Below are 72,089 nucleotides of genomic sequence, written 5' to 3'. Positions count from 1 at the left end.
CAAGAACTTCAATTGGTTTAATTGCTTCTTCTGGAAATCAAAATTTTCATAGAATCAAATATTTATTATCTAACGTTCTGGACTAAAGTAAAACTACACTTGCTCTGAGACATCAGACTCCGATTAAAGTGAATTCAGTTGACATCTTGGAATTCATGACCATACGTAACCTTTTATATCTTTCGTGGAGTATGTCAAGAAAACATAGTGTGTCCGCCTTATTTTCAGATAGGAAAGCTATATCGATCGCGCACAGTAGCATATATATTTTGTTCTATCAACATCAACGCCTTCGTGAGGATCATTCACATCTGAAACCAAGATATTGTCAAGAATTTAAAAAGAGGTTAGCGGTTAGCTGTCTCCTTGTATAATGCCTATTTGAACTCAAGAGAGTTCGCTAACTACCGCTCCGGTGACCTAGTTGTTAGAGCGTCCGCCTTGGATGTGGGAGGTCGCGGGTTCGAACCCCAGCCGAGTTATACCAACTACCATACTAACAGCTACATCACAAGGCGCTCATCATTAAGAGGTCAGAGTAAGGTCCGGTCGGCCTGGTGTCAGGATAATGTGACTGAGTGGGGCATGATTCTGCATGCCCCAGTTCTAGATATCACTATAAACTGTCACACTGCGTACATCGTACCAATATGACTGAAAAATTGCTAAATCTACATTAAAGTCCAAATATCACACACACACACACACACACACACACACACACACACACACAGTCCATTAACTAACTTTTAAAGATATATATGCTGGTATTGTTATGTACCTCGATATTATTAAGCACACAATTTATTCCTCACAATGAAACATTGAAAAGTGTCATGTCCCTGTCGATGCATATAAAAACTTTTTGTAAACCAATGAAGGTTGCAAAAATGTTTTTCTTGTTTAGTATACTAAGTCGAACGCAATGCAAACGTTGTGATCTTTACAGGATCTATCCAGTCTAAGAACATGCTGTCCATCTCCTAGAATCTGTCACAAATATTGAACACTATTGTTCGAAGATCCCTTAACGTTTTGTAGATGTAGTACATTAAAGTCACGTCTCTGTAATATAAAAGTATTCACTATCTGCAGATATACTCATCAGTCTAGGGAGTATAATGACGCTTTTCTACATTGATGGACTGCTTCCTGCATCGAGCATAGTTAAAAATCGGCAACGCTTTAATTACTTTATGCGTTTTAGTTTTTAAGTGGGAATTGTGTTTAGTCCATGCAGTTTTCTATATTATTGATTGTTCGACAATGTTCGGAACCAGTGGTTTATATATATATATATATATATATATATATATATATATATATATATATATATATATATATATATATATATTGATTCAGGTTGGTATATTCATCATACCATGTATGTAGAAGTCTATCTTTACGACCCTGTGTCCTTGACCTTATACCAGTTGGCATTGAATAAACTACTGTCAGTTAAGTTATAAAGTCTCTCAAAATCATATATCCATACCTTAATCGTTGAATGAGCCAAATTGTAATAAATCTCCGTTTAAATTCTAGAATTTGTTTTTGGTCCAAATTCCAGAAATGTTTCCACAACTTTGAGAGTTATCTATAGATATTGATTCAGTATCACCTGATATCAGTCGGTTAAATATTTAAACTTCCATAGCAACGAATATATTTATCAAATAATCTTGCACTAATTTAAAACAATGTCATACGATGAGATGTAGAATTTAAGGTCGTCATTTTAATGAGGATTTTAGCTCTTAAAACGTTTACGCGAAGGTGTTGATACATTCGCAAGAAGTTAATTCTTCCGTAATTGACACTACAAACATTGCGTTTATCTCATTATTTCAGCGATTTGTACCAGGTTTTTAAGGTCGTGTCTTGACCTTTCCGAGATTATGAAGATATTGAGAATAGGTCTATGTCTATTTCGACAGGTAGTACTCATACAGAGAGATAGTCATCGGTTTAGTAACTTTATATAGGGTGTCGCAAGTATTTAATTCACACAGGAGAAAGGCAATGTGTGTGAGTTTGCATCGGTCGCCAGGAAATATAACATGTTTGGTTTGTAGACGACGAGATAACCTATACCTTGATATATTAATCAAGCTTATGATGAGCTATAGGTTCAACTTGAGACATAGAAATTCGCGGAATAACAGCAGTATACCTTAATGTTAGTGGTTGGAGATTGTCAAAAGCCGTTGAACTTTCAGATAAGCTTCCTATGCGTAAATTCAAGCCACTACATGTGAAGATATGCATTTGTATCAAGGTATTTGACCTAACGGTAAAATGTCTTGTCCCTACAAAGATTCCTTTGGTTGTAGAGAGTAAGAGAACACAATAAAGCTGAACTCGGTGGATTTGTTTCTTAAACGTACTCTAGGAGTTCCTTACCACGAGGTGTAAAATATCACAAGATCCCCAAATTGTGATAATTCATACTTTAAAGAGATTTCCGGTGCCACTCGTAAATTTCTGAGTTTCAAGATGTATTTGTTTTCTATCGAATCCGAAATATTTGTATATTGCTATTTTCATTTCTTTGTTATCTTTGACTGAACTTACGCATTCACAATCACCGTCAACACATTTTATGAAAGAAACAAGCCAAAATGATGAAAGTCTGTCCATCTACAAATATTTCATTGAGTATTTTTTATATTCTAAGACCTGAGGTGTTACTAGTTATATTCGGTTTAGTCGATTAGTTTCTGTATGATAGGTAAATTTCTTTGCAATACGAACACGTCCAGAAATCTCGATGTACTATCTTGCGGGAGCTGATTTAATCATGAGCATGCATCCAGCCCAATCATTCTCCATTTGAAATCTGCCGCTGGGTGGGAATACGTTTTTTAACTGATATTTGTCACTTCAGAGTTTTAATATCCTATGATCTTTTTCATTTGTCGTGTTGAAACTTATTTTGTCCAATTCACGCTAAGTATGGTAGGGCAGCAATTGTTTTGTTGCTTTCTCCCTTTGAAATCAGTACCTAATTAGCGTGGACGATTTCCTTCGCTTTTCTGTAGCACACCCAAATCACTTTTAAACGTGGGCATATGTGGAATTTGTATTAACCCTTACCCAATTCCAATCATAAAAGCCGGCAACAAATCGTTCTACATTGATCATTCTAGCTGACAAGTGCTCATTACCTTTTGACATTTAAATCACGATGGCTAATTTAGGGACCTGTTGATGAATAAATTGGGAAGTTTGTATAGCTGCCCTCATACATTCTCTTTCAAGTCTCTTGCCTCAATTGGGTGTTGTTTAATTATCCAAATATCTTCGACGAAGGCCAGATAAATATTAGTAGTACAGGATATCAAATCTGTTTTTAAGTTGCAACGAAAATGTTCGTACTTTAGCTGTGAAGATGCCTTTAAAATATATCTTGCGCAGGTAAACATATACTGTACCATGGTTCAGATATTTGGGACCACGCGTATTCATAACGTATTGAAAGTGTTTAAAAATCGCTTCTGTAAACATTATGTGTATATCTTGCGTAATATGAATAATTATATTTTCCTTAGAGAATTCAGAAGACATTATATTTCAAGTATATTTAATATCGTCAGAATATGTTAAAAATTAATAGGAGTGGATAGCATTCAAAATGTCAAAATTTCGCTTAAATCATAAGATGGATACGTACGAATTACATGGAATCACACGGGTGAAATTTTATTATTTAGCTATGGATTGAGCTTTGAATGGATGACACAAGATACTAGAATGTTGTAAGTTATTTGTAATAAAAACGATTTCTTAAGGAAGATTGCATAAATCAAAAATGGCATGACAATATCACACAATTTAAAATAATGTACGTTTTATCAATATGTAGCATGAAAGAGGAAAAATAATTTAAGATGAATCAAAACCTCGAACTGGAACTTAGACCATGTAACCTAGATGAAGCCGAGTCTTTATCATGGTATGTGCACACAATCCATCGACATTTTTTAAAACGATACCAATGCACTCTGCGCCAGAGCCGCTTAAAAAGCGACTCTGCTATCTGGCAATTTACTGTCCAAAACTTTGGATATTATCCCTACTCCATCCAACTCCGAGGTCATAATGTGTGTTAAGAGCAACAAATTAGTTCCAAATACGCGGCACCTTTATTGTGTTTATTTTTATCACTTACTGAAGTCAGTCTGATATATCTCTTAGAAGTAATTTTAGACTAAGCAAAATTCTTTCAATAAAGTGCCATAATATGTGTTGTTGCTAAGCGTAAAATTGCCGATGCTTAATGGAGACTTCCGTTGTCAAAGCTTCATTTTCGGAGGTGCGTAACTTAACACATTGTAAAGCTCTTAAATTTCGGAGGTAAGTAAACCTTGCTCTTAGTCCGTAACAATTCCATAATGCTTAAATAGAAGTGATCGGTTGAAGAAAACAAAATAACGTCGGAACGTGTGAAGTTTGGAAATCAATGATACCAATTTGCTATAGCCTGCCTAAACGCGAAGATCTTCCTGTATATTTCTGTCCTAGATATCACACACATACGGTATATTTCTTTCCTAGATTGCATATACATACTGTAATCTATTTTGATACTTCTATGTTGGTTTTGATTTTTTAAACCTATAATTAGGTTCTAAAACAGATTATTTGTAAATATTAAAACCTTTCTCTTTTTGGTTTGCAGGTAGCATGAGAGAGAGAGAGAGAGAGAGAGAGAGAGAGAGAGAGAGAGAGAGAGAGAGAGAATAATATACTACTACTGTAATAAACAATGGTAAGTGAACAATGACAATAACTTAGACCAACTGTAATATATTTAAATTTCTGATATACCTTTAGGCTTTTGTTTATTCTCCTTTCCATTAGCTTTTCCCTACTTTGTTCGATATATTCAATGGTGATTGAACCAGACTCACATGCACATAGGTCTTAAAATCCAAAATATGGAGCTGACAAGATTCAAGATATTGTACAAAAATATGAGCAAAAAACTGGATTGGTTAAAATATTTAATATATGTATTTGCTTTATCATATATAAAATAAATTACAAATTAAATCTGAGACAAACTTATTGATTTTGAAACTAGTATTAAGGAGTTACTGTGAGCATGTTTATTGAAATGCAACTAAATACAAATTATGGTGAAAATTAATGTGCATATGTATAAAACATTGTGTTCATAAGTTCCATGAAGTGACAAAATGTCAAACAATTACCGTTGATCTCACCCCCAGGGTAAATACTAGAATTTAAATTAATTCAAAATAACACAAAACTATACGTGGTTTACTTGATTTAAGACCGTTTTTCAAATGTTAACTCTTTTTATTTTTTTAAATACCATTTTCTTAAACTTTTTTGATCGACTATCAGTCTCTTTAAAACATGCAGCCTTTTCTGTTTGCATCGTAGGCCAAGTGGGATTTTGGTAAATACAGTATTCATTATAGTTTTACGATAATTCTGTGTGTAACAAGATAACCGTGTGGGATTTAGAACTTACAGCGGAACACTTTTGAAAAATTGCAATATTTAATGATAAATGACTTGAATGAGAAATTAAGTATGATCAATATGTACGTGTATATGATCCAAGTATTGGATCAATTAACTTAAAACGCATGGACCTAATAATGCAAATACAAATAAATGACCTTACACGGTACAAGGACAAGGGGTGAATGATTCACAATGATTTCACAACGAAAAGATTGATTTTGTTTTACTCAGTAAACAAATGTAGTATGCTACTCATACAGTAAAATATATTCACTCAAATAGTGAAATTATGTAAACAAAAGGGACATACATACACATTATCTTTACAGTCCCCAAAACACACTGGGTTTTACAAACCTGAAAAATTAGACCACGGCTAAAAGACTACATGTAAGGAGTTACACACTCTGTCGCCAGCACACTCGGCTACCAGTCATACTGGCCAATCAAGCCGTCAGTGTTCCTGGTTGGTCAATCAAACAATCAGCGCCCACCAATCTCAGTCAGCAACGCCCGATCACCTGCTACTCGACTTGCAACACTGTTTATTCAGCTCTACGGTTGCTATGGTTCAGCATCACAGCTGCTATGTTCGACTTCTATGGTTAGCTCTTCAGCTGGTACCACGTTGACTCCGATCACTCCGATAACTCGGCTCACTCCGGTCACTCGGGTGAGTCTGACCACTCCGATCACTCTGGTCACTCGGGTCAGCTGATGATACATCTAATACGGTGCACTATGCATGACACGGGCATATACGATAAAACGTAATGCCGTTATATACGGTAAGTTATACAGTTTACGTTATTGGCACAATAATTAAAAAAAAACAACAAACAGGTTCAGAAGTAAACCTAACCGTGCCCGACAAGAATCCTGCGGTACTAAACGTTTCTTAAAAATGCAGCTTTATATTGTTAATATAAATCCCTTGCTAAGTCACAAAAAAGAATAGAAAATATTTGCCTTTTACTACGTAAACCAAGCTACACAGCAAACATACAAAACTAAACGTGGTTGTTGTTGTTGTTGTTAAAAGGACGAGTGTTCTGTCTACCAATTGTAATTCTTTAAATCTATGTAGCATAACCCTTTGTTATTCTATTTACATCTTCATTTGCATTTATTGCATTTTTTGCATTTAAACTTGTTGTTGTTGTAGAATTTAACGCCATTTTTCGGCACAAAATAGGCTATGCATGGCGGCCAGTATTAATGGTGGAGGAAGAACCCAGGAAAACCCCAGAAAGAACCACCGACCCACGTGAAGCTACCGGCAAGCTTTCTCATATATCCACATTGGCCGAGCCCGAGACTCGAACCTACGCAGACAGAGAGGTGAGATGGCAGTGATCCGTGACGATATATATAGACAATAAATTAGCAAAATGTCATACAATTACCTGTAAGCAATAAGGATTCGGGCACAATATGCGCGCGCGAGAGAGAGATAGATATATATGAAATATAATGATCATAGCTGAAGTTTGACAAGAGTACTTCAATCAAAATGAATCCAGAGGCTAAAAATTAAGAACATTAGAAACATCATGTACTTGTTTATCAGAGGAGTATATAAATCCCACGTTGAATACCCCTTAAATATACAAAGCTTTTCATATCTTTTATACAATGTTTGGAAGAAGACAAATAAAAAATTATTAAAATTTGCTTTAAAATCGGATGACTCGTATAACAAATTATTTGTAGCCGCTGGGGAAAAGGGATTTTGAACCAATTTCCTACGATACAGTATTTGCAGGTAAATACTTAACGGGATGTATTGTTTATATATCATTTCCACATGTACACAATTGATTATCTCCCAAACTATTAGAATATATGTCATTATGTAAAATTCTACAGTTGTTCCTATTTATAGAATAGATTTATTATTGTTACTTGTTATATTATGCATGCACTTGTATTGTCTTAGCCTCTAATTTTCGTCTGAAGACAGAATAGTTACTTTCACCTTGCAATGATCATTTCAGGGAATTCAAACATTAAGAGTGTGAGAACACGTTTCAGCTTATTTCAAGTCTGGCATTAATTTCAATAAGATTATTCCTGCTTCTAAGATTGTACCTGTTTGTCTCATCAATCAGCTGGGGTAGAAGGTCAGCAATATATGGATAGAGACCGTATACAATTTTATGAAAGTAATATAGTTTATGAAACTTTCGTCTATATGTCAAAGTAGGAAAACCAGTTTCTCTAGAAATCTTATTGCAGGAAACGCATCAACTAATACTAATCACAATTATGCCTGCTTCTTATCGTAGTATTCATAATATAAAGGTGTTTCCCGCCAAACAGCTATCAAAATCAACAACAGGATATGTAAGTGGCGGATGAATGTGAAATATATTCTTCCTAACCCTTTTCTGCTGAATTCATATTTAAGCATTTTCAGTGGAGTTATTGGTTTTTAAATCGACAGAAATATGTTCTAAACACGTTTGTCCAGTAACCTATACAAATGAAAGTTAAGCTAAGATATTTATGGAACTCAACAAAAGATAATTTTGTTTTGAATTCTAGTTAAGAAAAAACGGGCGCTAGCTTATGCAAGAATAACATTTGCCTCAGTTTTACTTGGATTGAAGTCAACCAACCCTGGCATTGACCAATGGTCAATCGTGTGTGCATCTGTATCCAGTACGTTTTCAACCAAGTATCAACCAAGTATCATATGACATATACTTGTAGAATTGCTGGAAACAAAACCAGACTGATATCTGAATACAAGATCATTTGAGTGTAGGTTGTTGTACATATGTTTTTAATTTTTTTTCTTCTCCATAACTATTTGAATGCAAGCAAAGAGTGAAACATGTATGGACCCATAGAACATCCTTTTTAAACACTGGATTTACTTTCGTGGTTTACATAATGATTAAAATACATTTTCTAGCAAGCGAATATAATACAGAGTGTTTTAGTTATGAATGCGACGGTTCCTTTGGCGACTTATTATTCATGACGCATGACTTGTGGTTGGGTAAGATGTTGATTATATCACGACACGTGATTTTTGGGTAGGTAAGGTGTTGATTGTAATACGACACATAATTTGTGGGTAGGTAAGGTGTCGCTTACAACACAACTCATGATTTGTGGGTGGGTAAGATGTTGATTATATCACGACTCATGATTTGTGGGTGAGTAAGGCGTTGATTATATCGCGCTACATGATTTGTGGTGGGTATGGTGTTGGTTGTATCACGACTCATGATGTCTGGGGGATAAGGTGTTTATTATATCACAATACATGATTTGTGGTGGGTAAGGTGCTGATTATATCACAAATCATGATGTTTGGGTGGGAAAGGGTTGATTATATAATGACTCATGATTTATGAATGGGTCAGTTGTTGATTATATCACGACACATACCTTCTGGGTTGGTAAGGCTTTGATTATATCACGACACATGATTTGTGGATGGATAAGGTGTTGATTATATCACGGCTCATGATGTTTCGGTGGGTAAGGTGTTGATTATATCATGACTCATGATTTGTGGGTGGATAAGGTGTTGATTATATCATGACTCATGATGTTTCGGTGGGTAAGGTGTTGATTATATCATGACTAATGATGTTTCGGTGGGTAAGGTGTTGATTATATCATGACTCATGATTTGTGGGTGGATAAGGTGTTGATTATATCACGACGCATGATTTGTGGGTGGATAAGGTGTTGATTATATCATGACTCATGATTTGTGGGTGGACAAGGTGTTGATTATATCATGACTCATGATTTGTGGGTGGATAAGGTGTTGATTATATCATGACTCATGATTTGTGGGTTGATAAGGTGTTGATTATATCATGACTCATGATTTGTGGGTGGATAAGGTGTTGATTATATCATCACTCATGATGTTTCGGTGGGTAAGGTGTTGAATATAGCTACGACAAAACAAAAGTAAACAAGATCAACCTTGTTTATGTATTATAAGTTTGTATATTGAAAGTAAAACCATACATGCACGTGTTAGAGCTACTTTTATACATTATGTTTAATGACCAAGTACGACACATTTGGACAACTGCCATGATTATTGAAACTGCTTGCAAGTTCTTGATTGTTGGAACTGTTCGCAAGTGTTATGATGTCTTTTTAGAAACCGTATAGGACGATATTGCACTTTTCTTTTATACTAGCGCCAGTGATTTTCAAATTCAATACAAGCTAAAATAGTAGGCTTAATATACAATTAAATGTTAAAAAATCCAGACTCTATGATGTTTAAACTATAACAATAAATATAAATAAAATTTTAAATATAATCGGTTCATTTCCGGTCTGGTTCTGTAAACGTCACTTTCACTCTAACTTCCAGTAATTACCATTTTAAGTCAAATGATTCCGGTAAATGCATCGAAAACATGCTGAATATTTAAAACACGTACGGTAAAAAAATCAGTCAAATATGCATTATCTTATCACTGCAACAATTATCTAAAGGGGTCAAATATTATAATGGATACTACCCATCGCATAATGCAAACATTCCTTACACCATCGATCACATTTAGTAACGGCAGACTTGCTGCAAACGCAGTACAGGAAAAGGTGAGAGCAATTTATGTAATCAGTTATGCATTCGATTCTACTTTCTTTTATCTACCTGTCCATGTCTAGTTTTGATGATTCTTTCATTGATTGCAAGTACTTGTATGTGTAACATAAATCTGTATATATGTATGCAGGTATATAACGTTATCAGGCACAATTCTTTAATAAAATCTTTAAAGATCTAAGTTGTGAAAATATATACTTTGATGAAGAAAATAGTTCCAAAAACGCTATAGATATGCAGGACAATGAAAACACAATATAAATGTCTTTGTTGTATTTATTTTGCACAATAATCTTAGATAAAAGTTATTCCTTTGTCAATGATGTTGATATCAAATTTACAGACCACTTAAGTTAATGATCTATGTACACGCGATACCGTTAATATTATGTCATTGTAGTTTACACATTGAGTTATGTATCGATCATGTAAAAATATTCTATGCACATCGCCATACATGCTATACTTTAATGCAAATTAAATTTCATACTCATATTGCCCTTTCATCACAAATCTGTCGGTTGCCATTAGCAAGCGTAAAATACCACCCATTAATAGTGACATGATTGATTTTTCCTGTCATGGTAAATTAAATAAAATATAATTTCGGGTAATTTTTACAAAAAACTTTGCTTTACTATATTTGGAAACATTATCTTTCCTATTTATATTTATCATTCGTAACATCTGCAATATTGTCGATGTGTTTTTTCTGTCTGTCTTCTTGAGTATGTCTCTAATCTTGAGGACCAATTATTGCACCAATTAACATAGTCTGACATGTGTATGTCTCTAATCCTGTGGATCCGTTTGCATAGTCCACATCAGGAATCGCTTAGAAAGCTTACTCTTGTCTATGCATACCAGTCTCTTCCACTGGCGAATAACTGAGTTCCACCTTTGCTGCATGCTAGATAACTAGCCAGTTTCTCCGTTATTAGTCGGAGTTGGGGTACATCTGTGCACACCAAGTTAGTACGGTTTGACTTTAGTTTGCATTGCATACATATCGTGGTAGGGTTATATCATCAAATTGTCGAACCATATCTATACTTGGAAGAATGCAGAAGTGAAAGAGGGTATGAAATGTTTTAAATCCATCATGTCTAAGACTGTATTATTTTGAAGCAAAGTATTATAGAGGATCTTGCAAGAACTTCAGTTGGTTTAATTGCTTCTTCTGGAAATCAAAATTTTCATAGAATCAAATATTTATTATCTAACGTTCTGGACTAAAGTAAAACTACACTTGCTCTGAGACATCAGACTCCGATTAAAGTGAATTCAGTTGACATCTTGGAATTCATGACCATACGTTACCTTTTATATCTTTCGTGGAGTATGTCAAGAAAACATAGTGTGTCCGCCTTATTTTCAGATAGGAAAGCTATATCGATCGCGTACAGTAGCATATATATTTTGTTCTGTCAACATCAACGCCTTCGTGAGGATCATTCACATCTGAAACCAAGATATTGCCAAGAATTTAAAAAGAGGTTAGCTATCTCCTTGTATAATGCCTATTTGAGCTCAAGAGAGTTCGCTAACTACCGCTCCGGTGACCTAGTTGTTAGAGCGTCCGCCTTGGATGTGGGAGGTCGCGGGTTCGAACCCCAGCCGAGTTATACCAACTATCATACTAACAGCTACATCACAAGGCGCTCATCATTAAGAGGTCAGAGTAAGGTCCGGTCGGCCTGGTGTCAGGATAATGTGACTGAGTGGGGCATGATTCTGCATGCCCCAGTTCTAGATATCACTATAAACTGTCACACTGCGTACATCGTACCAATATGACTGAAAAATTGCTAAATCTACATTAAAGTCCAAATATCACACACACACACACACACACACACACACACACACACACACACAGTCCATTAACTAACTTTTAAAGATATATATGCTGGTATTGTTATGTACCTCGATATTATTAAGCACACAATTTATTCCTCACAATGAAACATTGAAAAGTGTCATGTCCCTGTTGATGCATATAAAAACTTTTTGTAAACCAATGAAGGTTGCAAAAATGTTTTTCTTGTTTAGTATACTAAGTCGAACGCAATGCAAACGTTGTGATCTTTACAGGATATATCCAGTCTAAGAACATGCTGTCCATTTACTAGAATCTGTCACAAATATTGAACACTCTATTGTTCGAAGATCCCTTAACGTTTTGTAGATGTAGTACATTAAAGTCACGTCTCTGTAATATAACAGTATTCACTATCTGCAGATATACTCATCAGTCTAGGGAGTATAATGACGCTTTTCTACATTGATGGACTGCTTCCTGCATCGAGTATAGTTAAAAATCGGCAACGCTTTAATTACTTTATGCGTTTTAGTTCTTAAGTGGGAACTGTGTTTAGTCCATGCAGTTTTCTATATTATTGATTGTTCGACAACGTTCGGAACCAGTGGTTTATATATATATATATATATATATATATATATATATATATATATATATATATATATATATATATATATATATAGATTCAGGTTGGTATATTCATCATACCATGTATGTAGAAGTCTATCTTTACGACCCTGTGTCCTTGACCTTATACAGTTGGCATCGAATAAACTACTGTCAGTTAAGTTATAAAGTCTCTCAAAATCATATATCCATACCTTAATCGTTGAATGAGCCAAACTGTAATAAATCTCCGTTTAAATTCTAGAATTTGTTTTTGGTCCAAATTCCAGAAATGTTTCCACAACTTTGAGAGTTATCTATACATATTGATTCAGTATCACCTGATATCAGTCGGTTAAATATTTAAACTTCCATAGCAACGAATATATTTATCAAATAATCTTGCACTAATTTAAAACAATGTCATACTATAAGATGTAGAATTTAAGGTCGTCATTTTAATGAGGATTTTAGCTCTTAAAACGTTTACGCGAAGGTGTTGATACATTCGCAAGAAGTTAATTCTTCCGTAATTGACACTACAAACATTGCGTTTATCTCGTTATTTCAGCGATTTGTGCCAGGTTTTTAAGGTCGTGTCTTGACCTTTCCGAGATTATGAAGATATTGAGAATAGGTCTATGTCTATTTCGACAGGTAGTACTCATACAGAGAGATAGTCACCGGTTTAGTAACTTTATATAGGGTGTCGCAAGTATTTAATTCACACAGGAGAAAGGCAATGTGTGTGAGTTTGCATCGGTCGCCAGGAAATATAACATGTTTGGTTTGTAGACGACGAGATAACCTATACCTTGAACTTGAGACATAGAAATTCGCGGAATAACAGCAATATACCTTAATGTTAGTGGTTGGAGATTGTCAAAAGCCGTTGAACTTTCAGATAAGCTTCCTATGCGTAAATTCAAGCCACTACATGTGAAGATATGCATTTGTATCAAGGTATTTGACCTAAAAGATAAAATGTCTTGTCCCTACGAATATTGCTTTGGTTGTAGAGAGTAAGAGAACACAATAAAGCTGAACTCGGTGGATTTGTTTCTTAAACGTACTCTAGGAGTTCCTTACCACGAGGTGTAAAATATCACAAGATCCCCAAATTGTGATAATTCATACTTTAAAGAGATTTCCGGTGCCACTCGTAAATTTCTGAGTTTCAAGATGTATTTGTTTTCTATCGAATCCGAAATATTTGTATATTGCTATTTTCATTTCTTTGTTATCTTTGACTGAACTTTACGCATTCACAATCTCCGTCAACACATTTTATGAAAGAAACAAGCCAAAATGATGAAAGTCTGTCCATCTACAAATATTTCATTGAGTACTTTTTATATTCTAAGACCTGAGGTGTTACTAGTTATATTCGGTTTAGTCGATTAGTTTCTGTATGATAGGTAAATTTCTTTGCAATACGAACACGTCCAGAAATCTCGATGTACTATCTTGCGGGAGCTGATTTAATCATGAGCATGCATCCAACCCAATCATTCTCCATTTGAAATCTGCCGCTGGGTGGGAATACGTTTTTTAACTGATATTTGTCACTTCAGAGTTTAAATATCCTATGATCTTTTTCATTTGTCGTGTTGAAACTTATTTTGTCCAATTCATGCTGAGTATGGTAGGGCAGCAATTGTTTTGTTGCTTTCTCCCTTTGAAATCAGTACCTAATTAGCGTGGACGATTTCCTTCGCTTTTCTTAGAGAAAACTATTTAAACTAAATTTGGTATCTTGATCCGTCTCAAGAAAAACAATTCAAAGCTTTATGTCAACACGTTGTTTACATATAAAAGGAATCTTTGGTAGAAAGGTTAATGGAAGAGAATATGAATATATTTCATTCAAATTGCCACCAAGCCATATGATGACTTTGTTCCAAAACGTATTGAGAAATAAAATAAACCTTATCACAGATAAATATTCGTTACGCTTGGTCGGGCAAGGAATGAAGAATCAAATCAAATGTGATTAATCTATTCAGGAACCTAACATTTGGTATATTGGGAACGCCTAAACTTGAAATAAGTAAAACAGAATTTCAAATTACAAAACAAATTTGTTGGAAGTGTTGTATTGCTAGCTTAAATGAGAAAATATTGATAACGAGGCAAATAGGTTTAGGCGATCCACTAATTACAAACTCGGATACTTAAAGGATGAGGTAATAGAGGACATTCACCAAGTAAAATGATCTTGAAGACCAATACTGTGAATGATCAAATGAATGCCGCAAATATCATTGGAAATGGCATTATGCCTTAATAAACGGTTTGGAACCAGCTGAACATATTGTGCCGCTAAATAAACGATGTAGGAAATATCAGTGTCATAAAGTATTAAAAACACGGATCGCTTGGAAGTTATATTTCAGAATGTGTTATGTATTTTTAAATTTCATATGTTATTGTAACGTAACAGTGTATGCTATACAAAACCTTGTCCAACATCAAGTTTATTTTCTACCTGACCTGAATTATTGATTTGGTGCATATTCTGGAAACAACTAATACATAGCTAAAATATTCTCTGTGTATTTGGGTTTAAAATTAGGATCATTATTAATATAAGTAAACGTGTATATTTGGGTCTTGGTCTAGGTTATTGGTCTTCTACAATTTACCTGGCGTACCTGACATGGTCCAAGTTATATAATTTAATAACGTATGAAAATACTTTCTTATTATGGGTAACATTTTAGTTTGTAAACATTAAGAACTTTCTAGACGGTTATTTTGCATTAGGGAATGGCTTTTTAAACAATGTGACTTGTGACCTGAGGTCGAGTGGACGACTATATAATGTTATTCCTGGAAAGACTATTCGCTCGTGATTTATGATCTAGCAGAATACACTTTGTATAACTGCTGTGTCCGGAAGTTCATTTTGCTGGAATTTCTTCAAATTATTTATCTGTGTGAGTATTTTCTCTTGGATACAGATGCTAAAAATAATTTTATTGGCAGATACATTCACTGGGATTTATAATTAATTCTAACCTGAAGGATGTAGAGCGGATGGATGAACTCAAACAACAAAGTGTAGGCTTCGAGTTTTACCTTTTTATAATTAGTTTTCAACCTAAAGAATACACATTGAAGGTATATGACTTCTTACTATTCAAAAATCTGTCATCTGTATTGTATTGTATGCTTGTTACAATCGAAGACAAACGGTACACATTTTCAAGAACTATTCTTGATTAAATTTAGTTGTCAGAATGTTTAGACAATAATTTGAACTCTCACCACAGTCATAAACATTTCTGGGAATTGATAAGTGTTGATTGCAACCAAAATTTGGGTACAGTATCTGCTAATGAATTAGACTACAAGCCGAACCAGATACAAGAGTTTACTCAATAACACATAAACGAAAATAAATAGAAACAATAATCCTTACATGTTAATACACATCCATTAAAATATGTTGCTTAACGATGTGTCAAATTCGCGCAAGACCCGAGTTATCGAAAAAAGCCTCTTCATTTTCGTACGACGAAAGTCACCCATTTGACGAAATTCACAATTTGAAGCAATACGTATAGAATCTCAATTTATAAAAGGTTTTGGAACACTACTAGAATTCATTTTCGAATACCGTTTACCTTTGAACTTGTGATAAACATTTAGGAGTATCTAAGATTTAATTCACGATACCATATTTCTGGGTAAATTTTCACTTTTCATGTTATGAAAATACATTATTTCTTTAACGTCTGCTAATGAAATATCACTTGGTGGTTTTCGCTCTTTTCTATTTCTTAGTTTATGACCATAGAATTGTAACAATAACTAAAAGAAAATCTCCATTGTTTGAGTAGCAATACAGAAATACGTTATAAGTGAAGTAGACACATATTTAACGACAATGCAAAGTTTCACCTTTGTATTTTTCAATATGCATGTATTATTCCTACCGGCAAGCTTAAAATATTAATGGCTGTAATATGTGTATTGTCGTTCCCAAAGATACAAAGAAGTGCCGACCATCGGTCGCTTGGGATAGTATCAATCCCGAGGATGAAGCTCAACTAACAATGCTACCATGTAAAACTGTAAGTGAAAGAGTAGATGTACAAGGAACAGTACATAATCCTACCTAAAAACCAATGCCAGTGTCTAAGAAGCTTTGGAGAGTGACTTGGAGGAAATAAATATGAACTGCAACAGAATATGATTCTTATGTTACATGTTTAGGCTCCAATAAACAGTAACACAAGAAAGAGTGAAAACAACAAGCTTTGAAAAAATATAATAATTTATTTTCCTGAAAAAATTATGTAAAAATGAAAACAATTATGAACTTACTTTTTAAGATTCAAATCCATAAATAATTCAGGAATAATCCACAAATAATTGTTTTTAGAAATCATAATAACAGAAAGGTTCTAATGGTTTCAAATTCTAGTCCCGACGAAGAATCCAAGATGGAAGACGATGATGTATGCTGTAGTGTTGACGTCTACAGTTCCTTGTAGAAACAAGAAATATCACTCTGGTTTTCGAAATCTGAATACATGTTTTATAAAAGCTGTCATTGTGCAACAATTTCATATAAGCACACGTATTTTCCAGGAATTAAAAATTTATCTTTTTGAATCCAAGTAATTTGAAATAACTCCAAACAGCACAACAATACACCAACCAGTGTAAAGAAAAAGCCCAACTACTTAGAATATATATCCAAAACACAGGTAATATATTCTAAAACGCAAAAAGGGTGTCACGTGATCATGTTCCAGAACATCGTTGAAATTATTTGTTAAAGATCACGTACACCCAGTGTGGCTCTGAATAAATATTTATTAAAGCTGTCCTTGTTCAACAATTTCATATGAGCACACGTATTTTCCAGGAAATAAAAAAGAATTAATCCTTTTGAATCCAAGTAATATGAAATAACTTCAAACAGCACAACATACAACTTCCATTGTAAGAGCCCAACTAATGAGAATATCTCTCCAAAACAAAGGTTGTATCGTATTCTAAAACGCAAAAGGGGTCACGTGATCATGTACCAGAATCTCATCTAAAGTATTTACTTGTCAAAGATCACGTACACCCAGTGTGGCCGTAACGAAAACCAAACATTTTACTATAAGAAATAAAATTTAAAAAAAATTGTTTAATCTTAAATCAGTAGTCCCATTATGACCTCGACAACAGCCAATGGTAAGAACTTATGTACGTTGTTGTTAGTAATTTGATTTAAGGTCAGGATTAAGGTCAACACCTGGTGTTTACTAAAACGAACAGCCAAAGTCTAACAATTTTCTGGAAAAGGTATCATCTCTAGTGAATAAACTTACATTGAAATAGCATGTAATGAAAAATATTTTTTTTTATATTTTAAAAACTGACAAATAAACAATTAAAATGAAATAAATAAATATTAAATTAGTTATAATAAAATCAATTATACTTAACAAGACTACTCTATTATCGCGATATAATACATACAGGGGAAAATAATAAAATGGAGCATCAAGGCAAACAATCTAAAATTGATAGAAATGTCTTGAACAATATGATCATTGCTGAGACTAATTATCTGTTATGGTTGCGGAAGGATAACAATTTACGATTGACTATTTTTCGGGAAGAAAATGTTTCAAAAATTGGATGCAAGAGTAAAACTGGATGCTGCATTTTTGTTACTCCAAATAACGTATCTTTTACCTATGAATAAATGGATGCAACATATGTAATTATTAGACGACCAATTGGTCACGATCTAGTATTTCGATCATGCAAATATCCGTTCAAGTTGATCAAAAAAGATTAGATGAAGAGAGAATGAAACAATATAAACATAAAAGCATTACAAAATCAGACTCACTTCTCGCCATGTGTTTGATAATATTTTCACTTTTTCATCTGGATCATTTGATTATCATAAGCTGGACAGAATTAAATATTTTGGCTATTGAATTGCCATCGTTACGTGCAAATAGTATATGCTAAATTATCTGAATAATATTGACTCTTGAGAAATATTGTTGGGTTTTATTGAAACCAGATAATATCGACGTTTAGTCACGTTATGATCCATGCATTTCACCGTCGAACTGAAGAACCCGTTCATTCTTTATATGTGTACCAATTAATCCGATGTTGATCGGCGACACCCTTGAATGAATTGATTTCAGTCGCAAGTTGGAATATAAGATTTGATGACGTTATCGTTGTAAAAAAATATAATGCACACTTTTTCTTCTTGGATCCGCTTAAAAGGTAGGCCTGACTCACTTCATGCCCTCTATAGCCAGTCTGTGGCTTACGTGCGAAAATTATTGTTTTTAGTCATTAATGGAATTTGTCCAATGTATCACATCACTACCTTTGGAGCACTCTCAAAAAAGAACAAAATATACACAAATCTTGATTGGTGGGACATATAAATTATATTCGTTTAATTTTCTCCAATGAATCATTTTTGTGATAATTCTGTAGGAAGTTTGCTTATTTACCGCCTCAGTTCTTCTGAAGGTTGAGGACATAACAAAGAAATATTCAATTATGCACAACTTTATTTGCTGGTTCATCAACTATGAAAGCATCGTGGAGTTTATTTAAGCAGTAACAAATTTATTAGATACTTAACTATTTTGATTTCTTGAATCAACATTTTTTTAGGGCATATTTCATACTTGGTCTATAGCTTGCTTCTTCTGTGCCGGTTATGTAGGAATTGTACGACTTTCCCACCTCTATAGTTAGATGGGGCTCATCTTTGTTGTAGCAGATAGTTATCTACTCTTCGTTCGTGTCGATCATTGTTCTCTGCGTATCATAAACCGTTTTAAATACTTTCTATCTGTCGATACATTAAAATCGTATACAAATTGACCTTGTTGTTAATTTTTATTTCGAGGGCGTGTTGTCAATTTTTCCCCTGTGAGCAAATTCCTAGCTAGTTTGCAACGTCACATTTACAATTATTAGAGAGTGTAACATAACAGGAATGTTATGCCAAATTGTTATTTTGACGTGACGGTCTGTCAAAGGAAATACATTGCAGTACTACTAACATTTATCCGAAACTTGGTCAGCCGAGGTTATCTTATCACACGGATATCGCCCCAGGGAAAAACATGTATAGACGTAGTTTAATGCAAGCTAATTTACCCAAACATTGCTTGAATCCCCAGCTGGACATAAATAAAGGATGTTTCAGCTTGTGTTTTGTCATTATCGCACTGTAGATACCAGAAAATACTAGGGATTGTTTTAATTATTTGTCTTTTCATTTTTATAATTGTATCAGTTACATGTGACTATATAAATTATATATATATATATATATATATATATATATATATATATATATATATATATATATATATATATATATATAAAATTAACCTTGGTGTTAAATAAATTGATTTTATTATATTAAAACCGTGCTTAATTAAACGAACAAATACTTTGGAATACCAATCTTAATCAACAGAGTACCATGGTGAAAAACTATTACCTCTGTCCATTTATCAGCTGAGATTTGTATACTCATGAAGAGGTGTTTATGCATTTCAAAAATATTTTTTGCCTTCTTTTTATCCATTTATTGATGATGTTACAGTGTATATGCACTTCCATAACTTAGAGAAAACACATCCCTGATTATTGAGAATATATTCCCGGTGGATTCATCAGGGAAATATACACTGGTAACTGATCTTTTCTATCATGCAGAAGATTATTGAACGTTATCGAATATATCTCAGCGTTTAAAATATCATGTTTGCACACAATAGTCACGATAAAAAACTCGGTAGCAACTAGATTTGTTTGCACTGCTCACCCTAACTTTAAGTATGTTGTAACATAAAGTATTGTTTCTTTTCGTTTAAGATTTTCAAGTCAAAGCTAAGGACTTTATTGTACATTAAGATATAAAAACAGAAGTAACTGTCAAGAAAATGGAGGTCGAAGAGGTAAGATTATGTTTAATATTAAATTTTAAATTGACAACAAATCTTTTCATCAGGTGTTATAATTAGAACCTTTTATATCCTTCCTTTGGAAAACATTCATACAAAATGTGGAGACTAAAACAAACATTGAAAGTAAAATCAACAAACAATTAAGTGTTTTATTTGACCTTAGCAATTTTATGTAAGATGTTTGCTTCCTGATTGCAAACGATTTGTACAAGGAAAATCTGTAATTCTGGATGATAAATATTTTAGAAACTACTTCTTAATATTTTAGGGCAGTTCAAAAGAAAACGGAAGTAACAATGAAAAAGTAACAAGAAGAACACGAGCCAGGCATGCAAAGAGAGTCGTGGTGGCTGCTCAAAGGTTTACCAGTTTTATACTTGCATATATCTACTTTTTCCTATGAGGAAACTACACATAATTTCACTATTCTTTTTATTATTGTTTTTAAAACTTTGCTCATTTGAAGGATGATTTCTATCTAGCTTGAAAAAACAATTTGTTATTATAAATGCTCAAACGAAACTGCTTAGCAGAACCATGTATTAATTTTTTTATGAACGTGCCTGCTAGAATTGTGTTATAATATATGCATAAAAAAATGTTTACCAAAGCAGAAAATGGTTACCAAAACAGAAAATGGATATCAAAACAGAAAATGGTTACCAAAAAAGAAAATGTTTACCAAAACAGAAAAAGGTTACGGGTAGTATTATGAAAATGTTTTGTATTTGCTAACAGAAAAAAACAGTCTTTGATACCAAAACCGCTATAACATCTGCTTCTTACTTTCTCGCACCACACCACTCCACTCCTCGCTCCCTATCTCTTAGCTTTCATTTTATTTCGCTCTCTCTCTTTATATATATACATGGCTGTTCCAGTGATGAAGAAAGCAGCGATGAGCAGCATGGATCCAAACAGACACCGGAACCACCCAATCAAAGACGAGCGAACATAAAGGTGGAAGAAGCTGATGATGAGTAAGCGATTCTTTCTGTTTATTTTCCATCAGTTTATAATACTAAGGTTGGTTTTAAGGTGTCGTACGACAACGTTACATTGTAAAAATACTATCGTGCCAAGGAAGTTGAGTACACAGTCTTATACAACCCAATCTATGCTGATCGGATTAAGGCAACTGAAACTTATATATTATAGTCACGAGTCTAACGACTTATCTACTGTGACTTCGTTTCTGATTGACGCTCGTACAGACACCTTACATAATAAATATCTGTCTGAGAGTATTTCCTTGGGATTATCTATCCCTTGTTTCAGCCAGTCTGACTGTCCACCTAGCCAAATTCTCAGGGATTAGGAACTGATTGACCATCTCACTATAACCGTCGCATTATCAGTGCATTAGCATTATTTGGAGGTGAAACAAGCCATCGGGCCAGAAATGGCTAGTTACTACACAACGTAACATGAAAATATCTGCTACATGGCATTCTGGTAAAATAATACATTATTATAAATAGTATTACCATCTGTGAAAAAATAGCATACAAACATTGCTTGTTGATGATATATTAGATGTCATAGTTGTCTTGGTAGCTTATGTATAATTCAAAACCATGTTAAAATACTATCATAGCTTTTATGGCATGGCTTAGAATTCATGATGCTATATGTACAGGGATGTGAATAGTGGCATAAGAAATAAGGAAACAAAAATAAAATACAATAAACAAATATTAAAAACTGTTAGGAAAACACCGAAAGCATAAAAAAGCAGTTTTATAAGTAATTATTAGAAAATATACAGAAATACCTTTCAAGTACAAAACTAAGTAACGCTGGACTAAATCGAAATTACCAATAGTATGATTGGAAATTAAGAAAGATACTACCATTCCGAGTAAAGATGACAAAGAGTATTAAATTCAAAATCCTCCATCACATAGTCTCCATCACAAAGTCTATATAAACAACAAATTGTTTGAAATAAAGATGTCGGCAGGACATCTTTGCACCTGTATTAATGTGACGTTAGAAATATTTATATTTATATTTATATTTTGTTTGTCATACATTGAGAGCACTTGCAGTTCATTATAGAGATATGTAATTGTTATGCAATTATCATTAACTAATAATACGATACTATTGGTTAGTGAATACCTACACAATAAAATAATATATATTAGTGTTGATGTTTAGTTATTAACTATTAAGATCGAATTTCTTGCTGATTAAGAAATTGTACACGTACCTGTCGTCCTTGCATAAAAGATGTATGTAAATATCATGAACATTATTCTTCGGGTCTTTATTCTTCACGAAGAGCAAATGCAGTTTGAAGCCTCAGTGAAGGAAAGCACGGGCACGTTGATTTAAAATCACACATACAAAATCAAGTCGATCATGCCACCAAATCAAACCACGGGATATAGCTAACAAGCATGCAGATCATATCACACTGTATTTATAATTCACCCCGAGTGGCCGAGTGGTCTAAAGCGCTCTCCGTTAAGGATCACTGCCATATCACCTCTGTCTGCGTGGGTTCGAGTCTCGGATTCGGCTAATGTGGGTATGTGAGAAAGCTTGCCAGTAGCTTCTCGTAGGTCGGTGGTTCTTTCCGGCGTTTTGCTGCCATGTATAGCCGATCTTGTGCTGAAAAATGGCGCTAAACCCTACAACAACAACAACAATTTATAATTCATAATACCACCTACCAAATCACACAATCATAAGATTCTCGTACAAGAATGTACAAGAAATGATGTTGTCCTTTGTCTTTTCCACTGACTCTAGTGCCTCGGGAAAAGAATAGTGGGTCAAACTTTGCTATAATCTTAATACACGGGCACCAATTTCACACCGTTACTGTATCTTTTGTTTCTTTGTTATACATTGCCATTTAGAAATCGCGAGTAAATAGGCAAGGCTTTTGCACGTTTTAGCAGCAATTTTGTTCTCCTTAAATTGTCACTTAGCCTAAAATCTACACGTGAACAATGTATGGTGAATTCGTACTCATCACATACTTGTTTGTTTAAAACATCCAACCTGTGATTACGTTCCTCAGTACGGTTTTGCTTTTCATCTTGTTTAAACCAACCTCTTCTTATAGAATGTGAGTGGTAGGTGTAAAGACTATTGTTTGCATTTTCTTTGTAGACATACGTCGATAAACCATCATTTATAGTACATACAGGTGTCCGAGTAGTAATACAGACAATTTAAGACGCTATCCAACTCCCAGCATGTTCTTAACTAATGGGTTTTCTTCTTAAGACATGATATAGGGTCCATAGTTTTGCCCCAAGTGCAGTGAAAACGGGGCGAATGCAGAAGGACTGTTAAAATCCTGTATATAAATCTAGTGAAGAGACTATACAATCCACAAAGACATCCAGTGAGCCATAAATACAAGAGATTACGCAGGATGCCTCAATTGAAATGATGCATGAACATAAAAATGACCAAACCAATCCTCTCACAATACGTTACCCAGGAATAGTCAGCCACATAGGAACAGGTTGTTAATGTAATGATGGGAGGAGAGGAAACCGCTCCAATAGTAGAAGGGCTTTACCACGATAAACCTAGCTCCTAAACCAGAATAAAATAGAAAGATGACGAATAATGCGCTCACAGAATGGCCGTGAAAAAAGGAAATAGACCACATGAGAGGCCAGAAAGAACCCCTTCTAGCGCGAGGTACTTCACTACCCAGAGCGCTGTTCCTGGTAAGACGAAATTGAAAACTTTTCAGCTATATAAATTGTAAAAACTAAGACAACTGAAGAATGAACCAATGGATAAAACCTGTATCAACTTTAAAGAAACAAAACCAAAACTAATATGTAAAATGGAAAGAAAACTACAACATCATAGTATGTAAATTACTCGTTCAGAGATACAATGAGGGTAAAACATGTGTCATATTGAGTATAAAACCTATTGAAAATAGGTTAACAAAACGACATAAAGCTAGGACAAAAGTCATCTGCATAAAATTCATTTTTACATATCAACATTAAATAAAGAGAAAGGAGAATCGATGGTTACTGTAAACAGTGATATTAAATAAGCAGAATCGGGAACTGCCAAAATTTTAAGGAACACATCCTTACAATCACAAAGGAAAATTTAGAAAATATTTCAATTCGTTTTGAAATTAATGAATGTCATATTATAAATGTATATGCGCCATACAAGAGGAGTTCATAACACAATTCTAACGAAACATGTGCACCATTTTTCATTTGAGAAAGTTATTATACGATGGATTTTAATTGGGTGGATGAAATACTAGATAGTGGAACGGATTGTAATGCGGAAGATAAACTACTTAAAACTTCGAATAGATAATTTGTTTAATACAATTTGTTTTTACAGACGTACATAAATAATTCTATCCAAATAGGGAAGAATATGCTTTCAGATATGTTAAGAACCAAGGTAGCTGACTTGACAAATCATATATAACAATAGAAGGAAATAAATAGATAACAAAATGCGATGTTGAAACAATGGATGTCTCTGTTACTGCTAGTAAAATCTTTAAAAATGGAGAACAGTGGCTAAGAATATCTGGAAATGAAATAATTCAATATTACAGGAAAGCTAAGAATATATTAATGATAACTAAAAATTTAGGCACTTTTATAAAACAAGGAAATTCCTAATATATTAGATGAATGAAAAGGAATTAAAGGGAAAATTTAAACAAATAACAAAGGATAGTATATAATCAAAAAGTGTCAAAGAAGGGGATGGGAAAATGATGTAACAGTATAATGAATAGTGCAGAATATGCCGAAAAAGAAAAAAAGAGTCCTGAACTGAAAATCAAATCATACAAGAATATAAACTAAAGGTAACACACATAAGGGAGGGGAAATTTACCACTTTATATACAAACACAAGGGGATGTACATACATAGGAAATAAGAAGGAACACTAAATATATGGAATCCTTGGAAACCGATTGTGTCTTTATAACGTACATATATAATGAGAGAAATATATAAATATTACGAAGAATTATATACTATACAACATATACTGCAATAGGAAATAGAAGAAGCAAATCCCACATGGCTCCATTGATTGTGAAAAGTTAATATTATCGCAGGAAATTAGAACAGCAATTAACAAAACTCCATAAATAATGTTTAAGAATGATTTTGCTTTTAAAGTACACGCATAAGAAATATAGAAAGCTAACCAGAAGTTTTTGTTCTCGTACTAAGGGCTTCATCAGTAGAATGGTATATTCTCTACTGGCTGTTAACATCTCTCGAGGGAATAGTGAGAGATGTTAACAGATTGTCCGAGTTATGCGACAGGTTGTAACGGTTCCCGTCCCTACGGATCTAGGATCTAGGTAGATTATATAATCCCCTACTCAAACCAGGCTGTTTCACGATCTAAGATTCCCAAAATACAGACTGGCCAGGGAAAACGTTTTGGATGTGCCGAGATATTTCAGACGTGATTGAACGTGGTCTTCTATGTTCATTAAATCTCGCTTTCATTGTCATTTCCGTTACACTAATATGTTCCTGATGGCACTGACTCTCACCCTATCCTTCACACTTATTACAATAGATAGGTCCACAAATAATTTTCATATCAGACTTATCCTTTGTGCGCTTCAAGCATTTGGAAGTCCTTTTCACATATAGTAGGATAATGCTACCTTTCGAGTCTATTATTACACTTATTGGTTGACCCTTCATGGTAATGTCATTGTGACTAGCGTACAGCCAGTCGGAAACCTTATCGCCCTTTCCGGATATTGACACATCTTGAGGGCAGTCTTGACGTGATCGAGTTCATATTTTAAATCTGTGAGGTCAGATGTAACAACTTTGTATCAGTGATGTATAATAGTTACTAGACCACAAATTTCTGAGGTACTGGATGATGCGAATTAAATTCAAGGTTCTGGTTCGTATGCGTAGGTTTACGATGAACAATAATGTGTAGCGTGCCGTCTATGTTTCTAAAGATGTTTGTGTCCAAAAATGCTAATTGTTTTCCCTCTATGTTACAAATGATATTTGGATCAATGTTATTAATGTAATTTGTAGATTCTAGTATTTGACTAGTATGTGCTTCAAGGTTAGATTTCTATATTTATGGTGTATGTGATCTGAAAGTTCAAACATGATCAAATATGAATACTACTACACAATAAAGTTTTCATTATAAAAGACAAAAATAAATAGAAAACCAACAAAAATCCTAAAATTCTTTAATGGGAAATTACCAGGCTCTTATTATCATCAACTGCCTTTTACATTATCTTTCAAAACCTTTTCATTCCGGTATGATAATTTGTCTTTTAAAAAACATCCTTCTTCGTAAAGAAATGGTTGAAGAAAGAAAGAAATAATAATTAATTTGATATATAAAGGGAAATGAAATGAAAGTAATATTAGGAGCTGAGGACAGTCTCCCTCCTCAATACTAAATCATAGACTTCTTAGTAAGATTTAGTAAAATAAGATAAAACATAAATTGGTAATAAAAATAACATAATCAAAGCTCCTAGGATGGGGATACGTATAGATCATACGTTAACATTAACAACTACAGTTTAGTACATGTAAACTAGAAGAGAAAAAATAACTCTATGATCAGGAAACGGCCTTCAACCACATCAAGTACAGCTATATTAGTAAAATGTTAAAACCATATTGATTATGAATACAATCTTTGCGATTGGGACAAGATACTAAATAAATATTAATTTTGTTTGGTGCACTTAAATGGGGAAAGGACAAAGAAATTTCATATTTAACGCTCAATGATGCAGGGTTGTTCCCTTGTCAACACCATTGCATATAATATCAATCGAGGTTCTAAGTACAAACATACAGAACAACAAAAATATTAAGAGAATTAAACTCAGCAATTTAACAAAGGAACTAAAGATGGTACAGCATGCCGATGATTGTACCAATTTGATTTCCGATGACATAAGCTTCAAACATTTATGAAAAGATCTGTTAGGCTTTGGAAACGCGTCAGTTTTGAGAAACAATCAATACATTAATTGGAAACTGGAGAGGGAATCACCCTGGGAAAAGATACTAACGACAGCATATACCAAGATCCACACGCAAACTCAAATGGAGAAAACGGATCCATGGCAAGAATCACTGAATTTTTCATAGCTAGGAAATCAACTGAATAGCAGAGTACGAAACTTGTATAAAAATACATCATAAGCCTGGAGACGGAACGGAAGGAAAGCTGAAAAAAAAGAATTGAATCATGTATGTATCTTTTCACATAGAACGATGAACCTGACGATGCAACTAGAAAATATCTGTCTTTGCAAAATTCTTTTTATTTTATTTAACAATTAATCCGGAAAGGCGTATAGTCTAATTTTAAGCCCATGCCCGTTTCTTGCAAGCAATTGCTAAACTATTTTGTGGTCAGCATTGAAAGCTTTAGCAGATTGTACCAGATGAGACTCTATATTGCATATGCACTGCGTGGGCAAAGCTTGAAAGTTTCCAGTTTTCCGCGACAACCTGCGTCTATACAGAGCATGCACGCTTTCTGAGATAACCTCAGTTTTGCACACATGAACAAAATGTCATGTCAGCCACTTTAAAATACGTATACTAATGTGCACATTTATTCTTTGTGAGTGTCCTTCTCAGAAAAGGGAGGTTGTGGGTTCGATCCCCGGCCGAGTCATATCAAGGACTTACAAAAATGGTACTAACAGCTGCCTCGCTTAGCGCTAAGCATTAAGTGGTTAGTGTTAGGACTGGTCGGCCTGCTCTCAGGATAATGTGACTGGGTGGGACATCATGCTATATGACTGAGCCATGATGTCCCAGTGCTGGACATCACTATAAACTGCCACACTGTCGTTGCGATATGACTGAAAAATTGTTAAAGCTATGTTAACAATTCTAATCACACACGCACACACACTCTTTGTATATTGTATATTCCTTGCATTATAATGATCATCGAAATTAAATGAACAGAACATCCCATTAATGAACTTGCGCTTCAACACTTTGAACGTTTAATTTACACATAAACACTGCTGACTGAATAATATTCACTAGCAAGATCGCGCTCTATCAGTCCTAACTGCGCCGATTAGAGCTCTGAAACCTTGTTGACACGAAACATACATCTGGTAGGCTTTTCCTTAGCACCAGCTTATAAAAGACACCATACAATATTGCAAATGAAGTTTTCAGATGACACCGATCTTGCATCAGCTATAACGGTAGGGTATGTATGTGTAAGAAGATTATAAATAATTTCTATTTATTCTAAATTTTGAATATAACAGCGGCCTTTGCAATGACTTGGAAAGTATGAAATACATCGCACATTTAACAATTAACTGTAACACACATGTCAGGCGAATGACATTGCTTCGAGGACTGATACAATGAGAAGAAATAACTTTGTTTATATGCTGATTCAACATTCTAAATTTGATTGCAATTAGTCCAAAGGTGTCAGACGTATGACGATTAGGCAAGAATATTTACTAAAGCCATGCGCAAGATTTAAAATTACCATTACCTTTACTCATGGATTTCAATTAGGTGACACTAACTCTACCGGGTAAGTATAACGACCATCAACCTGAAGACTTTGGAAATATGATTGTTGGCATGTTTGTCTATTTTTTATGTCCAGTATTAGACGTTGTTGATATTATTTACCTTTGCAAGAGAAGGCTAGGCAAAACTCAAAACGAATATAACGTTGTGATGTTATCAATCTTTCCGTCCGTTTGTCTGTCCGTTGTCAATGTCACATCTTGTGATTTCCATCCTGTACATTCAGTCAGCTTTGTGTATGGCTTGCACGTTTTGTAACGATTAAATATGTCGGTTTGGGAGTCAAAATGTCAACGGTCGAAATCACTTCAACTGAGAAAAGAAAACCTGTCTCCTTACAATAACTTTAATTTTAAATTGCAAACAAAGAATTAACATTGTGGATGGTTTGCACTTGTGGTAAGACAAAACGCATCGATTTTGTCATCTAAAGGCCATAAGTCATTGCAACTATGACCGATGAAGAAAGCATAGCTTACTCTCTGCATCACAGACCTGGTATTAATTAATGTCACTAAGGCTTCTATTTCAGGGTTCCGTTATATGGTTCTGTTCTATGGTTATGTTATATAGTTATGTTATCTTACTTGATGAGTATCTGAACGGGAACTCATCTCACTCGCTTAGGTGCATTTCTCACTAAGTTATTTAGGACGTGTCCTTACACTGAGAAGTTTATGCTTATTTTAATTCATGTATTGTTCAGTGTATTGCAATATATAGGTTTGAGTTTTGCATAATGCTTTTTATTATTTGTTCAACAACGAGAGAGCAAGCATTATATATATATATATATATATATATATATATATATATATATATATATATATATATATGATATTTGTTATCTTTGTATAACGTTTTGGGGTGCTATAGTGCCTTACGTTTCTGGTGCGCGGTGAAATCTACAGTCAATCAACTATTAAAGTTTTGTTGTTGTTGTTATTATTTTTATTATTACTATTATTATTATTATTATTATTATTATTTGTCTTATTATTATTATTATTAGAGAGAAACAGTACTATTGGGACATCATGAGTGACACACGTGCTGAAGAGCACTTAACCGAATCGAATGACCGCATGTTGCACGGCGTATATGTAGCTGTCAAGGTTACAGTATGCATTGTACTGTTCCTGTTAGTCCTAACGACGGCGGTGGTATCCAAGCTTTGTCTCGTTCTGATTACATCAAATCTGTTTCCACCAAGGAACTACACGAACGACACGAATCTGTTCTGGTGGCAAAAAACTGTTCATCATTCCATCAGGTAAGTGACGTTAAAAAGATTTTCACCCAGGAATCATTATTTTCTTCTTGCTGAAGGTTATCAAGGAGAATGCCATACACATCAATTTTTTAAACAACTGCGTTATTGACATTAATTATTTTTTCCTTTTGTTTCATATCTTTACACCTAGAATTTAAAAAAGTACTATAATATTATCTTAGATATTTCTTTGCAAATTTGGTTCTTCGTTCCATTTGTTTCAATAATTATTATGAATATATCTTGGAGAAAAATGTTATCCCGGTTTATGACCTTTATTGTTTTAATTTCAGCTATCCTACAGATGCAACAAACGTCCAGTGGATATGGGCCATGGTGTTAATTATTTCGGCACCCTATTTTTTCACAGCCCTATCATGTGGATGGAAACTTATTTTCAAAAACAAAAGCTCCAATACTGGCTGGAACGGAATTGTTATGGTAATTGTGTATGTATGTATGTATGTGTAACGTCGCCCTCTTACTAAGAAGAGTGGTTATTGGGTTTGGCTAGCGTTATCTAGAGGATGACCTCCCTTGATATTATAGCCCGGCGTGAGTGAAATAAGAATGGAATTTCATCAGAGACCTGAGCGAGAATACTGGGAAGAAATAAAACAATGCTAGCCCCCTTTGACAAGAAAATAACAAATTTAATTAGAACAAATTAATAACGGCAATTCCAATTCAAGTTAGATTATATCTATATAATTTAACAGGTGTCTATAATTTGGATTTATTTCATCATCATAACGAGAGGTGAAAAGATCGCAATGTGCACGACCGATTTGCATCACCTTCCTGTCTGGACCGTACCAACGTCTCCTAGTTCATCCTTTCTAAGTTCTATGCTTTGCCCCTTCATGGACTTCTTAGTCCTTTTTATTCTGGTCTCGTCCTTCTTTCTTTCCCCGTACTCCAGTCTCCAGACTGTCTCGTCTTTTTCGCTGTTCATTATCGCTGGTTTCTTTCAGAACATGTACGTCCTGGCACTAAATATGTCATTCTTTTTACACGACGACCACCTGGCCCCTTCCTTGTTTCACGATGAAAGCACTAATCTTTTTATGCCTCTTCTAGAAATTTCCAGACTAAAGAATTCCGACTAGGCTCGTCACTTTAAAGTCTGATTGCTCTAAAGGGTACGCCCTAATTTTGCCCAATCAATCGTAGGCAGCGGTCCCTAATTTTTCCCAAAGAAACAATTCCTAGCACCAGTTTTAGACAGCTCAGAATCTGTGAACGATAGTGCGTGGCGATATCCCTTTGAAAATAATAAGTTGACATAGGTTCCTACCAAGTGGTTAGGGTTGGTAGCTCAAATGATCACTTTCTAAGGACCGTGTTAAGATACCCCTGTCAATTTCATTGGGTCGGAATGCTGTCCCTTTTTGATGTTTACACTGACATGGGGGAGATGAACGAAAAAAGGTCGAAGTGACGCTTCACGAAGACTTTACTGGCTTAAATGCGATAACATTTTAATGCTCAATGCATTCAACCTTAAAATTGTCTGTAATTCGAAATTTGACACTTCACAGTATGTCCTTCACAGTATGTATGTATGTATGTATGTATGTATGTATGTACTGTATGCATGCATGCATGTATGTATGTACTGTATACATGCATGCATGTATGTATGTATGAATTGTAGAAGGCCCCTATCATAATTACTTACGTACGTACTCACGCACGCACGTACGTTTGTATATGTATACACATTTGCACCTTTATCTGTCTGTCCCAATATTATATTAATGGAGATAATGCTGATTTGATCGATATCACCTGCACGTGACAGTATAACTTAACAGACATGGCGGAAAATAGATTTATTTTCATTTATGGTCCCGATATGTTCTTTTTCTGGTTGGAAAATATCGTGCATTCTTTACACTGTAACGAAACGACTTGCTTCCCTGCTTTCCTTGTAAATAACTATGTGCTTAACCATGTCTATCAGCAGCTCAAGCTTGACACAGTCTTCTCGAGAGCGTCTCAGCTCAAACCAGACGAGCTTTATTAGCGATGAAAGCCAAATTGTGTAATCGATGAGTTTAAAAAAACGTCAGCTAGCAGAAGCATATCGGACTTGTGGTTAAGGTTGTGAGCCGAACGCCTTGCACACATTTTGCGCATAATTATATGTCTGTTATGCCTGCACGGCTAAGTAGGTGTAAAAGACCCTTATTGACATAAGCTGTGTTTCTTTTAAATCGTTTGCAACTGCGTCTGCATGTGTATGGGTAAACGCCATTGAGGAGCATACGATGAATGTTGTCCTACGTTTACTTCTAACATTGTAACAGTCAGTATATTGAGGCTGCTATTCATAAACTTTAGGTTGCCGATACATCTCATTGCCCCAATGAGAACGTCATGTACACTTGAATGCTGTTTGGAATGGCGCAGATGTTCTAAGTCCGATGCTGTTTTGATGGCCTCCTTGATAAGGCGACCTTATTATTTAATGCCTTTTTACCATCATATATTTCTGAATAGATGTGCTGATTGAAGTTAAATACTTTATTTGTGATATCGCGGTAATATGGCAGTGGTATCTCTCCCTGTCCTTTCTTAGCTCTCCACCGTTAATGTTACTGTCGTTTACACGGTCGACTCCATCATAATCATCATGAACATCTCTGTGACATCAAGCTTTGCGAAAGCTTCACTTTCGATCACATTCACTCCGGTGTAGCTAATATCTTTGGAGGAGTTCATTCAAGCGAGTTATATTATACATTGCTATGAAGTTTTATAAAATTCAGCAAAATGTTCTAAATCAGTTATGACGTGATCATATTAAGCCTTAATCAAATAACCCTACGTTTCTAAATCGCGTTTGCTGTTCATATAGTTCACATACAACTTTATTCCAATGCCTCCTTCCTCTGGTTTCTGCTCTCTTTATGTCTGATGCCAAACTAGAACCACCTCATTTTTCGCATATCCAGTTCACGGTCCATGTTTCACTACCACAATTTCAGGATGCGTTGACGCTATCTCCTCTTATAACCTCTGTCAAATGCATATCATGATAGCCACTACGACACTTTATCCCCCCAAACTTTTTTCTCCATCGTTTAAATCAAGCACATTTACATTTGTCTCTAAACACTATCTCTAGTACATGTGGATATATTACAAGCAAAGTGAACAATAAATTAATCTAACTTTTTTTTTTAAATTGAATGCTGTCTTTACTTTGCGCCCGCCCATTCGCGATGAATGGGATGGGGTTCAGCCGTCAAGGGTTGGTGCGTGGGTTCTGGTTTCGAATGTTGGGCGGCTTGCCCAAAACAACAGTTTCAGCACGTAAAAGTTTGGGCCTACTGGTTGAATTAACATTTTTGAAGTTGTGGTCGTCTGATAAATTTATGTTGGTCAAAAGGGCACAACATTATATCGTGGGTGAACTATTTCGCTAGGGTTAGTGAACTCTTCCTCGAAATTTTGTATGCGCTAGTGACATGAACCGATAAGCTGAGGTGATCCCGATATTACGAGACTTTTAAAAATGGTGGGAATAACGAAAGGAAATGCATGAAATGCTTCGTGTATATGCGAATAATTATTTTGCAAATACTGGCCATCATTTGTGGGAAAATATGTTGTGCCAGTGGTATCTATTATGTACACTGAACCAACTACTACTACTGATGTTGTGTCCATAAAATGTACCTCTACCAAATCTTATATTTACTTGTCAGATTTATTTGCAGGTGATGATCTTAGAGACATTACATTCCTTGGGCCTTTGCATGTTTGTCTTCATGGTTCTTCCTAGTCTTGACCCCTTGGCCTGTGTAATGGTGTGCTTTCAAGTAGCTTGGTTGCCTGGACTCTTGGGAACAATAAGCCGCCCCACCCATCCGTCTCGTGCTTGGATTGTAAGGGGAATGCTGATAGTTGGTGTCCTTCTACAAATAGGAGCCCTAGGTTTGTGCTTGTTTTTATTTTGGAGCAAATCTTGTTTGTTTTCTTTTTTTGTAAGAGTAAAGTTTATTTATTTGGTGTAGAAAACTAATGATCTGGAAACATGTACCGTTTATTGTGTAATCAGCCAATATTAGTATTTGTAATGCAGCTTCAGTTGCAATCCCTACGTTGCTTTATGTTATTGTGAAATTCTCTATGTTATAGAAAAGAAAATATAAAAATCAACTGAAGTCATCCTTAGAAATGCTTTATCAATAGAACAATACGAAGTTATGGAAAATAAGAATGAATTCAAAATATTTTGATTATGTACACTATGTTGCAGTCATTGATTTCTAAACAATTTTTAATATGTTCTTCACAGTAACAAGCGTAGCTGCTAAAAGTTCCCCTAAACATTTTGGGCAGAACAGATTTCATATCATGATATTGTTGTCCCAAATAAAATAAATTTAAATTGTTTGTTCGATTTTTCCCCGATTTCGGAACGGTCACTATTGTTTTCAATTCCAGTGGTGTCAATTGTAGACACGTTTGTAGAAAATGCAATGTAATCTATGCTGATATTTTATTTATATTTAGTTAAAATATATAAGATGCACGATATATATAATGAACTTAATTAGTGTAGAAATGCCTTGAAATTAAAGGCTTAAATGTTTGGGAAATTTAAATAGAGTTAAAAAAGAGCTTGCATTTGTTTTTAAATAGCTGAACGATTGTGTAGAAGTCGCATTGGACGCGTGATACGTGTATTATCTTGTATTGCAGGGATCACGTACAGTTACCACGTGTTTGAAAACGAAATTGAGCATTTTCGAGCATCGATTCTAACATTGTCACCAATTCTTGTCTCAGTTTGCTGGTGGGATAATTATTTAAACCTAGAAGGAAAGGAAAATACAGTCTCGCACAAAATTGCACGCTTCATCGACGAAATACATAACAGGAGAAAAAAGTTCAACTTCGTGAGTAATCTGTGGAAAATGTGTGTCACTTTCATTTTCCCGCTGCTACTATTTGGCATTCCATGCCAAAATGGCGTCGACTGCATCAATGCAATGTTTGGAAATTTGCCTAGTGTATCTACTGCACAAGGTGTAATGGATTCTCCATTTGGAAGAACAATATTCATCACAGAGCCGTCGTTCGACCATTGTGGTAACTACCTACCAATAATAGTAGCTGTACTTAGCATTGTTTGCAGTGGCCTTTGTTACAACGCCGCTAAAATAGGTTGCAATATTCTCGCTCAGATAGCGTGTATGTCACTGCCATTGGCTCTATCTTCACCAGTAGCCATAGGGGTTTTGTTTGGATACATGGGTCGCAATGTTCACCAAAGTAATCAGACGTGCGATCTGCCGTTTCCTTACTGGACTGACGAGGAGCTTAAGATGTCCGAATACATTATGAATTCTAATTACTGGATGATCATCACAGCAGGTATGTGTTTGCCAATTATCTGAATGGTAGGGCTTTGTCAGAATATGTTTAAAAGGAAAACAACGTGTGCAACACATATGGCAAATTTAATTGTACTACTTAAAAATATATAAGCGTGAGCAACCGTATCAGAGTAATCTAGAATGTTCACTTCTAAAACTCTAAGTCTATAATAATTTTGAATACAATGCTACTTTTCTATAGATTTTCAAATGCAACTTTGCAACAAAAACAAGAGCTACCGGTGACTGGTTATCAAATATGTATGACCACAGGTAAAATGGGCCAAGATCTCGCACTAAAAACATATAGTCTTCATGTTTTGACAATTTAAGGATTACCTAAGGCGATCAGAAACGGAATGATAATAATAATAATAATAATAATAATAATAATAATAATAATATAAATAACAATGCTAATAATAACAACAGTAAAACTAATAACAATAATAATAGCTGAGAAGTTATGAATGCTACTACTCCTACTATTTATGACAAGAACAACAATATCAATGCTTTTGCTATTACTTATGTTACTAAAACTTCCACTACTACTACTACTACTACTACTTCTAATATTGATAATACTATTAATAATTTAATGTACGGCTCCATAAAGACCTTGGTAATCTGAACGAATCGTTTGCATATTTTCTTAGAACTAAGAAACGATGCAGATAATTAAGTAAATAATTGCAATGAATTATTTCACTGTTTTTTATCACAGGTATTTGTGGATACGTGTCATTCCTGATTATAAGTTACCATACATGGTTACCGGGGAATAAGCGCCTTCAGAAATCGGAACAGTAAGTGCTGATAATTGACTTCACGCTTCAAAGTTCTAAATAAAAACGCTGAACTATTTACAAATATTTCTCTCTGTAAAATTCATTCCGACCTTCCATAGCTGTTTATACGACAAGGAGAGAGAGAGAGAGAGAGAGAGAGAGAGAGAGAGGTGGGTGTAGAGGTAGCCAACAGTTTTAATAATTGTATCGTTGAAAATGTGTGCATACCTGCATCACATATTATAAACTATAAACTTTGCTTATGTGTGAAGCTTAAAAACACCATGAGACCCCACAATAATTCCTGAGACAGGTGCTGATTTCAGCAATGAATCTTCCTTTCTCAAGTGTGTAAAGGGACTAAAATTATATCAATAACAAAATGTCTTTGTTCGTTTTCAGTTGCAAATGGGATAAGCTCTCAGTGGTTTCATTTTACTTAAATCTTACTAGCATACATTATCAACATATACTGGCCAGACAAACATTTATATGCTCTATTTTACCTTCATCTATTTCTATACTGGATCCCATTCATTGATATCATTAGTATCGCGAGTTCTACAGACCTGAAAATCTCGCGAGAAATAGATAAATGCGGTCCTTCGGCTGCTTATAATAGTTTATATTCTAAAGTACGGGATCGTAGTGGAAAAAAGTTATATGACAAGGGTTAAGGAATTTCATGACAGAGGTTTAAGGAATGTTAATAATATAAGGGTTAACAAGTTTTATGACAGAGGGGTTAATGAATGTTATTCTCAACACTCTTTGTGCTCGAATCAGGAAACACTTAAAACTAGAAAATTTTTGAGTGTAACGTTAATGAAGTTATCCCGTTATAGTATATGACGCTGCATTGTGGGCTTGACTGTTTTATGCACACACCATTTACTAAATAGTCCGGTATATAGGGTCCTACGTTTTGTATTTTCAAACAGGTTGTTCGCTAGGTCTGCCTATTGTGGAGTTCTTCTTTGCCAATCCTTACCACTTAACAGAAAACGTATGGAACATGACAAAGTAACCGGAACGGTAAGATGTATGCCCTTGTCTATGAAAAACACCTCTGTCTTCCAAAGCTGAAATAGGTTTCCAAATGAGTTCTACATCACCCATACCTTCCTCGGAAGAGTTACCGAGCTCATAATATGACTCAGTATTTCCACAAAAGCATTGATATATTCTTTGATGAAGGAAACTCCGATTGTCTCGAGAAAATATGTTGAAAAGAGCTTCTGTTTATGGTTACTAAGGCAACAATTGTGTTTCAAATGTAGTAATCCAGTTCCAGGGCATTAATTGTGGAACAAATCTGATTATGCTTTCCAAATAACAGTTTTGAAACGATATACTAAAGGTGGGTCAGTAACTCAGCAAAAGTCTAAAATAGGTTGTTCATCTAGTTGCTACGGAAGACATGATTATTTGGGAGTTCTAAACTAATTTTGCTTTAACTTGTCGTAAGAAGTATTCTTAATAAATTTAAATCAAAAGTGACTCTACATGTTTCAAAGTTCAAAGGCCGAATTTTTGAACCTAAGTGGTGAGGAAGCCACAAAGTTGTAGCAAATGTCAAAATGAATTGTTTCTATTTGAAAGAAAAATCGCTCATCCGATCTAGAGAATAAATACTTCTTCTTTTATTAGGATAGTCCTTTCAAATCATGTTTGTTGTGGACTCAAAGTACTAACGACGTGGCTTCATTTGCAACTAAGTAGAAAACATATTTTTGACTCCTCAAGAAAAACTGAGCAGATTGGTTTCGAACTTTAGAAACGCTCAGTTGAAACGTAATTGTATCCCAATTCGCTCTCAAGATATGGTACAGATTCTCGAAGAACCCCGTGGAGCCTCCTGTCAACATCGAAATAGCTAAATTAATTTGACATAAATGTGGCGGCTCTTTTTTAGCAAGCAAAATTATTTAAGACAACTAAATGGGAACCATTCCTGCCAATTTAAATCTGGGCGTGAGGATTTGGGAAGAAGCAATTCTAGCGGTTAATTTGTGACGGGCTCAGATTCATATCCTTAGCTCAGTTGACTTCACGGCCAGGTGAATTAGAATTTGAGTTGCTCAATCAATATAATGAATTCTGCATTATGTATTAGCGGTCATACAGAAAAAAATACATATTTCCATAATTTCCCCATATTTGTGAATCTGTAAAAAAAAATGAATTAAATATTATGCATATCATACAGTTATTAGGAAACATGTAACATGATTAGTGGGATTAACTGCTATTCCTCCTTCAGGACCAAATTCATTTTGTTAAATGTAGAATTATGAGAACTTTGAACTAGTGCTGTCAAATTAGATGTATACTATACTGTTTATTAAACTTATCTATCAGCTCATAAGAAACGTAGCGAGAAAGTGAAACTGTGATCCCCATCTTGAGGCTCCATTCCCATAAAAAATAAAGCAAAGGGAACTACATTTTATAGCTCGCAGGAAACAAGCACAAACGCTTACGTCTATCTTTCTTGTAAAAGGGGAACTTATTGATAATCAAAATGACGATGGTGACGATGATTATGAAGATGATGATGAACCGTAACTACCAGTCAATATTATGAGTACTTTTACTGATATTACTGCTACTATTGCTACTGCTAGTTCCACTTCTATTTATACTTCTATTGAATCTGGGACTGCGAAACAAAACATAACATTTAGACATACTTATTCCAGTCTTCATTTTGCGATCCCTAGGTAGCATTTTGGTCATGCTGTTAGAGATTTGGGATGTCGTTTGTGAGCAATATTATGTGTATGATACGATCTGTCTGCAGGGTACCATTTTTTATTCATTTTGTAGCTAGCATAAAGCACAGATTAGACGACCCAATGAAAAAGCATTATTACATAGGCACAATAATCCACATTCTACAACCAAAGATTTTAAATACCGATGAAAATGTGATTTTTTTTTTATAAAGACGAAACTTGATATTAAAAATAAGCGTCTTCACAGTATTAGATACGTGTATGAGAAAGTTGTGTCTAATCGGTTCCCTGCAGTGGAAAACATAAAAGGAGATAAACGTTATAAGGAAAATAAGCTGAGTAAGAATAAATAGAAAGCGAAAGAGAAGATTTATCAGTACGAATTATCTAGTTGACATGAAATAAAAACAAAAGGAACGTTTTTCACATTTTGTTATCTAAACCTCAATCTATTACCAATGCAAGAGTTTTGCGGGCTGAAGGGATGGGGTTAGGGTGGGGAAACTTTATACTCACGCTTGTTCATTGAGTTTAAACAAAAGTTTTAAACAGTCGCTGTGTGTAAGTGCTTGTTTGTGTTTGTACTTATGTATATATCTTTGTTTACTAATGGAACCTACTTCATAAACTATTTATATATAATTTTTTTATACTAATGGAACCTACTTCATAAATAAATTCGTTCGTACATAAGGAGAACTCGTCATCTGTAGAAGGCCCATCAACCATCGATGCTAAAGGAAAAGCCTCCTCTGTGACACCCCTCATCTACATATGCGCCACGATGTGGCATGAAACCAAGTCTGAAATGAAGAAACTAATGCAGTCAATCCTAAGGTATGGTTAACTTTATTAAGTGCAAATTTATTTTTCTTTGTCTATTACGTTCCTTAATTAAGTAGACGAATTTTTCACCAACTATATCTCAGTTTAGAACAAATGTAAAATACAGGCTGAAACAAATTAGGTGATAGGATGCAGACCTATGACCCCATACCAGTTTATACTGTGCATTTCCGCTGTATGTTCTCCTCAATGGGTAATCTATTCTTTTAAAAACGAAGTAGACAACTTTATGTTATCGTTGCAAAGTATTTATTGGCATTTGAGTTTATACTGACATAATCTTCATTAGCGACGTTTTAATCTCAAAAGACATATTTGATTGAGTCCAGGCTATAGAGCGACCTTTTCACCAGCTCTGCAAAGTCCCAGATTCCCCAGTCGTTATTTATTTGTAGCAATGTTTGCAAATGTTTCGGCAAGTAAAAGGTAGAAAACGGAATGTTCTATTGTTTATATTATGTATATTAGCCCTAATTAAAGGAGTTATTACGTTTCTTATCTTGATATCGCGTTTCTTGTCTCGAAAGGTCAGCGAGGAGAAAGAAATATTTGCGTTTCCGTTCTTTCGTCCCCTGTCACATTTTCATTTCTGCACTAGAAATACTGTTTAGCTTGGGTTACAAATTTAACCTAGTTTATTTCCACACACACACACACACACACACATAACACCACCACCACCAGCTCTTTTTGGAACCTACAGACATTTAGCCTATTTAGGAAGTTGGTACATATTGATGCAAATTTTGAAAATATTTGTAAGCTTTCTGGGCCACAGACTTTTTCTAAATAAAACTGCATTAAAATTGAATTGAACACATGTAGGATATATGCTCCATGTACGGGTCATTGCATTGTACATGATTCTGCTATTACACGGCATCATGCAGATGGGTAAGATAGACGGTAGCCAAGTTAGAATTGTTGTTTGGTCCTGTGTTTAAAACAAGAGGACATTTCGTAGCAAAATCATCACACGATCATAGTAAAGCTCTTCTTTATCTAGAGGGATATTGGGTGAGAGTACTAAGGTCAACATATGACCGGAGCGGTGGCCCAGTAGTTAGAGCGTCCGTTTTGGAAGCCGGAGGTCATGGGTTAGTGGGCCATACCAAAGACTTACAAAAATGTTACTAACAGCTAGGCGCTCGGCATTAAGAGGTTAGTGTTAGGACTGGTCGGCTTGGTGTCAGGATAAAATAACTGGGTGGGAAATCATGCTACATGTCTGCGGCATGATGCCCCATTACTAGACATCAATATAAACTGCCACACTGCATAAATCATAGCGATATGACTGAAAAATTGTTAAAGCAACGTTAAAAATCCTAATCACACACACACACACACACACACACACACACACACACACATAGGTAAATTAATTACAGTACTCCCGGCAGGTGGGAATCTATTGCTGACTTTGACACGCATAATAGAACAGGTGGTGATGGCAACAATCATGAAGTTTTTCAGTCTTCTGGTGACAACGAAGATCATTTGTACTCTCTATAACGTTAGTCTTTTGTATAATCAAGTAGCTGCTATAATGTGATAATGCATAAAGCTATAACAGTTAGGGTTGAATCTCTGCAATATAAAGCGCGAAATGGAATTTTGCCTGTGCTGATAACTCTCTTTCAATTACAGTGATCAAATATATATGCTCACCGGTGTGAAGTTGACGTTTGGCTTTCGAGTATTGGCAGAATGGAGAATTTTGGAATGTTTGTTGCTGGTTTTACTCCATAATATATATTGCCTTCGCACACTAGTGTACCAAATTATTTCTATTTGCTTCACACTTACAATCACCAAATGACAAACTAAACGAAAAACGTATTTCCCTGATATCCGAACTATGCATATGGTTATTGTTACATGACTACATACGTTTAATGGGGCACTATATTATTGATTAATTGGGAATTTATTCTAAATTATAACCACCACCTCCATAGTTGATCGCTATACGAGTGCAAATATTGCTGGGTATATGATCAGAAGGTGTGTTGACATCATCACTTTGGATCCTTTTTTAATGTCATGTTCAAAGGACAGTACATTTAACAGCTTAGAGCCAAACTATCAGTGACTGATGTTAAACTGTCCTGACGTGCATGGGACTGTTGTATCGCTTCGAACGGTTACATTGAATGCACATCACTCCTTATATAGCTATTAAGCAAGGTAGTTCTTGTTATTTACTTATCCTAATGTATGTAAAATGATGTTGACAATCCAATCGACATTTTATAATTTACAATTTAAATCTGATAAAATACATATGCCAAAGTTATCACTGTTTAGGGTGAAGTGTTTTTGAGTAGTCTTGTGCGCTTTTTAATATTTTTGGCAACTCAAGGTGTATCTGTCAGACTATACATTTATGTGATGTACTCATGCACATGTATAAGAGGGGTGCAAGTTCTTGTCAGAACGAAAGTGAATGAGAACGATGGTTTGTATTATTAACTTGTTTGATGAGATTGTAAGATGAAATGTACATGCACCAACCTACTCTTTCCGACATCGATAGAGTCAAGAGGAAGAGAGTGAAAGGACAGAATACCCTAGGTCAGTCGTGCATATATTACAAAGTCAAAGTATATGGGTACATAATTAAAACAAAGACAAACGTTATGTTTGATGCTGACCACTTTGGTGACTTTGTATTGAACATAAATGATATTAGTGAAAAAAATATTTGCTATGTATTTACAGCATAACATAACTATGTGGACAAAGTCTATAGCGTAAACGTGCTAAGAAATTGAACAATGAGACATAGCATATAATACAGACATTTTTTGAGGCTGCAACCGCCATAAACAGAAATACAGCAAATAGAACTTGCTGTATTTCTGGCAGCCACAACAAGGAGGGTGGGGCAAAGAACAAAAATGTACAGTATCAAAAAAAAGATAAAAGTTGATCAAAATTAAACCGATGAATTCTGTATTGTCGGGGCAGTAGAGCACCCTCATACTCCCCGGTAGTTAGGATATATCCAGCATGTATGGAGGACTGGGAAGAAACTTTAAAACGGAGGCGCGTACTTCCTGAATGCGCTGTTGGTCTTCCGGAGCTGATAGAATACCATCGTACGCTCCTGGCTTTCGAAAAGGCAAGTAGACACAGATTAGTCCGGGTCGAGTGAATGATATCCCAGCAAAGCACGGTCGATCCCTACGGTTCTAAGTCTGTGAAACCCACGAGACCTGAAAGAAGAATTAGCACACGGCGGAATGGCGATCTTAGAAAAAGTGATTAAAGGGTTACACAGCTGAGACCTTTATGCCTAACCTTATGCATTTTTTAAATGCATTTGAATGGGCCATATTGATTATTTAAACTGATAGAGAGAACACGGTCAAATTGTCAGATGTGAACTCTTTATATAGCGTCCAAGCCCACTTACCGAGTATATGTTATGCCTTGACCAATATATTTAATTTAATGCAAGAGTGCAAATTTGCGAATGAAATGCATGATTTTTGTGTCATTAGAAGATGGTTTGTTTATGGTTTCAACTAAGGCTTGATTGTCAGTATGGAAATAGATACATTTATTGGATAAGTGTTCTCCCATGACCACAACTGCCAGAACGATGCGGTAGAATTCTAGAAGCGTTATATTTTGATATGCCCCTGTCTGATCCCAGATGCCATAGAAATAGTGTGTGATCCGGATGGCACTGTATCCGACTGAGGCAAAAGCATCTGTGTACAAGTCCAACGTGTCGGAGGTCAGCCAAATGTCAGGTAATAATAAGGATATACCGTTCAAACCGGTTAAAAAGTTTTGCCAGGCCCTTAAATCTTCCTTTACCTCTTTTGCTAATCTAATGTGGTTTTGCGATGCCAATTGTCAAGTTGATGAGTCGCCTAAGAAAAGTTTGTCCCGGCAAAACAACTGGGAAAGAAAAGTTAAGAGTAAATATGATGGATTGCAAATCCTTGAGGGTAATTTTATTTCAAGCAAGATATCAATGTACGAGTTTATTACATTTTTCTAGTCTGTCCGTGGGAAGGCGAACCTCCATTCTCACGGAATCCAATTCGTATCAGAGTTACGTCAGCCTTGTTGACGGGGGAAATGTTTTATCTGCAGCCATAGTAACGCCGATGTCGGCACATAGTCAGGAAGAGATCGAGCTTCTGCTGCATTGGACACGAGTTGCATCTAGTATCAAAACTCGTCCAAAATATGCGTCATGTATGTTATAGATAACTTTGTGTTCGCATTGAAGATAATTGCAAAAGGTGTCAAATATCTTGCAACTGGAACTACAACCCATTGGTAAGCATTTCCAAAACAATACATGCTCCACCACAAAACCCCAAAATAATGATATTGCATGGGACAAATATAAAAAATATGGAAGCATTTCATATGTCTGTTTTTGTCATAAAACACCCCCTACCCAGCTGTTTTATACATGTAGCGAGAATCCACTGTCCTACTGTGATTTGGACGTTCCTAATGTTTGGAACAATGCTAAGTTCAGAGCCAGTACTGTGCGTATCTAACTGAAATAAATCTGAAACCAGCATCCTGCAAGTTATTCATGAGGGTTTAAAAACTATGTATGAGTCCGCCCATTTGTTTGCCTTAACTTTATCAGGTATTAGAGTTGATGGTGTCAACGACGAGCTTACAAATTTTGATTGTGAATGCCCGCCCCCCCCCCCGCGCTAAAAACGATTTGGACTATGGCGCGGGAGACCATGGATGCTGATGGTTTGTTGTCTGTTGCTACGGAGGGTCCAAGTTGAAACCCAGTTTGTGGATCATTTTCCGTGGACGGCCTGCACATAGCTACCAGCTGATCATATTTGTCATGGATCTCCTGTGTCACTTGGTTAGTGAGCCTGTCTGAGACCTCTTGAGTTATAACATTAAGAAGAGTGGGGTCCATCCAAGCCCCTTCGCTGGATGATCCAGGTTGAGGGTTGGCGGCCGTTGACAATGGTGCCTTCGTTATGGGCCTATTCACCGCCTCTTGGATTTTGGACCTTGATTGTCTGGCTCTCTTCACTGCCATTTGCAATGCAGCCCTCTATGTAAGGGACATGTTGTAACGAATGCCAGAAAAAAAGTAATTTACATACATTTCAGTGTATTACTACGTAGCAATCGATGCAAATGAATAACCCTTATTGTAATGTTATGAACACCACTGTTCACTGTAGTGAGATGAGGCACAAACTTGGTAATAGTAAGAAAGAAAAAAATGAAATAAACAACAAAATTTGAACGTTATGAAAATTATGGGTCATTGTTTTAAGGTGCGGAATGCAACATCATCAGTATCAACAGAACAATTACAGGTCAGTGGGCCTAAACGAGCTTGGAAACACAATACCCATTAACATAGAGCGAAGTGGTGGAAGAAGAAGACAGCATGAATGACTAATCAAGTGTCAAGTAGTGAGGTGCGGGACCCAAGTGCGCCAAGCATGCAACTCGTAGCAAACGTAAAACGTAAGGAACCAACTGGTAAACAAACATGTCAGTGATACGGAATCAACTGGTAATCAAAATCCAGTGGTATGGAACCAATTGATACACACACAGGCCAGTGATACGGAATCAACTGGTAATCACAAAATCCAGTGGTACGGAACCAACTTTTAATCACACAGGCTTGTCATACGGAATCAACTGGTAGTCATATAATCCAGTGGTACGGAACCAACAGGTAAACAAACAGGCCAGTGATACGGAATCAACTGTGAAACAGAAGGCTAATATAAAATCAAGTGGTACGGAACCAATTAAAAGAAAAGGGTCCAACTAAATACTGCTAAGCCCGAGAAAACCACACAAGACCTCACAAAACCATGTAAAGTCAAATCAAGAAAGCGCACTTACATTGCCAATCCGATTGATGAACAAACCAACCAAACCGAAAGACCACTTGTCAACACAATTATGCAGAAAGAAATGACCGAAAATTGGGCGACAAAGTTCGAATTGCGAACAATCCTATAGTATTAACAAACTATGAAACCATCATGTTGGAAATGGTTGCTATTATTCCACAAACAAGCTCGACCATTGACATAAAATGCAGTCTTCCAATATGTTACAACGTTTCGTCCATAATCGATACAACATAACAAAGGTACATAAAAGACACAAAAACGCGTATCACAAGGTTCATACCGAATTAAGGATGAGGAATTCAAAGACTTTCCCAAACTTTCAAAGACCACACACATAGATTTCCAAGACCTAGGTTCGCTAACATTTTTGGTATACAAGTTATGTCTTATGAGAAAACAAAGAATGCAAAATAATATAATATTGTTTAACGCTGAAATGAAACTGAACTCGTCTTCAAAAGAAAGAAACCAGAAAAACTCGACTACATCTAAATCTAACAACATTGGACAATTTTATTTGTGATTATGGAAAGAAATTAAAATGTTTGGTTTTATTTCAATTTTCAAATACTTCTAAAGACCCCAGTTTAATCAGCTTGATTTTCCCAAACTTTCAAGGCCTTGAAAATGGTACCTCATTTTTCTCAAACTGTCAAAGACCTTCAAAGACAGTATGAACCCTGGTGTTAGGAAGGTGCACCTATGCTGCAATATCAGACCGATAAATAAACCAACCAAACCGAAAGACTAGGGTTATACATATACCCCCATTAATAGACCGCGAATTTGGAGATACAATAATTTGGATATTTGAACTTAAGTGCAACAATTTGGCACACTAATGCTACCATTTGAACTATTGAAGCTTGCAACAAACGTGGAGTCGTTTGCAATTACTCTTAGGCTATTATATTTGTGAAATGAATTTATGCACGAGACGATGGGAAGTATATCTACGTTTAACTTTATGGTTCTTTGGTTTAATGTTGCGTACGACAGAGAGATCGAGCCAGATAACTGTGTCGACTATTCTGCCCCCAACCCCATGCATATAAATTTTTGAATAGCGCCGAATATTAAAATCGGGACACAAAAGATCGTATATTTCTGATTTCAAATGATACTGCAATCTTTTACAGATGGAATGACCCAATATGAGTTTGACTTAATGTATAATAAAAGACACGTTATGAGAATTTGTGGAATGGAAACAAGTTAATGTAAGTAAATGCTTAACCTCCAGGACGATTCGACTCGGTCCAAATTCCAGGAAATGAGGAAGGTAACTAACAAAGTGAGCCGATAACAACGCATCCCATGAATGTCCTTACGCGAGAATAAATCGTTTTATGCGCGAGTCCAGCAAAGCTATAGCGCTTGGCAAAGTACAGATTTCGTAATTTTTACTTTTGTAACCTGAGCAAAATATGCGGTGGACACAAATTCATTGAATGCTCTTCTTCCACTGTGTGGGTGCAAACCTTGAGACCTGTTCATTTACAATAACTATGTCTAGCGTTATAACAGTACGTGTGTTTCGTTTCCACCAGTGAAACGATACTATTTCGTGTTGTTTATCTGACTAACACCCATATATTTGCATAATTTTAGCTCCCTTTTGATTGGCGATTTAACAAGCATTTAATAATGTTGTCAAAATGTGCGAAGAGAATTACAAATCTAAGAAGACAAAGCGCTAATATATCATTGATTTCGTATCATTAAATAGAGCATTGATGCTTTTATGTATTTAATGCACATGGTTTTATTTATGAGGATATTCTTTCTTTATAATTTGTATGTGTGCTTAATTTGCGTTTTTATGACTTTTGCGTGCATATGCTCTTTATACGTGTAAATTTTCTATTGGTAATTCACATCCTCAAAGGCTTGACAAAGATCAAGATCAAATAAACGGAAGGCACTTTAGAGACCTTCTTTTGAAACTGGACAGGAACTTTGACAACGATTTCTACAACTTTGAAGGTAAGAATTACACACAATCATCACAATTATGAATGATTTACACGCAATAATTAATTTACACACCGCGATGAAGGACCGAATATTTCCATATTTAACTAATTTACATTTATGTATAATAATGTACAATATATACTTTTATTTTGCCTCTCACAATTTCTCATATTAATGCACACTGTTTACTCCAAGGCGCTGATGCTTTTTTCATATTGTCGTAAACTCAAAATTATGAGTATGTATGTATGTATGTATGTATGCATGCATGCATGCATGTATGCATGTATGTATGCATGTGTATGTATGTATGTATATATGTATGTATGTGCAAATGTTCTGTTATTTTCATGATTTGGTTTCTTACGATTTTATTTAATATTTTCCTTCTAAAGAAGCCACGTCTTACAATATCACACTAACGATATGTGAATGAGTAGATGAAATGACTTTAAAAACTAAAATACACCAAACTGTCTTGACAAGAAAATCATACTATATCCCTGGTCTATTAATATTATTTTATTCCTAACATATAATTCTAAATGACGTTAGCTGCAAGAGTTGCCCTAATGATATCCGTTTTGGAAAATAAGTAGCAAGTTCCACTGATAAAAACACTGCTGTTGAATCAAATATTAATCTTGTATATACCAGTATAAATTGAACGCGACACTAACATTATAAATTAGAGATGAACCTAAGGTTAGCAATTTGTCTGACATTTCACTGCTAGGTTGTCAGCAGCCTATATAGAAAAAGATCGAGACTGTCATAACAATATTAGATTTAAAGATGAGGATTTGACAATGAGCATTATTAATATATGAAAGTACAGGATCTTAATATATCAAAAAAACCGTTTTAAGCAAAACCTCAATTACCCGATACCGCGAACCCCAAATCTATCGATTTTGTTTAGTTCTTGTATTCTGTCTTTTAAATGCGGGTTTACGTGATCACTCCAATGAAAATAACCAATGTAGCACCAATCTATAAAGATACGCAGTGCGCAAGATCAAACTAATTGAAAGCCAGTGTTATCGTTAAGATATCTATGAAAAGGATACCAGTAGTCTCAAAGTCATAATCTTTTTACTGGTATTGAGACTATTGCTAAGAACTAATATGATTTAGATCCAATAGCTTAAATCAACTTGTAAAATATATCCTATCCTATTTATACATTGACACAAAGGTCTGTCTGCTTCTAAGACAGGCATTTGATATTGTTTCACATCCTGGTATGTGCACTAGACTATTGAAATATGCTATCAGTGAATTGCGTTATATCTGTTTTACTAACACTGTAACAAAGTATAACGATTACATCGCATGATATATTTCTGTCATATACTAAATATAGAACTCAAGACCTCTACTGCAACAAATGACACTTTGCACATCATCTGCTCGAACATTAAAATATAATAGTTATACTTAAGATCTACACTTTCACAGTATATATATTGAAATACAAGCAACTACGCTGATATTTGTGGTATATCACCTGGTTTAGATAATGCAATTATCTACTTGTAAAATTTTTCTGGTTTAAGACAGCCAGACGAAGATTAAAGGACTGTTATTCGCCATATAATTTGTGTCATATACCGGTAAGAACATTTTTGGTATTCTATGGAGATTCGAATCCGGGAAAGTGGGTAAACGGCACCCTCACCTTGCTTGCACACACCAACCCTATGCCATCTGGACCATACATACAGTACCCAAAGCTACAACGCCATTGTTATAGGCGTTCGTGAGTAGCAGAAGTACGCACATGTCGACCTAGCAATTAAATCTGATAAGCACAAGCATTTCTGATTTCTAAAACAGAACTCAATGTATATAAAATTAAGTATAGATAATTACAAATATAAACTTAACAGAACATTTATTTATGTCCCCGGCTTCTACAAGAGAATAGTACTAAAAGACTGTTTACAAATTCGAATAATTGATATCATCAGATAGGTGAGATCATCTTACATTCGTACTATACGGAGACACGAATACGGGTCCGCAGATAAACGAAACCCATCGCCTTTCTGTATGCTCCAGACCCTATGCCATATCAAATATTTACATAACAATACCATGAATTACATACGAGAATCACATAATCAACACTACTATTGCCTTTACTTCATTAGTCTGGTTAAAGAATACATGTGTACAGTTATGTTGCCTGAAAGTCACTAGGACACATATATCTGTTCTTGTTTTTGCTTTATGATCTCATGTTTGCATATGTCGCATATTATTGGAGCTAATGCCATGACATAAAGCTTTATCCCTTTTCTGTTTTCCTGTTGCTGAGTGACAGGGTGCTTTCTTAAATGTTAATGAAGATGTTAAACATTCTGCAGCCTATTGAGACGTTTTCCTAGAAGACATTCACTGTATTTTTATAAAAAAGAAGTTTATATTTGGAATTATATTCTATCATTTAGTACACATATTCTTCGATGATGCATTCAAAACAGAAGTTATCAAAGGTACAAAAAGAATCAAGGTGAATGGATACGTGAAAGATCTGCTGGAAGTTGTCCAGGAAACGACTGGGTACGTTGTGTGATATCTAGTTTAAAGGAACATGTCGATGACAGGATTCTGTCGTTGCCAAACCTGATATGACAAACCATTCTCTACGCTTTCTGAAACCGCTGTGTTAGTTATTTTAGCGTTTGCGCCAGTATTTTGACTAAGACTAACTTTCTAGCCATTTTTCAGTGACAAATTGTATTGCATGTCAAACGAAAAAACTGTTGATTGTTTTAGAAACATCTGGTCAAGTTGTATTTAGTCTGTTTTCATTTAGACAGTTTCACCATTTTTCAAAAACGCTAGTGGCATAAATTGATGATTTTAGAAATTGTATTCACATATCACTAATCCTTGTTAATGTTTACCAGAGAAATGGTATTAAAAAGAAAGTTCAAATATAACTTAGAGAGAGCTTTAGTATGTAATTGTCGAAGAAATGCATGAATATGCACATAATTACACGTATAATTTTATGCATGCGTCCTTGTATATATTTATATACTTCATTACTATTAAAACATTAACAATTTGAGCTTCGGTTGTATATTTACAGCAAAGACGACTGTTTAAAAGAGAAAATTAAAACTCACTACGGTGGAAGACTGGAATGGCGTTTGCCACAAGGAAATAAAATGATCGCTCATCTGAAGAACAAAGAAAAGATACGAGTTAGAAAAAGATGGAGTCAGGTTTAAATATTTTCGAGCCTAAAGATACAATAATTTAGAAAATATTGAAACCTGTTTAATTACACAAACCATACGGTCATATTAAACGTCAATGAGAAAAAGCAATTTTAGGTCTTAAACAACTAGCATCCATTGTGATAATTGTGACCTGAGGTCAAGAAGGGAACAATATCATCATGTGATTGTGAGGACTTTAGCATTCGTGCATTAAAAACTAGCACCCTCAAGTTATATTATATTGTGACCAGTTTGTGCTGAATTTTATTTTCTTCAAATTATTGAGTTCAAGTGATTATTTGATCTGAAAATACAAAAGTGTTCTGATAAAATTCTTGTATAAAGACGTTCACTGGAATCTATACTGAATTGAAACCTGGAATTATATTTATGTGATTCAAGAAAAGACTGTTGACATATCAACACTCTAACTGCTTTTACTTTTGGGACTTCTTCAGGAAGTTTACTGAATTTTATTCAGGACTTTAAATTACTAGGACATGCGGCTGTAGTTCTTGGATTATTTTACGATTTAATTCGCCATATCAATAGTTCTTTTTTTCTTATTTTCACTTTTGTATTCTAGATAAATATGTTTGTTAAATTTTACAAAGCTTGTTGTCTTACACTCTTCCTGTTACTTTTTCTAAGAGTATATATATATATATATATATATATATATATATATATATATATATATATATATATATATATATATATGGTAAAACAACTTATATAAATATAGATTAAAACAACGTCACATAAGTTAAATTGAACATTGGTTCCTGTTGACATTGATTACTTTATATCACTGCAGCAGAAAAGTACTGCTTGGTAGATCGCAATTTGCAGAATGATTGCAACAATCAGCATATTTGTAGCATTCATGGACGCGAGAGAATGGTAAATATAGAGCGGCATCTTCCATTTTCATCATAGTACACAAATACATTTTAGAAAGCCTATGATTTGTACGAGTTGTTGCCATGTTTAAATCAAAATAAGATATACCCATTATTAATGAGATTTGTAAACTAATTATTGTTTAGGTGATGTACATGTACTATTTCCTCGGACACAAAATCTTGGGTGAAGCATACCGATCTGTTATTAGCATCGATGAACTGATGCAAAAGTTGGAAAATGATCAAAAACTCAGAGAGCAAGCAAGCAATACCTTTCTTCTTGCCTTGGATGGAGATGTGGATTTCAAGCCTGAAGCAGTAAAGTACTTGATGGACAGAATGAGGAAATATCCGAACGTCGGCGCTGCGTGCGGAAGAATACACCCAACTGGAAATGGTAACCATGATATGTATTGTTTAGTATGCTACATTCAACGTAAAGGAACGCTGTCATATTTCTTGTATATAAGGTTTTGTTTTTACAGCAAGGTTTTGAAACCTGTAAGCCAACCACATTTGCTTCTCGAATACATTTCACATGTCATATTCCTTTACAATAACCGGTATATTGTCAACACAGTGGCAACATTACCTGACAGTATTTTTCTAATCATCCAACCAATATTTTCTTAAGGAAGCATATTTTAAATAATATTGTGGAATGTAATATAACGCTCTGATTCATTTACTTTAGGAGATATCTACTATCTCTCGTTTTTTATATTAATTTTCCTTAAATGTTTTAGAAGTTAACACGAATGATTTCTTCGACCTCATTTGAAGTTGCAGATGCACGTATCCTATACGAAAGTAGCTCGTTTTCTTTGTGTATAAAAAGAAATAACTGACAAATAAAATGATGATGATTACATCGCACATGTATGATATAATATTTCGTTTTAGCTGTATATATTAGTTGTAACATATGCACGCAAGAACACAGATATCTTTGCTGCAAATAAAATACAGCCACATCGTTCAATGTAATGAAAATTTAGCGTCGGAACGCACGTATACCGTTTTAATGTAATGAAGGACTTTTAATTATTCTACGTAGTATCGTCTTTTTAAGCTAATATTAGAAATAAGATGTTTTGCGCATTTTCTCATGATAAATGTGCCTGCCATTGCTCTACACATTAAATCCTATACTAGCAGCATTGCATTAGATAAAAGGTGCGTATTCTGTCAATTACACTTAATGTACAGGTCCAGTAGTTTGGTATCAGAAGTTTGAGTATGCTGTAAGTCACTGGTTACAGAAAGTGGCAGAAGATACATTGGGTTGTGTGCTGTGCAGCCCTGGTTGCTTCAGCTTATTTCGTGGGTCAGCGCTGATGGACAACAATGTAATGAAAGTGTACACCACCCCACCAACCGAAGGAAGGCATCATGTACAATATGACCAAGGTCTGTATCCTTATTGAAAGTAACCGTGTACCATACATACGCATTTTCTACTACAGCGAGGTCATGCAATTATAATGTAATTGGTACCAAACACCTTCGGCATTTATACTTGTCTCATTCCAAAACATTTCCCCATTCTTTCATATGTTTTAAAGTTTGTATGTCGGTTTTGAAACTATTATTGCTGTAAAGGGGAATCATCTAAAATGATTTACAAGTTCCCTATTGAAATAATACAATATTTACTTTTAATGTTTAAGCTTGCAATTGCGAGAACTTTATATACTTAAATGTTCGTGCTCTGGATATGAGAGAACATGAGAAAAGCATAATGCCATATAATGCAAAAGGTCATTCATGAATGTAAATCACTAGATGTTGAATTGATGTAGTTTAACGATTTCGCTTTTGTCGCGTAATAGTAAGATGGAAACATCAGTGTCATTGGACAACCTTTACTCTTTGGTTGTCGTATGCTCGTTGTTTAGAGGAACGTAGCGTAATTCGCTAACAATTGCGTATTACATTTAAAGGGGCGGTGAAATTAAATGTAGCAGGTGGTATTAAATTTCAATCGATTGTAGATATATATGTATACATCACGCATAATGGCACTCCAATACAGTTTTAGGTAAGTGCTACTAAGATCATGCATAAAATGTAAAAGTACAGTCCTGCAAAAGAGATCTCGAAAGACACATCCAGTCATTTGCACATTAAAAGATAATTCTACAAGATAAAAGATATACACACGTTACACGTCTTTAAAATACACAGAAATACAAGCACAGTTAAGAAGGCTTTTACATATTGTTTCAAGGATTTGTAACATAAACTATTTTCCCCCAACACATATTATTCGTTTGGTTTTGGCCTGCACCCAGCTGGCAACGGAGTTCATATATAAAACAAAATAATTAATCACTGCAGAGCGAACCTCGATACAATCAGTAAGCTCTGGATATGTGTACCATATTTGTCAAGTTTCATTCTTGAAATGATATTACAATACGCTTGTTTGATAAAAAATAAGCAATGCACAGTCTCATCTCTAGAATTGTTCTATATGACGGGATGGATGTTTTGACACGTGTGTATAGAGTTATCGTGTCACATGTTTAATCAGGCGGATTAAAATCATATTAGAAGTGCTTTATGAAATCACATTCTTTGTGGGAAGGTTGGCTTAACAGCTTCATTAACTCTTTCATTACCCTTAATACTAATGTCATTACCTACTAAACAAAACATAATACTTTCTCCCAATGGTAAATCTGAGCAAATAATATATTCGGTAAGATTTGGGATTTTACAGGTAGTCCAATGTCATGTCTCTCAGGTATTTTGGTGTGAATAGGAATCCAAAAATGTGATTATATTTGTAATGGTTGCAATGCAAGTAAAACAAACTGAGTAGGATTGTCGGTAATTGATACAATAAAATGGAAATTGTTTTCACGGATCCGAGTGGATACGAAGGCAAGGAGTTTGTAATGCAACCTGCTTCCACAATCTTTCGAACTCTGTGTATTGTGGGTGGCATAGCAAATCTATGGGGCTCTGAGTTCACTGCATTTTCTCTGAAAACGTGTACATTGGTTGAATATATTTTGAATTAATATAAAATTACATTTGGAAGCTGTGAGGTTTATTAAAATAAATTGTAATCCCTGAATGTGAACAATGTGATGCTTGGCTACTAACTGGATTAGGTGATAGTTTAGAAATGTACAGAAGGGCCTATTTTAATCATCAAATTGGCTTAACATTTAAGTTACATGACGAGGACGTTTCAAATTCTTGCATGTACAGTCTAAATACCTGTTTGTGTCTAATATAAGAATGAGGGTATTAACCGCGGTCAGATTCGTGCATAATCAAGCCATCCTCAAGTTCAGATCATATAAATATTTTGTATAACATTATTAGGACCTAATTGCCAACTACCGCATTTTCTTTCAGCTTCAAACTGTTTTGATGATTTATGGATGTTTTCTGTGCGTCATTGGGCTAACGGCACTTCAGCATAACCATACATATATAATCTCAGTAAGTTAGCCTGGAAAAGTCACATGATACAATATAATAAACGCTCTTGAATTGGTACACAGAAGAAAATATAAAGTTACTAGCAGTAAAATACCAAAGATGGGGGAGGGACGGTATTATGTAAACTATGCTGTTAGAAAACTGATACATGTTCTCTGTAAATCACCGAAATATCCTTAAGGGTGAACGCAAACTATTAGACTGAGACCTCAACCATTCTTTACCTTTGGATGGTTTGGGTAGTGCAACTAATCATGCAGCATGAAATAGTTGCAGAAAAAGTTTGGTTACTGCAATGTAGGTTGCTGACACTAGAAAGCACAGTGCCATTAGCATGAGTTGTTCATGTAAAGAAGCATTATTGGCAGACACGTTCTGAGCTCTATTTTATATAGGATAAATTGGACGAACAGTGTAGAGGATCCGTTATCAATATTTAATTTGCAACTGATATTCTAATTGATAAGGTTCTTCTTTAAATAATTTTAAATGGAATTATTTAACTGGTAGTCGAATTTCTGTGACTTTCGTAATCACATATATATTCATTTCTTAATATTATTTTCTGATGAAAATATGTTGAAAGTTATTTTCTCACATTACCAAACTTGCTGCTGATGAGTCTAATGCAGAAAACATCGGCTAAACAGAACACTAGTAGGTCCAAACGGTTAATATTATAACGAATGTTACTGGCAGAATTGGGCAAAATTACATGTGCAACATGCTGAGCACGTTGTCGCGAATGGGATCTTTTAGTGACTTTTTAGTGCATTTATATTTGTAGGTGAGGATAGGTGGCTTTGTACATTATTGCTGCAGCAGGGATACCGAGTGGAGTACGTGGCTGCCTCTGATGCTTTGACGGAAGCACCAGAAGGCTTCAACGAGTTTTTTAATCAAAGACGTAGATGGTCGCCGTCAACCATGGCCAATATATTGGATCTCCTTCTTGACTGGAAACATGTCAAAAAACAGAATCCCGACATATCAACAGTTTATATTTTCTACCAGGCGTTTTTGATGTTTTCATCCATTCTGACACCTGGTACTATATTCCTAATGCTCGTTGGTGCGATACACACGGCTTATTCTGCAATAGATCTCTGGTTGATATTTTTGATAAACATTCTGCCACTGGTTGTTTTCGTTGTTCTTTGTTTAAATGCCAAATCGGAGACCCAGGTAAGACATTTTACTCTAAAGTTCAATTTTATCTATTATCTATTTGATATTCTGTATTCACATTAATTGTAAAAATGCCCAAGCCATTGTCAGCAGTAATTGATATATGTTTCGCTCTTAGTTACTGTTACGTTATAGTAGTACAAGGACGGATTCGAAAGATTATTTAATGTCATAGATCTAATATGTTGATATGGTGTTCGGCTAATTAATGACACATAAAGAAGGAGAGTATGTAATACACATTTAAACTACATGTCAAATAATGATGTCTTATTATTTCTGCAGTAATGTAATCGATGGCAGCGTATATTACAGCAATTCTGTTTTACTCTGAACGAAACCACATCAATGTTTTAATTAACATGAACAACCAGAGTAAACATTTTACGATTGGTATTTCCACAAACGTTAAGAGCAGACATAATTAAATGGATTCCAAACATTTAACAAATTTCAAATATGCAAAAGACAGCAAAATGAACTACGATACGCGAATCATCCTAAGCAGCATATCATTTTATTAAAAGGTTGATGTGGTTTCGTTCAGAGTAAGACAGAATTGCTGTAATATACGCTGCCATCGATTACATTGTAGCTAATTACAATTGATTATTTTAAGTACAGTTCGTTTCCAAAGCAGGGTTAATTATCCCATCTTTGGATGTTCCTATTTAAAAGTAAAGCATATCATATACATATTTTCTTTAAGTGCTTATGTTGTTAATTTTAATGTTTACCTACTTCGGTGTCATTGTTATCTGCATGCTATCTAATTCTGATATGTGCATAACGTCTGCTAAATTCACGAATAACCAGAGTTCAAAGTGCTCATTTCATGCAGACTTTAGCTTGATGATTTCAAGAAATAGACAGGAATCAACATGCTATTTTCGTGAAACAGGCAAACACGCTTCAACAAAATACGTTTCCTGCCAATTACGTGAAAAGAGCAAGGTGGCTGCAAAACAGATTTCATGATTCATGCTTGAATATTCCTGAGTTGCAAACATAATAATGTTATAACAGTAATGAAAATACCAAGTTTGTATTATCTTTTTACTCAGCTTACGTTTGCCGGAATTCTCTCCATAGCATACTCGCTGGTGATGATGTTGGTTCTCATAGGACTTGTGATCACTATTGTTGATCTTGGATTCTGCTCAGTCACGACGATATTCTTCATTTTTGTCGCTAGCGTGTTTGTAATATCTGCACTGTTGCATCCACAGGTATTTAAACCTTATATTCATAAATCAATATTGCGTTAGAGCAAGATACGAAAACATAATAGGTATCGTAATTTGCGGTCGTTTAGTCTTTTACAGGCACATAAACCGTATGATATAAAAAACACAGCTGGAACAAATATTACAGTCTGGGCTCATATTTCAGGAAAATCAATGATGTGCATTGTTACCTTTTTTTGTAATGCAGAAAAAATATTTTCTCATCCACCTGATATTAAATACATCATTGGTGATACCATTATGTTGAGGTTTCTAAAAACCATGACCTAAAGCTACGTTCATCAGATTTCGAGGCAGAGGATTGTGAAACTTTTGTTATAACTGAAAACTTTTCTGTCTCCGAACAGTTATATCTTAAAAATGCAAATGTATGTCTTCGGCAATATATATATATATATATATATATATATATATATATATATATATATATATATATATATATATATATATATATATATATATATATATATATATATATATATTCCCGCCAGGAATTCACCTGCATTTTCCATGGTTTCCTGTATTTTCTTGCCATCCCCGCAACCTCTGTGGTAATGGTCCTATACTCACTCTGCAACCTTAACGTAACCTCCTGCGGCACACGAGAATCTGTTCAAACTACAGCTGCTAACGGCACAGGAAAGTCTGGAAATCCACGCAATTGGTTTGACGTATCAAGAGGTGCACTAAGGTATTTGGATTAATGTTGAGGCTGACTACTCACCGATACACGCGAACTTATACATGGATGTTGTCGACGTTTACCATAAAAAGTCTATTTCTTTCTAAACAGTTACAAATTAAATGTTGTTGTCCACAGAATTTCCTTCATCTTGAAATTTAAATATGTTAAGGTGGTTGTTGTGTCTTTACTATAGCTGTTTGTCGCACGAAACACGTATGCGTTCTGTTTTATTACATCTAATTTTGCTTACACTGTAGAACAGGTGAGGTTTTATGTTGACAGAATTACTATGCCAAATAGATTTTTTTCCCTTGCCAAAACTACATATAGTGTTACCTGTAAGTACCGTCAAGAATCGTAAAGTGTCATCAATTTATTCAAAACTCGCTTTGGACGCACTCTGAAACTGCAAATGATTAAACCCAGTTTTTATACAGACGGTAAAATATGGATCTAGATTGCAGCTGTTGTTGCAATAACACTCGAGCAAGTCCGCGGACAATTGTTTTTAAAAGGAGAAAGTATTGCCATATTCAATTGTTCTAACTACATAAAAGCCTTTCAAAAACACGTTTGACTATTTTTCTGATTCGCATGCCACAAAACACTAAATTTCACAACCCTCATATCTCAAATGATACAAAATATTACTTTTCTATTCGATACGGATTCTGTACTGTTTGCGGCCTAATCACACTGGAGTTAAGGGTACTTAAAGTGCAGATGATGCAGCCATAATTCCCCTGCTATCACATGGTACTGAATGGAAGATTCCATATACTGATTTCAAATCCACATATTCTATATAAAATGAGTGGAATTCAACTTACATATAACAGCTAAAGTACATCAAACTCCATCGTTGAAGAACAGCACCATTCATATAGAATAAAGCATAGAGATAATGTGGTGTAGTAGCACGTATATAAAGGACACGTATATCTAGGTCTTGATGGAATAATTTGGCAGGATGCATACATTAACTAAGCGAAACCATTCATGATGATTATATCGACATCCTCAATACGGAAAATGTAAAACATATCAGTATAAATAGCATATTTCAATCATGTAAGTTAACGATTTCTGATATTTTTGTAAAGTTTTATGGCTTGGTACATTTATATTTTATATATTATCTTGCGCATTTATTCCTATATTTGAGGGACTTAAAATCAATATTCACTTTCAATATGTAACATAAATATCTTGAAAACAAAGTAGCAGGTTTTAGAGTTTTCATTTATTTGCCTCGTTTGACAATCTGATGATAGTTTGTATTAATGATTGATTGTACGTGTGTTTCTCTTAGTCCATCAAGACACAGTCATGTTAATCCAAACCGGAAAACTGCTTTCTCAAACGTTTGTTTTTCTTGCAACAGATTCTTGTGTTGCTCTCAAGAAACTGATCAAAGCTATATCCTACAGAGACTTGATCAGCTGGAAAAGAAATTAGATCAGCAAATCGAAGACAGCACTTTGATGGAGCAGCCTGTAAAAGCTCCACCGAGTCCGACACTTTCAACAGTGGATAGTAATTATCTCTTTTTTTGATGGATTCATTTTCATAACTTGATATCTCTTTGTTTAGCTTTACATTGTTCGAAGATTGGACATCTCATTTATATAATGTCAAACAACAATTTTGAGGGGCATATACGTTATAGTCAACTTAGCAGCCGACTTGTGAGGTGGCAAGTATAAACGCGTCGATATGTATCACCACGGGCAAGATATTGGGCTGTTGATGTTGTTATTATGTGTCACTTTTCAAATAAAAGTTTACCAGATAAAGAGAAATAGAAAATATACTCGAGTAAAGGATTAAATGAATCTCCACTGTTGTCTGTAATTTAAATATGTCATTATGCCTTTCCACATATTTGAAAACTAAATACTTGAATAAAAATAACAATTAACGGTTGCGAGAATAGTAGGTAAGGAATTTTCTATATTTAGTATCTGTAAAAATCTGTGTTTTTATATAGGCATAGGTGAATTTCGTATAGCGGATGAAATAAATTCCTAAAATCCATAAATAGTTGCTCTAGGATTAGAAAAACGGGTTTACAAATTTGCAAACATTCACAAAACCATGTCATGAAATATACATCAGCATACTTGATATGTGAATACATTAGCCGCTTATGAAGTCAGAGAAACTCCAGGAAAACTGGTCTTGTGCGCAGTTCATGCACGAGAACCGCGTGTCAAAATAACATGTCATTCTAAGTTGAGCTGTATACAACTACTAAGAAATGTAAAACGAAACGACATTGACAGCCAGAACAACTCCATATGAAAGAATGTCTCATTACACTTAAAAGATGCAAGAGATGACAAGATCGCAAACACGAAAAGAATGGATGACACATAATGATGTACGGTACACAGGGTACATTTGCGGAACATAGTTAAAGACCTCCTGTATGAAAGTCTTGTCCACTTGAGAGTGATAAGTGGTACAGTTCCAACACAGCTTTGGTGGCGTCGTCCTGAGGGTAATAGGTGGAATGATTACTATATACCTTAAGTGGCGTACTCTTGAGGGTGAGAAATACTACAATTCCTATACAACTAAAGGGGCGTAATTTTGAGAGTGATAGGTAATACAGTTCCGATATAACTAACTCGTACGTATAATGTATAGACAGCAAATTGTGGGTATTGCAAAAAGGTTTGATAAAGGTCGAAGGCTAAATGTTAAAAATACAGACAAAATAAAGAAACCTGTTTTCGTTTAACAAATTAAAACGAAGACCGGAAATCCTGCACCAAGGATGATAGAAATGAGGACAAATTACAACCTTCATTAATACACCTTCAAAACTATAATGAAATTTATGTGAATGACAAACAAGATTTTATAAAATATTATACTAAAATGACTTGAGAATTCATGCAGTGAAACGTAATTTAGTATGGTTGTTATGGCGGCAAGAATAAAGACATTTGTATGACGTGTTATTCTTTGAAATTAGTTGCGATCAAATCATCTTTGATTAAGGCAATCGCTTCAGGAAACATGTAATTGTGTGCCATCAAAACACACCTAGGCTCAGTTTCAGTCGAATAAATATATCACCCCAATAGGGACTGTGAGAACGACGAAACTAGGCAAAATAAGTACACTGCATAAAAAAATGGTTTTCAATGAACATTTAGTAGGAGAAGTTTAAAACCAAATTTGGACACTAAAGAAGCAAATGCACAAGACGTATGTTTGACAGGATTGACTATCAAACAATGCACATATACAGATATCAGTTCCACAGGGGAAGCAACCTACGTTAAACTTCTACGTTGAACTAAATACAAATCTATTATGAAAGCAGCAAATGACTTTGAGACAGACTTCATCAAACTGTTGAACAAAATTGTATTCAGTACAAGGATGAAAAATGCAAAGAAAAGAACAATAATTAAAATATGCACGAAATAAATAATATTATATGTTTTAAGATTTATCATTCGCAAAGAAAATATTTACTGACAACGAGTATGCCCAAACAAGAAGTAAAGTTAACAATAATAGTTTTCTGTAGATCTACAATGTTACGGTTTTCTAGCTGGCTACATCAGGAGTTCACTTACTTGGAATTAACAACACATACTTTGCTAAAATGACAATGGCTGCTAAGGATTCACTGTGTATCTATATTGATCCAGGAGTGTTAACAGTAACATGAAATAATATATTACCATGCTGTAATTCGCAATTCGAAGTCGTGAATATTTTGAACTTGCAATATGATCAGATAATATACGATTATATTTTGGATGAAGACAAAATTTATGGAAGCTTTTTTTTATCACCTTTGCCTCCTTGGCTTGCAAGCAATACAAAGTGGCGCTATGGCTTCCATATACCTTTAAGAGACTGGTATGTCATTCTAAAAACCGCTCTTTGTGAAGCAAGGTAAGAGTGTAAACAGAGCAAATGCAGCCTATGTATACTTGTCCCGAACAAATTTACTGTTTGGCTCTTCCGTCAAGTCCTGATGTATTTTTCTAACAGCTATAAATCTGTATTATAAAGCTGTTTCAATGACTTTGCTATCAGAATTAATGAATCAGATCTTGTTGTTGTCAGCATTATATATCATTTATTAATCGGCATCTTTTTTGAAGGTTTAGTTTAAGCCTGCGTAATTCAAGATTATATCGATTTGTTCCGTCATTTATGAGGTATCAAAACGTGAAATTATGTTTCATTTTTGTCATTTGGATGGGGTAAAGGTCTCGCTCACTTCTATCAGTGTTGTTGTTTTGCGGCATGCACATATATAAACTTTGGTGCACTTTGTTAGTTCACTGTAACTATTTGGAATTTTAAGTTCGTGTTGTCACCATACGTGCTGGTTTTTGTGCAATATTAGTCTGATCTACAACGCCCATGTACATACAACTAAGGGCATAATACATTACTGCCTATAAACAGCAATGGAATCTCGTTGAAAATTATCTGTAATGTATCATTATAGTTTGGAGAAACAGTTACGCAATTGCGGTAATTTGTTGACTTTTTCGTACCACGTATTTGTCCGCGCAGTGAAGCATAAAACATTGCATTGGGCTGGTTATAGCTGACATATATGCAAGCTGTTTGAAGTTACTGTCCCAGAGGTAATACATACAATATAGCCAAGCAGATTGTTTGGAGAAAAGAAAACGATTTAGATGGGGTGTAAGGTACAACTGATTTTTAGCTATTTTACAAAAAAATGAATCCGAGGCATAGTGTGAAATAGATAAATAAAACTCGGACAACTGCTATATATAAATCCTTTGACATCTGAAATTGTCAAATTTTACATTATATGCAATCTTTGGTGTGTTTTGTTCGTTTGCTAAGAAAGAAATATCATCAGAAGCAAATCAGTACTGTGATATTTTGCACAATATAAGACTGATGTATGTACTAATTTGAAATAGTCGGATAAAACAATATACCTATTAGATGTGACTAATAAATACTTTCATTTAATTATTACTGCCTTTTGCACTAAGACTGGCAAGATGGCATATATTCTATAAACATCATGTTTTGCAAAATGTTTGAGGATTCCATTGCATGTAGATTGTCTACTCATATCACGGGGAATGTTTATTAAAATATGGTACATGTGTTCATCCAGGCTTAATAATTAATACTTTTAAAATAGATCATAATTTGTATTTTCTTTCCAGACAGTATTGATCATGAAACAGCGATATATGCTAATAGTGAAACAGTGATATATGATTGGATTCATGAAGAGAAGCTCAAGAATGCGACCCGCGGTAAATTGGATAAAGACGAACGAAGGTTCTGGAAGTATATGATTAAAAGATACCTTTCCCCGTTGGTTCAGACGGACGAAGAAAAGCAACGTGTGGAAGCGGATCTAACAGCTCTACGGAATAAAGTGTGTCTGTTCTTCATTCTTGCCAATGCCATGTTTATTTGTATAATATTCACATTGCAACAAGTTACAGTCCAGACTAAAAGTCTCTCGATTCCTCTCCCTTGTATCACCAGGAATGGGAAAGTAGATTATGTGGAACCAATATCATTGACTTTCACCTTCATTTTCGGCGTTCTTCTGCTTGTACAATTTATTTGCATGCTCCTACATCGTTTTGGCACTTTGGTTCACATCTGCGCTAGGACGGAAATATTTAAATCCGAAATGGACGACGACAAAACAAACTATGAGCAGTTGTATCGTGATCTAGCACAAAAGAGTATTAAAGACAAGCGTCTAACACGGGGCCGGAGTATTTTCCTACCTAGTACAGTCAGATTAAATAAAGGTAAGAATTAACCTAAACACATGGATTTTCTTCGGAGTTCCATGTCGAGAATATTTCGATCAAGCGATACAGCGTAGAACGAGTCAATCACCGTAAGCTTATGTAAAGGGAAACTAATATCATCTCAAAAGCATTGCGAAATGCTTTTGGAATTATTTGTCAGGTTCAGGAAAATAAAGATCTCGTGTGCGTTGCTGCTTTTGAAAACAAAACTAATCTTGGGAATTTATCTGCCGTGAAATATATCGGATACGTCGCCCGTAATAAGGTCATGATGGCACGTGATATGAATGCGGAGTAATTTGCTAAACATGAATTTGCAGTCTCAGCTGCATACACATTCCTGGCTGTTTTTCTTACTACTGACGGAAAGAACCGTGCATGTTCAATTGTTTCTGAATACTACATGTATACATCATAAACTTCAGATTAAAGGTGCCATTAGTCAAAATAATAATTATATATTCGATGTCCAATGACAATGCAGAAAGCATGCCCATTAAATTTCATATCCTTAGCGCTTTAATGATGGCAGTATTTGTACGAAATTGTAACAGATGAAAAAAAAGAAAAGGTAACAAAAAGAACATTGGATGTTAGCAAAATACATTTTCGTGTAATATTTAAATTTACTAACAAATAATTTGACAACATTTGTAACAATCTTTCCCCATATAACAAACATGATTTATGTTCAATATAAAGGGACAATTATTATTATGTTTTCCACAACCGATAGATGACTGTAATCAGTGAAAGCGATGTCCTTTATTTAAATGACAATCATTTGATTTAGAGGACATATTAAAAGCATCAAGGCAATAAGATCCTGAATATTCGAAGAAGAGGCCATGCTTACTAATGACCTCGGATACAAGGAATATGGAGTATGGTTGGAAAATATGGTCATTGATTACAATAGTATAAGATTGAGGGGATCTGGAGTAAAGTAAGCGTGTGTGTGATTTGGATTTTTTAACGTAGCTTTAACAATTTTTCAGTCATATTGCTGCGATGTCTGCAGTGTGGCAGTTTATAGTGATGTCTAGCACTGGGGCATCATGCCGCAGAGATGTAGCATGATGTCCCACTCAGTCACATTATCCTGACACCAGGGCGACAAGTCCTAACACTAACCTCTTAATGCTGAGCGCCAAGCGAGGCAGCTGTTAGTACTTTTTTTGTAAGTCTTTGGTATGACTCGGCCGGGGATCGAACCCACGACCTCCCGCATCCGAGGCGGACGCTCTAATCACTAGGACACCAGAGCGGTCAGTAAAGTAAGAGCTTAGGGTCAAATGATTACATTGGTGCACGATTTAGGGGAGAGTACGATAGAGGGGAAAGTTTAGGTTCAAACGATTACATTGATGTACATGATTAAGATAGAGGGTATATCGAGTCTGTTTAAACATTTAATTCGACTATTACAAATGATGTATGATAGAGGTGTACTGAGCCAAATTAGACCTTACAGGACATGAAGTCTGGCTGATGTTGCTCTATTTATTTTAAGTATTAAACAGATCCAGCACATGATTATCTATGTACATGTCTATCAATATGCAAACACACACACACACATACACACACACACGTATGGTCAGATTTATCAGCTGCTCGATTATACTTGCTAATTTAGGGCTGCTTATGCAATATGGCATGCCTAAATTAATTTAATATCATTTTCAAATATCACAATATACACAGACGCAGATAAAACCAACTAAAAACAGCCATGCAATCTGCACATTTTGATACCGAGCTTCAGAATTTGTTCATGAGAACATTTTCTACAGTAACTTGCAGATTAACAGGAAACGTCTGGGATCTTTATTTTAACTACGCCGTTACTACTTCTGGTATGTATGTATGTATGTATGTATGTATGTCCTGCTAACGTGATTTCTAGGTCTCTGGAAAGACAATTATTATGTGTATGTTTATGTTTGTGCGTGTTTTTTTATATATGTATTTGCATATTATGTAAACAAATAATATAGCTTTTTTGGTCAATTGTTGAATGACTGATGATAGTAAAGAAGCATTCCAAACATATTACAAATGTATTCACAAAACGTTTGATTTGGTTATAATTGCAGTTGATAGTCATTCTGTTGGCGCATCAAAGCTGCAGTCACGCCGTGACACAGAAGGAGAGTCTACCAGGAGAGACAGTTTTGGAGATAAATGTGATAATGTTGTCAAATTTGTGAAAAGAAGGCAGACAGAGAAGCGTCGACTAGGGAGAAATCAAGAAATGAAGGAAATCTATGAAAATTTCCCATCTCTCTCTGAAAAGTCTCGTAGGGCCATTTTCACTCTAGTTCGAGGTAAATTCATAACATGCAAACTTTTTCCCTTGCTTTTCTCTTCAATAATTAATTTGATTACACTTATATTTTGAGTTTGAAACCTTTCAACCCAGGAAACTCAAGTTTTAAAGGAGTTTACAAATAAGCGCTATCTTTGTTTTGTTTACTGTCTTTTCATTTTATTGAATTATGTACTATCATTAGTTCATATTATAATAATATGTAACGCATTACTAACTTCTTAACAAATAAAAAAACATTTTATCTTCGGAGAAATACCATTGAAATAAGATTGTTATAACTGACATATAATTCTTAACGTCTAAAGTTAATTACTGATTTTGATTGCCGTTTATTGCGGCTCAGAATTGTATGTGATTTTGAATTATATATTTAAACCCTATGTTAGTATTCATTAGAGATATGCTTAGTATTGGTTTCAATCAATATAAAGTCCAGAGAATACAATATCGACCTCCATTTTGTTTTTCCAAATATGATGTCGTTCATCGACCTTTATATTCGCCTAAGCAATGACCTAAAATTATATAATATTCATTCAAGATGCCACAACATTTATATCACATACAGGAGCCGGTCCAAACATTACAACTGATGATACAGAGACTATGAACCTGTGAGCAGTGGATCAAATTAACAAGTGCGCCATATTTATTGGCAATACTGTACACAACTTCTAGCGGAAATGCTCCCTAGTTAACGAAATCATATGGACACATTATTTCATTGTAGAGGAGGACCTAACTACCTATCGGTTACCAGAATATATAGATATGTAAACCATCAATTAGGTATGTTTTAAGCATAGACAAAGCTTAAAGAGTGTTATTTTGACACTAATGTAATGAATATATTGTACAAAAGAGCTGGTTTGAGAGTCTACACATATATATGTATTACAATTATTTTAAAGTCTGCATTGCTGAGTTCCTAGATGACTCCTGCCAAATCAACATATTGCATAACGGGAAATATTTTGGCGGTGTCTTAAAATCGGATATTAGGGACGTTAAGAACGAATTCGGTGCTGTATAGGTACTATTCAGCAATCGTTTTCACCGGGAGTTTAATTTATATTCGTAACAGCGACATAAGGACGACTGTAAAACTTAACGTGATAATTTATGTGATAATATTTGGCAAGATACCAAATGATGAGTTTTTGTTTAATACAGTTGATGATCCTAAGCTTTATTCTTTAATTATAGCTAGCCAAAAATGAGTATACTGCTTGTTTCTTATCTGTTTGCAGACACATTGCATAACGTTATGATTTTGTTCATAATCAAATAACAATGCCACAATAACAACGTTCCATATTTCTTGCATTTATTCATAACTAGTCCAAAAATTACCGTACTAGGTAAACATCAAGATTTAAGTTTCACGATGAGAATCTTGTCGAAATGAATTATTATACACAATCTAACGTAACTGAATTGTTCATTAGAACTTGGTGATCAATGTAGGGATGTCTATAAGATTTTATTCGAATTAAATTTAAAAGGTGCTTAATAATGTCAAAATTGTAACGGAAGAAATAGGGGAAATTTCATATGTATCTTGTATACCATTTAGCAAATAAATTATAGATTTCTTCTTATTATTGGTGTTCTTAATCGTATGCTACTGATATCATCATGATCATCATCGCCATGATCGTGATCATCATCATCATCAAAATGATCACGATCATCACTATGATCATCATCATCACCATGATCATGATCATCATCACCATGATCATCATCGCGATCATCACCATGGTCATCATCATGATCATCTCATCATCATGATCATCGCATACGATCGTCATCATCATGATCATCACCATGATCGTGATCATCACCATGATCGTGATCATCATGATCATGATCATGATCATCATCATCATCAAAATGTAGTAGTTGGAGTTATGTTAGTATTACTAGCAGTTATGATATGTAATATGTTAGTAGTCATCGTATTAGTATGTTTCCAGTCTGAGATTGTCATTCACAAAACAGCAAATTTAATTCATTCAGAGAATTATTGCTGACTCATTTGGAGGATCGATTTGGACTTGGTGTTCCACGGGTGACTTCACCCTTAAGCACTGAGTTCAAATTGATTCTCCACCGACACCTTTTTCAATGGAATCGCTACTGGAAGCGTAAAATGTTTGTATACAGATAATCCCATCTTTCCTACATGAAGCACGACAGTAACACAATTGTGTATGTCAAATTCAATCTTGGTATCATATGTCCCAGAAAAAGAAACCTTTACCGGTAAAGTCTTGAAGGTAGGTATTACTTTGTGTCACGGAATTAAACTCTTTTATTTATTGAATATATGTACTCCGGTTTCGATTGTTTTGTGTGTACAACGATACCCGAGGCTGATTTATGTATATTCTGTCGTATTTCGAAATAGTGAGTTCGGTTCATCCCATGTCGTACGTGCGAAAGTATCTCGATGGGACGAAACGAATGCCCCACTGCAGACTATGTTTGTATATAAGTACCTCACCGTACGTAAATTTCTTTACAATACGGAATTGTCTTGTCAGCCGGCAGTCTGATTCAAATACTTGTTGTTGTTGTTGTAGGGTTTAACGCCATTTTACAGCACACGATAGGCTATACATGGCGGCCAGTATTAATGGTGGAGGAAGAACCAGGGAAAACCCCCGGAAAGAACCACCGATCCACGCAATCTACTGGCAAGCTTTCTCACATACCCACATTGGCTGAATCTGAGACTCGATCCCACACAGAGGTGAGATGGCAGTGATCCGTAACGGAGAGTGCTTTATGCCACTCGGCCACTCGGGGCCCCCGCTTCAAGGACTTGTGAAGATTTGAAGATTACTATACACTTAGATTACTATACACCCAAGGACAGGTATCTGTCTTCTCTACTTGCAATCACGCAAACAACAATTAGTATTTCACACCTGATGGAACGTACAGATTTGATCAACTGCAACCATAATTTAGCCCAATTTTTCTATTATAGAAGCCATTATAAGAGCTATAACCCTGAACAGAAAAATGGCAACCTACGCTTCGTCCAACATTAACGATGAAGCCTTGGGGAGGTTCAGAGAATGTCATCACGCGAAACAACAAAGGTGGAAATCGGGTCAAGGACCCGAAACCCCAGGAATCTGGAAACCCTGGTAGGGATAGCCAGGGAAGGCATAAGGACAAGCAATGTTTCACTTGCAAGGAGTGGGGTCATATCTCTACCAATTGTCCTTAGCGGAAGGGACTAGTCCAGAGAGCTGAAGGCAGATGGTCAGTAGATGGAAAACTTTGTTTTCCAGCAAGCTAAGCGGGAAGCGGTGTACGAGGCAGTGGTGCGTGCAGAAATCGGTCGCAATGCGATCCAATCGATTGGCACGTGTATTTTCTCCGATGCACGAGTACCAACGGCAAATGACACTGTCAACGGACAGGAAGTGACTGTTTTACGAGACACAGGTGCACTACTGTAGTCGTGAAACGGAGCCTAGTCCGCGATGATCAATTGTTTGGGTTTAAATCGCCTTGTATGCTACTAGACCAGACAATTAATTGACCACGTTCCTGTCGCAAGGATAGTCATCGAAACACCTTATTTGACCGGAACCGTGGAAGCGTTGTGCGTAGCCAACCCGATCTATGAACTTACGATTGGCAATGTACAATGATCTATACTCCCGACCACGTCAGACTTCAGATTACCGATCATCCAAGCAGTGCAAACTAGGGCTCACGTAAAGGAAGATAACAAATCTTTACGTAAATTAAAAGTACCTGAAGCCATTACTGATATCTCCCGCGAAGAATTTCAGAATGAGCATAAACGCGTATCTACGTGCAATTGCGGAGAAAGCATTATCGGGTACCGTGAGGAGGTGTAAGAACGGTGGTTCCTCTAAATTCTTTACTCCAAGAGGTTTAATATATAGGGAATGCTCTACACTTGATATGAAGTTCTTGCAACTAGTGGTCCCCAAGAAATTCAGGTCGCTCGTACTCAAGGTCGCACACGTGTCGAGTATGGTGGGTCATTTAGGCATGAAGAAAACAACAGATTGGGTAGTAAGTGAATTTTATTGGCCTGGTGTCAATAGCGACGTAGCGTGGTTCTGTCGCTCTTGCGATGTTTGCCAGAAAACTGTCTTTAAGGGCATGGTAACTAGAGTACCGTTAGGTCAAATGCCCTTGATATATAATCCGTTTAAAAGCGAGGCGGTTGACATTGTGGGACCTACATTTACACATACAGATCGGAAAAACAGATACATCTTAACGCTGTTATATTACACCACAAGATACCCCGAAGCCATAGCTTTGCCATCGATTGAAACCGAACGTGTAGCCGAAGCGCTCATATATATGTTCAGCAGGGTTGGAGTGCCCGAAGAGGTTCTTATGGACTGTGGAGCGCAATTCGCCTTAGATATCATGGCAGAAATTAGTAAGTTGTTGTCCCTTAAACAGCTGCGCACGACACCCTACTACCCTATGTGCAATGGGTTGGTCGAGAAATTCAACGGGATGTTGAAGCAAATGCTGAGACGGATATGTGAGGAAAGACCTAAGGATTGGGATTGGTATCTGTACGCAATTCTGTTCGCGTATCGTGAGGTTCCTCATGTAAGCGTAGGCTTCTCCCCGTTGCAACTATTGTACGGTAGGACAGTTCTTGGTCCTATTCGCATTCTTCACGAACTGTGGTCAGACGAAGTCGGTTAAGAAGATTACAGAGTGCATGTCTAATTCCGCAAGACGAACTCGCGAAATCTAGTCTTAGGTACGCGAAGTACCACACCCGAGGAACCTAGAATAAACAGTTTGATGTAGGCAATCAAGTGTTGGTACTTCGCCCAACGAATAAAAACAAGCTGCTAGTCCAGTGGAAAGGGCCATACGAAGTCAAACTGGTGAAAGGCGAAATGGACTATATCATTCAAAATAGTTCACGCCAATATGCTTAAACTCTACGTAGAAAGACCTAGACAAACAATATATAACGGGTCTTGAATGTAGTATGCGTAGTGGTGATAGAGAATAAATCGTTTGACGAATCGGAATTCGTCTCCAGTAAAGAAATGCCCCTTGAATACACCATTGGCGTAGGGAAAGAAGGGATTGACCAGATCAATGTATGCCCGGATTTATCAGTGGGTCAGCGTACACAGATCTTGGAGGTTTTGTCCCAATATCCTGACGTGTTTAAAGACAAACCGGGCCGTGCTGTACTGATTCAATACTAGATCAAGTTGAATAC

At 35.2% G+C, this 72,089-nt stretch overlaps 1 protein-coding gene across 1 annotated transcript; it reads left to right on the top strand.

Annotated features, from left to right (window-relative positions):
* The first annotated feature begins 20,766 nt into the window (after nt 1-20,766).
* Nucleotides 20,767-68,430, top strand: LOC149772602 (chitin synthase chs-2-like). The gene is made up of 21 exons (XM_089947595.1): nt 20,767-20,854; nt 21,376-21,474; nt 30,077-30,337; nt 30,631-30,778; nt 34,066-34,282; nt 35,054-35,728; nt 36,458-36,539; nt 37,463-37,556; nt 39,954-40,096; nt 47,885-47,982; nt 50,430-50,541; nt 51,077-51,212; nt 52,259-52,511; nt 53,324-53,524; nt 56,361-56,758; nt 57,826-57,990; nt 58,500-58,699; nt 60,078-60,229; nt 63,886-64,491; nt 66,594-66,824; nt 67,398-68,430. The coding sequence occupies exons 3-21, from the start codon at nt 30,102-30,104 to the stop codon at nt 67,445-67,447; spliced, it is 4,197 nt and encodes a 1,398-aa protein (XP_089803721.1). The 5' UTR covers nt 20,767-20,854; nt 21,376-21,474; nt 30,077-30,101; the 3' UTR covers nt 67,448-68,430.
* The last annotated feature ends 3,659 nt before the right edge of the window (nt 68,431-72,089 follow it).

Source organism: Sinohyriopsis cumingii, unplaced genomic scaffold (assembly GCF_028554795.1).
Source record: "Sinohyriopsis cumingii isolate HCF-2022 unplaced genomic scaffold, ASM2855479v2 utg001348l, whole genome shotgun sequence".
In the NCBI taxonomy this organism is placed as follows: Eukaryota; Metazoa; Mollusca; class Bivalvia; order Unionida; family Unionidae; genus Sinohyriopsis; species Sinohyriopsis cumingii.
Note: the sequence above shows the minus strand (reverse complement) of the source record. Positions and strands in the feature narration are given on the sequence as shown.

What these genes read in the sequence shown, in the direction of transcription:
- LOC149772602 (XM_089947595.1), top strand. Translation starts at nt 30,102, where the DNA reads ATGAGTGACACACGTGCTGAAGAGCACTTAACCGAATCGAATGACCGC. An exon ending in TCTACAAATAGGAGCCCTAG is followed by an intron (nt 34,283 to 35,053) that starts GTTTGTGCTTGT and finishes CTTGTATTGCAG; the next exon opens with GGATCACGTACAGTTACCAC. An exon ending in ATGCCAAATCGGAGACCCAG is followed by an intron (nt 56,759 to 57,825) that starts GTAAGACATTTT and finishes CTTTTTACTCAG; the next exon opens with CTTACGTTTGCCGGAATTCT.